Source organism: Gossypium hirsutum, chromosome A02 (assembly GCF_007990345.1).
Source record: "Gossypium hirsutum isolate 1008001.06 chromosome A02, Gossypium_hirsutum_v2.1, whole genome shotgun sequence".
NCBI lineage: Eukaryota > Viridiplantae > Streptophyta > Magnoliopsida > Malvales > Malvaceae > Gossypium > Gossypium hirsutum.
This window is the reverse complement of record NC_053425.1, coordinates 9,547,856-9,619,179: the sequence shown is the minus strand read 5'-3', so window position 1 is coordinate 9,619,179 and position 71,324 is coordinate 9,547,856. Positions and strand designations below refer to the sequence as shown.

The 71,324-nt window shown below is 32.3% G+C and overlaps 7 protein-coding genes, 2 long non-coding RNA genes and 1 pseudogene across 15 annotated transcripts; 6 read left to right on the top strand and 4 right to left on the bottom strand.

Moving 5' to 3' along the window:
- The first annotated feature begins 1,797 nt into the window (after positions 1–1,797).
- On the top strand, positions 1,798–2,459 carry LOC121211035 (anthocyanidin 3-O-glucosyltransferase 6-like). The gene is made up of 2 exons (XM_041083212.1): positions 1,798–2,017; positions 2,137–2,459. The coding sequence occupies exons 1-2, from the start codon at positions 1,798–1,800 to the stop codon at positions 2,457–2,459; spliced, it is 543 nt and encodes a 180-aa protein (XP_040939146.1).
- A 24-nt stretch (positions 2,460–2,483) lies between these two features.
- On the top strand, positions 2,484–2,975 carry LOC107951554 (anthocyanidin 3-O-glucosyltransferase 2-like). Its single transcript, XM_016886638.2, has one exon. It carries the CDS (start codon positions 2,484–2,486, stop codon positions 2,973–2,975), a length of 492 nt encoding a protein of 163 aa, XP_016742127.1.
- Positions 2,976–21,656: 18,681 nt separating this feature from the next.
- Positions 21,657–23,512, top strand: LOC107951556 (anthocyanidin 3-O-glucosyltransferase 2-like; annotated as a pseudogene).
- Positions 23,513–25,705: 2,193 nt separating this feature from the next.
- On the top strand, positions 25,706–26,688 carry LOC107951553 (uncharacterized). The gene is made up of 2 exons (XR_001698491.2): positions 25,706–25,933; positions 26,423–26,688. It is a non-coding gene; the product is annotated as an uncharacterized lncRNA (long non-coding RNA).
- A 55-nt stretch (positions 26,689–26,743) lies between these two features.
- LOC107951552 (protein CHUP1, chloroplastic) lies at positions 26,744–30,641 on the bottom strand. Of its 2 annotated transcripts, none has more exons than XM_016886637.2 (7): positions 29,654–30,641; positions 29,109–29,549; positions 28,873–29,004; positions 28,363–28,544; positions 28,163–28,274; positions 27,350–27,493; positions 26,744–27,101 (listed from the first exon to the last, which is right to left on the bottom strand). In XM_016886637.2, the coding sequence occupies exons 1-7, from the start codon at positions 30,206–30,208 to the stop codon at positions 26,988–26,990; spliced, it is 1,680 nt and encodes a 559-aa protein (XP_016742126.2). In that variant the 5' UTR covers positions 30,209–30,641; the 3' UTR covers positions 26,744–26,987. The 2 variants fall into 2 exon arrangements, with proteins under 2 accessions (XP_016742126.2, XP_016742125.2); XM_016886636.2 differs by having other exon boundaries at positions 29,109–29,552; positions 29,654–30,608.
- A 5,894-nt stretch (positions 30,642–36,535) lies between these two features.
- LOC107951551 (5'-nucleotidase domain-containing protein 4) lies at positions 36,536–42,763 on the bottom strand. 2 transcript variants are annotated; one of them, XM_016886635.2, is made up of 18 exons: positions 42,545–42,763; positions 42,219–42,462; positions 41,893–41,990; positions 41,546–41,665; positions 41,326–41,415; positions 41,112–41,227; positions 40,692–40,791; positions 40,187–40,258; positions 40,055–40,102; positions 39,902–39,979; positions 39,694–39,813; positions 39,060–39,165; positions 38,401–38,564; positions 37,931–38,065; positions 37,446–37,576; positions 37,146–37,208; positions 36,961–37,039; positions 36,536–36,855 (listed from the first exon to the last, which is right to left on the bottom strand). In XM_016886635.2, the coding sequence occupies exons 2-18, from the start codon at positions 42,451–42,453 to the stop codon at positions 36,793–36,795; spliced, it is 1,818 nt and encodes a 605-aa protein (XP_016742124.1). In that variant the 5' UTR covers positions 42,454–42,462; positions 42,545–42,763; the 3' UTR covers positions 36,536–36,792. The 2 variants fall into 2 exon arrangements, with proteins under 2 accessions (XP_016742124.1, XP_016742123.1); XM_016886634.2 differs by having other exon boundaries at positions 42,219–42,740.
- An 11,360-nt stretch (positions 42,764–54,123) lies between these two features.
- LOC107951550 (uncharacterized) lies at positions 54,124–57,273 on the top strand. Of its 5 annotated transcripts, none has more exons than XR_001698489.2 (4): positions 54,124–54,544; positions 55,067–55,763; positions 56,595–56,736; positions 56,814–57,273. It is a non-coding gene; the product is annotated as an uncharacterized lncRNA (long non-coding RNA). The 5 variants fall into 5 exon arrangements; XR_001698488.2 differs by having other exon boundaries at positions 54,124–54,982; XR_001698490.2 differs by having other exon boundaries at positions 54,125–54,451.
- Positions 57,274–58,603: 1,330 nt separating this feature from the next.
- Positions 58,604–62,856, top strand: LOC107951549 (G-protein coupled receptor 1). Its single transcript, XM_016886632.2, has 9 exons — positions 58,604–58,918; positions 59,227–59,258; positions 59,392–59,561; positions 59,729–59,823; positions 60,136–60,237; positions 60,342–60,398; positions 60,974–61,117; positions 61,648–61,718; positions 62,321–62,856. The coding sequence occupies exons 1-9, from the start codon at positions 58,754–58,756 to the stop codon at positions 62,424–62,426; spliced, it is 942 nt and encodes a 313-aa protein (XP_016742121.2). The 5' UTR covers positions 58,604–58,753; the 3' UTR covers positions 62,427–62,856.
- On the bottom strand, positions 62,848–65,800 carry LOC107951548 (tRNA pseudouridine synthase A 1). Its single transcript, XM_016886631.2, has 6 exons — positions 65,626–65,800; positions 65,434–65,542; positions 64,158–64,297; positions 63,715–64,077; positions 63,489–63,551; positions 62,848–63,309 (listed from the first exon to the last, which is right to left on the bottom strand). The coding sequence occupies exons 1-6, from the start codon at positions 65,719–65,721 to the stop codon at positions 63,073–63,075; spliced, it is 1,008 nt and encodes a 335-aa protein (XP_016742120.1). The 5' UTR covers positions 65,722–65,800; the 3' UTR covers positions 62,848–63,072.
- Positions 65,801–67,008: 1,208 nt separating this feature from the next.
- On the bottom strand, positions 67,009–68,508 carry LOC107951547 (uncharacterized protein At4g13200, chloroplastic-like). Its single transcript, XM_041083208.1, has 3 exons — positions 68,471–68,508; positions 68,092–68,266; positions 67,009–67,201 (listed from the first exon to the last, which is right to left on the bottom strand). Exons 1-3 carry the CDS (start codon positions 68,506–68,508, stop codon positions 67,016–67,018), a joined length of 399 nt encoding a protein of 132 aa, XP_040939142.1. The 3' UTR covers positions 67,009–67,015.
- Between the last annotated feature and the right edge of the window lie 2,816 nt (positions 68,509–71,324).

The window sequence follows — 71,324 nt, the reverse complement described above, 5'->3', positions numbered from 1 at the left end:
AATTAGGGGTTTAATTGAATGAATTTCAAGTTAAAAGTGATAAAGGGATTAAACTGCAAAAGAAGCTATAAGTTTTGTAATAAAGGGATTAAATTGAAAGAATTTTTAGATTAGGGTTTTATTGTGAATATTGAATAGTTGAGTTGAATAGAGCAAGAAATTAAGTACAAAAGAAGTATGAATTGAGTTAGAAAAATAAGTGAATTTAGTTAGGATTAAATTGGGAATAAGTAGGAATTGAATAAAAATTCTATTATTTGTCATAATTTAATGCTGTAATTGATAGTGAAAATTATTATTATTTTCGTAGCTAGAAAAGAACCCGAGGCATTGGCACCGAAAACAAAGGAAAAAGTTGTCGACGAGTAATCGAACAAATCTGGGTTTGTATTATTATAATTCAAGTTATTTTTATTAAATGTTAAATTTTTAATTATATATATGGTAAGTAAATTATGAGGTAAGTATTATTATGGAATTGAAAAGGAAATTGAATTGATGATGGATAAGTATTGATATTGAATTGATTCATAAATGAATTGAAAAGTGATATTGAATTGAGAAAATGAATCAAATACCCTATTAACTAGTCGGACTGAGTCGGATATAGTTGGCATGCCATAAGATTGGAAGAATTCAGAGATACTTTGACCTTGAGTCGATGAGACAGTAGGTGTCATACTGTTACTTCGGATAGATTCAATGAGGTACTCGTACCAACTTTACTTCGACTAGGCCGATGAGGCACTGGGTGTCAAATATTACTTCGAACTATCCAATGAAGCACTAGGTGCCAATTTGGTGTGTTTGGTTAGATCCGTGTATCCGCCAAAGTCCAAGTCCGTTAATAGGGGTAATTAAATGAAAAGTTAAATCGAACGAAATGAATCAGTTGAGCCATTGAAAAGAAACGTGATTGTGAAATATGATTTGAAAATGTGAATTGAATATGAAAATGTGAATAGAAAGCATGAACTAAATGTTCTTGAGATAAATAATGGCTCAATGTGATAATATATTATGTTAACTAATGAAAAGCCAAAATGAATTGTAAATATTGAGAAATGAAAGTTATATATGAATTAGTTTGGTAAATTTTAAAGTTAAATGATTTAATTTACTTGGTTGTTATATTATAATTTGAATTATAGTAATACCACTGAGTATGAAATACTCAGCACGCGGTTGTTTCCGTGCACAGGTTAGTAGAAATTAAGGTCCCGATTCAACATCCAGAGCAATCTAGACTCCAGCACAAAATTTGGTGATGTAATCTTTATTTTGGTAAAGTGGCATGTACTAGGGTGTTATGTTGGTCACTTGAAAATGTCTTATGCTTTTGGTTGAAATTGATACTAAAATGATATTTTGATACTTGGTTTAATGAAATAGAAATAGAATTATCATAACATATTTGGTATAGTTGTAACAAGTTGAAATAGAATGAATGACGTTTATTAAATTAAATAATATATGCGAATGTTTATTTAGTAAATTACTAAGTTGATGTTTAAGTTATGTTTCAATGTATTTGAATATAAAATTGTATGGATTGTGATATTGGTTTTGAATTGATTGCTATTTGAAATTGTAGGGAAGGTTAAATATTTATAAAGGGGTTATATTGATTTTTTTTAATGAAGTCAATTAGCAAAAGTTTTATATGAATTTATGATTATATTATAATATGTTTATTATTTATTTAAGAATTATTTGTAAATTTTTTATATGTTCAGTAATGCCTCATAACCCTGTTTCGGTGACGATTTAGGATTTGGGGTGTTACATGTTCTCACCATGAAGCTAGACCTTGATCCAAAAATTGCTGCCTACGTCGACTCTTTCACTGCCACTTGCATCAAATTCATCCACCTCCCTCCACCTGCAACCCACAAAGATGTCGCTGTCGCTGATTTTATCACTTCTTTAGTGCAGATCCATGGGCCCTTGGTGAAAAAGGTTGCCGCCAATATTGTACAGTACTCCAGCTCAGGGATTGACTCACATCGACTTACGGGTTTATTCTCGTCGTGTTTCTAACTCCTTTAATCGATTTGGGTAATGAGTTTGATGTTCTGAGTTATGTTTTCTATGTATCGGGTACAGCTTTTCTCGGCTTTTAATTTTATGCATTAGCCCTTCAGGATAAGCAAAATGTTAACATCGTTGAGTTAAAGAACTCAGACACTGAGTTCACCATACCCTCTTATCTCAACCTTGTTTCATCTAAACTCTTTCCCACTGTTATGCTCAAACCTGAATCTCTTCCTATGATGAATACCTTGGTAAGAGGGCTAAGAAAGGCCAAGGGTATAATGATAAACACATTTTGGGAGCTGGAATCCCATGTAATTAGTTCCCTTTCTTATGGAAATGTACCACCCATATGTCCAATGGGACCTATATTGGATCTTGATAATGAAAGTGAGGTCCATCAGAGTTCTGATATCATGATATAGCTGGATGAACAACCTATTTCATCTATGGTGTTTCTCCACTTCAAGAGCGGAGGGAGTTTCAATGGGGATCAAGTGAAAGAGATCGTTTGTGCGCTGGAACAAAGTGGGCATTGGTTCTTGTGGTCACTATGCCAATCTCTAGACCCATCCAAAAGTTTAATGGCAAGCCCAACTGATTATGACGATTCGTCGGAGGTTTTTCTGGAAGGGTTTTCAAATCGGACACATGACATAGGTAAGATCATTGGTTGCACGCTACAAGTAGTGATTTTGGGTCACTCGGTGATTGGAGGGTTCATATCGCACTGTGGGTGGAACTCAACACTAAAAAGTATATTGTTTGGTGTTCTGATGACGGCGTGGCCCCTTTACGCAGAGCAACAGCTAAACGTGTTTGAATTGGTGAGGGAGTTGGGATTAGCAGTGGAAATTAACATAGATTCTAGGAGAGATGTTATAAATAGGGGTGAACTTGAAATAGTGAGGGCTGAAACGATAAAGGAATCTGGTGTGTGATGGAGTAGAATAGTGATGTTAGAAAGAGGGTAAAAGGGATGAGTGAATAGAGTAGGAAAGCTTTGATCAATGGTGGATATTCACACTCCACGATACGTGATTTCATCAATGATGTTATGGACAATATGTTTAAGAAAATTAGTAGAATTAACGATGGATCCATGAAATATGCTTAAAAAAAAAGATTGTTTATTTGCCTATAGACAGACCAAAACCATTGCATCAGCAACACGGTTCCCTTTATTAAATATATATTTTACTTTAACATCTCAACTCCACTGTATAGCTCAGAACACAACATTTCCTTGCCCATTCACCATTTGGACAATTGACATATCATCCAACTCCAAGTTCACTCGCCTAGCTCCCAGTTGCCAGGCATGAACAAGTCTGTCATATGCACCCCAATGCTCCTAAAAAATTTGATTTAATCCGATCGTTGCAGAGGTAAGGAGCGAAGCCAAAACAATTTTTTAAGGAGGCCAGATGAAATTTTAATTTTTTATAGTCTATATATTTATGATTTGTAAAGGATTAAATCGAATTTTTATAATTTTAGGGGGTCAAAGTTCAATTATAACTTTACTAATTTAAAATTTTTAAAAAATTTTAAGGGCCTAAAGAGAAATTTTACATTTTAGGGGGCCGGTGCCACTGCTAACCCCCCTACCTTCGCCCCTGGCAGAGGCGCTGCTACTTTGATCATTGAGTTGTTGTATCCTAGGAGACATTCGTCCAACATTTCTCCAAGTACCGTAAAGCGGCTAAATTTGTCTTAAGGAAACTGTATTTCACAGACCTCAACGTTTAGTAAAATCTCTATTCTTATTTTCAATTTCAATTTTTGTTACGATTTTGATTGATTTTTGTATTTAAAGAATTAAATATAAATTATTCTATTTATATTTTATTTTATATATAAATATTTATTTATTACATTTATCTATTTTGTTTACTAACGTGTGTCGTCCAACAAGAGTATCACCACCTGTCACAACCATGTCATCATCACTTTGTATAGCCCCATCAGTGTTCACTTTGCACCAATCAACAACCAACCGTTCCCATCTTACCTTTATTATGGCATCTTATTAATTCCTAGCCCACTCATAATTAAAATCTCAACCATTCATCAAGAGTATCACCACCTGTCACAACCATGTCATCATCACTTTGTATAGCCCCATCAGTGTTCACTTTGCACCAATCCACAACCAACCGTTCCCATCTTACCTTTATTATGGCATCTTATTAATTCCTAGCCCACTCATAATTAAAATCTCAACCATTCATCAATTAAACCAAACAGAATCGATAACTAAACTTGCATTATAAATCATACTTAACAAAAGATCACATCCATTAATTCAATCATGCCATATATCACAACAATCAAAATATATATTAAAGACAAATAATATAGCCATACAAACCTACTTTTAAGAAAATTCATCCTATAAACAAAATTAAAAAAAATTAAACCATTAACAAATTAAATCTTCACGATGCAAGGGTAACAATAATAATAATAAGGTTTAAGAGTCAAAGATGCATCGTGAACTAATTAAAAACTTGACTAAGGCAAGTGTATGTCAGAACATTTTCAAATATTTATAATGTTCCAATAACTATAAATGAATTGGTGTAATTAATCAAAAGATTATATTATTTTATTTTTTGAAAAAGAATTATAACTATTTAAATAATATTATTTGAATAGTTATAATTAAATGAATAATTATGTGTTTATTTTGAAGACATTATTATTCAGAATGACACCTATTGATAAAAGATGTCTCTATGAAAAGACATGAAAATTCCTATAAATAAGAATAAGATTTCATTTGAAACTCATACCAACAGATTCTAATATTCTTTCTTTCCTTCCTTCGTTTTCTAATATTATTAGATTATTCTATAAAGTATTACTGCAAAAATCCTTTATAGAAATTGAGTTTCTTGTCATACATTGCTCAGTGTGTAGTGGGCTATTCTCGTCAGTGCAAAACGCAAATAGTCATTGGCTTCATTGTATCCTCGAGGTTAATTTGCTTGGAACTCGTTTACGCACCGAAGATAGGTGGGGGCGAATATAACCTTAAAGATAGTGGCTTGATACACGCCTTGAAGCCTTGTCCTATTTCTTCTTCTGTTCAAGTTTCGTTCATGTGTTCGAGATTTTCTTCACCGGAGATTTGTACTAACAATTTTAAGGTTATATGTCATGATGACTACCACAACTCATGAAAGTGGAACATTAAGGGAGTTGGCTTCCAATTTTGTCAAACTTGATCGGTTTGATGGTGGCAATTTTTGGCGATGGCAGAAAAAAATGCACTTCTTATTATCAACTTTGAAGATTGCTTATGTTTTAGATACTCCAAGACCTAATGAGACTGAAAATGAATATGTTGCTGCAACCCAAGAAAAACAAAAATGGGACAATGCTGATTACATGTGCATAGGCCACATATTAAATGGTTTATCTGATGGTTTGTTCAACACCTATCAAAATGAGGTTACCGTTAAGAATTATGGGACAAATTGGAAACAAGATGCATGACCGAAGATGTTACAAGTAAGAAATTTCTTGTCAGTCGTTTCAATAATTATCAAATGATTGATGGTCATTCTGTTATGTAACAATTCTATGATATTGAAAAGATGCTGAATCAATTCAAGCAATATGATATGAAAATGGATGAAATGATTGTTGTATCCTCCATAATAGACAAACTTCCTCCATCTTGGAAAGACTTTAAAAGAAGTCTAAAACATAAGAAAGAGGAAATATCTCTTGAGGCTTTGGCAAATCATGTAACATCCCGAAATAGGGCCTAGTCAGAATAGTGGTTTCGGGACCACAAATCTGACATCAAAATATTTATTTTATGGTTATTATGAGGCCTATAATATGATTATATGCATTTTTTAAAGTTTCATGAAGAAATTCTAAGTATAAGATGTCCAATTGGAAATTAGGGACTAAATTGAATAAATTGAAAAACTTGGTTTCTGAAGCAATTTGTATGAAATTGCTTTATATTATGAATTAGAAGGTCTTTGAGAGCAATTTGCTCAAATTCTAAATTTTTGGACAAAAATAGGCTTGCATGGATGAAATTTTAAAGAAAGGGCATAAGGGCATTTTGGTCATTAAGCATTTTAATGAAATAAAAAGAGAAAAATGGAGCAAAAATATGCTCATCTTCTTCCCATAGCCGCCGAAATTTGGAGGACACCATACCTAGGGTTTCTTCAATTTTCAAGCTCAATAGTAAGTACTCCCGAGCCCCTTTTTCATGTTCTTTGTATTTTTAAAATCCCGGTAGCTTGATCTCTCCATTTCTACCCATATTTCATGCTAGGGTTCATGTTTAAAAATTTACCCATGCATGATTTGATTGTGTTTTTATGTACTATGGAGGAATATGAAAGATTAATGTGTGTCAATCATCTTTTTCTAGATGATTTTCATGAGAAACCCTTATAATGACCATTTTGCAAAAGATGTAAATGTGTGATAGAAATAAGAAAATAATGGATAATGTGGGCTACCATAAGAAGGAAAAGTGTTCGGCTAGGCTTAGGTAGGATAGAAAGTGCATGTGTTTCATTATCCGAGCCTAGGGACAAAATCATAAAAATGTGAAAGGTTAGGGGCAAAACGATCATTTGGACCAAGGGTAGATATTTAACTTGAAATGAATAATGCAGTATATTAAGGAGTTAATTTTGCTATTATATACCCCGAGGAACAAATTCCGGAGGTCAATCATGGTAAACGCAAGGTTTCGAAATAACTGAAACACAATCCTGAAAAGAATATCAGGTAAGTTCGGATAACTTAAAGTAAACCCCTAATATACATAATTGTATGATTTATGAATGCGTGATATTTTCATTTATTGATGGTATGAAAATGCATGAAATGCACCTATGGTAATGACTTGTTGATAACTGCCTCGGTTGAGGTTAAAAAGGGAATTCGATGGATAACCCATGTTTTACATGTGAATTGAGATCCTGCATGTGTTGCAGTAAGGATTTAGCCTGGACGGGTAATCCGTGATCTCAAATATGGAAAGGAATCTAGCCCGGACGGGTGTTTCTTGAATGATCGAGCCTCCCGAAGAATATATGTGCATTAGATTTAGCCCAGTGGGGTAATCTGAATTGGGTCTGAATTTAGCCTGGACTGGTAATTCAGATCCGGACTCATTAAGGGTGTTTGTCACTATAAAGGATTTAGCCTGGATTGGTAAGCCCAACATCACCTTACGAGTTCTTATAATAAGGGATTTAGCCTGGACTGGTAATCCCACCATATGATGTGAGATTTGCTGGAGTGCATATATGTGAAATGATCATTCGTAAGAATTGACGGATAATGGGTATTCCATCGAGATTTTCTAGAAACTCAACGAGATTAACATGGGATATACATATATGTGAATGAAATGTTGAATGATGAGCTCATCTAGTTAAATTACATGATTATGTGACTAACTCATTGATTGAGTGCATGTGATAGGAAATCATTTCATAATGGATGATTTCATTAGTTAAGTATGGATGTATGCTAATTACTCGGTAAGTTTACTTTCCGGTTATTCGAGCTTACTAAGCATGTAAATGCTTACCCCTCTCTTTTTCCCCTATCTCACAGAGCTCGAGGACTCGAAAGGATTGGAGGACAATTGGAGAGTCAACACACTATCAACTAAACAAGATTTGGTATAAAGACTCTGTTTATTTTGTTAAATGGCATGTATAGTACTTTTGAGTATTTTATTATATGTGTCATTTGATTTACCGAGTAAAGGCATGTAGAAATATGTTTATCTCTTTGTATATGGCCATGAAAATTGGCTTAATTTAAGTAGGCTATGACCTACGATTTTATGCATGATTTTAATTACTAATGATGGGTTGCTATAAATTGGCAATGAGTCACATGAATGAGCCAATTTCGGATGGATTAATGTAACACGGGAACCCGTGATACTAAAGAGGAAATAACCATTTATGAATGAAACCAATGATATGAGGTTTCCATACAACTATTTTCATTAAGGTTATTTACAAGCGTAAAATTATGTTTTCTCTCAAACTTAGTAACCACTAAACACAAGTAGTAGAAAGGGGTGGCTAAAGGCTTGGAAAATATCCTAATAAAGTCCACATGGTTGGACACACAAGGGTGTGTCAAGGCCGTGTGTGACACACGATTCCCTCTCATGGGCGTGTGCTATGCCCGTGTGTCCCCTGCACTTAAAATTTTAGCTCAAAGTTGTACACGGGTAGGCCATACGGGCGTGCATGGCCGTGTTAAAATGACAGTTTGTCTACGAGCAGACAGCACGGACGTGTTTCCATGACCGTGTTGATAAGTCAGGGTTGCCCACAGTTGAAGGGCATGGGCGTGCCTCAAGATAAACGGGCGTGTAAGTCCACACGGCCCAATCTACATGGGCGTGTGTCCTTTTATGTTAAGAAAAATTTTCTGAGAAGCCCAAGGTTAATCGAACGTGCCTGTATTTGTCCCGCATTACCTTCCGATATGTTGTAGCTCTTGAAGTCCTATACAAGAAACGAGATGTTCATGATTGAAAAGTTTTAAATTTAAATGAAATTTTGTAACCTGAGTTAGTATACTGAACGTGTAAAGTTCCGGTAATGCCTCGAGCCCTATCCCGGTGTTGGATATGGGTTAGGGGTGTTACAAATCATTTTCGTATCGAAGAAAAATATCAAAAGCAAGATCAGAATCTAAATTTTGAAAATGCCAAAGTGCATGTTACGAAGGAAGTACAGACTACTAAACCATTCAAGAGAAAGTTCAAACAGACTGATAGAGCACTTAAGTTCAAAAAGAAACAAAAGGGTTCATACTATCATTATGGTAAGTCAAGACATTTCAAGAATGAATGTCAATTTTTAAAGAAGAAATCATCTTTTAAGGATGATAATAACGAAAATTTCGTTGCAATGATATCTGAAATTAATATGGCACAAGATGATAATACATGGTGGATTGATATCGGAGCAACCAAACATGTGTGCAAAGACAAAAGCATATTAACAAAGTTCACACAATGTGAAAATGACAATGTCTTGTACAGGGGAAATTCTTCCACCGCAGCAATCAAAGGCAAAGGGTATGTTGAACTACAATCCACTTCTGGAAAGGTTTTAACCTTAAATAATGTATATTATGTACCAGAAGTTAGAAAGAATTTAGTGTCTGGAAGTCTGTTAAATAAGTTTGGTTTCAAACTTGTTTTTGAGGCAAATAACTATATTTTGTCTAAGGGAGGAATTTTAGTAGGGAAATGGTATATGTATGAGAGTATGTTCAAACTGAATATTATTAATAAGAATAAAAATACTATTTCTGCTTATATGGTTGAATCGTTTTGTTTATGGCATTGTAGATTAGGTCATTTGAATTATAGGAAATTGAATGACATTTATAAGTTAGATTTAATTCTTGTTTTTAATAATAATATTGGAAAATGCAATACATGTATGTTGACTAAAATTACAAGAAACTCTTTCCCTAAGGATAAAAGAAAAACAAAATTGTCTGATTTGGTACATAGTGATTTATGTAACATAATACTCCTACATTAGATGGAAAGAAATATTTTGTTACTTTTATTGATAATTGTTCTAGATATTTTTATGTATATTTATTGCATTCAAAAGATGAAGCGCTTGATATATTTAAAGTTTATAAATCTGAAGTTGAACTTCAATGTGAATCATTTATCAAGTGCTTAAGATCAGATAGAGGTGGAGAATACTATAATCCAAGTTATATTGAATCCACTAGGATTGTCCATCAAGTTTCAGCCCCTTACACACCATAACAAAATGGTGTAGCTAAAAGGAAAAATAGAGTCTTGACTGAAATGGTAAATTCAATGTTATCATATTCAAGCCTTGGACAAGGTTTTTGGGGAGAAGCTGTTCTAACAGTTTGTCATATATTGAATAGAGTTCCTAATAAGGAAACTAAAATAACTCCTCATGAACAATGGAAGAAAAGGAAACCAAACCTTAATTATTTGAAGGTTTGGGGTTGTGGAGCTATTGTCAAAGTTCCAACACCTAAACGTAAAAAGTTAGGTGAAAGAGGAATTGAATGCATATTTATAGGATACGCAAATAATAGCAAGGCATATAGGTTCATGGTAATTGAACCAAATGATTCAATTTCAATTAATATTATTATTGAATCAAGAGATGCTATTTTTGATGAAAGTAGATTTAATTCTATATCAAGACAATTACAACCACAACAATTGATTCATTCTTCAAATGAGAATGAGATTCTATTGGAACAAATTGATAATAATGATGAATCTTGTCAAGAATTAAGAAGAAGTAAGAGGATTAAAAAGTCAAAAATTTTGGACCAGATTTAATTATGTTTCTTATAGAAGGAAAATGTGAAAGTATATGCAATAAGATACTTTATTGTTACAATACGGAACCTGATCCTATTACATTTGAACAGGCAATAAAATCTCAAGACTCTGCTTTTTAGAAAGAAGCAATAAATGATGAGATGGATTCAATAATAGGAAATCAAACTTGGATCTTAGTTGATCTTCCACCGGGTTCCAAACCAATAGGTTGTAAATGGATCTTCAAAAAGAAAATGAAGGTCGATGGAACCATTGATAAGTTTAAAGTAAGGTTGGTAGTCAAAGGTTTTACACAAAAACAAAGTATTGATTACTTTGATACCTACGCTCTAATAGCAAGAATTGCTACAATTAGACTCTTAATATCACTTACCTCTATATATAATTTGGTTGTTCACCAAATGGATGTTAAAACTACATTTTTAAATGGTACATTGGAAGAGGAAGTGTACATGGAACAACCGGAAGGATTTGTTGTTCCAGGACAAGATCATAAGGTATGTAAGCTTGTTAAATCTTTATATGGGCTTAAACAAGCACCAAAACAATGGCACCAAAAGTTTGACAATGTTGTTTTAGCTAATGGCTATAAAATAAATGAATTCGATAAGTGTATATATAGCAAATTTGAAAATGGAAAAGGTGTCATAATTTGCTTATATGTAGATGACATGCTCATTTTTGGCACGGATTTGGAACAAATAGAAAACACAAAGAAATTATTGTCAAACAACTTTGCTATGAAGGATATGGGTGTAGCAGATGTTATTCTTGGGATTAAAATAACCCGAGACGAAAGCATTATAGCTTTATCACAATCATATTACATTGAAAATGTGCTTAAAAAGTTTGATCTTTTCAACTGTATACCAGCATCAACACCCATGGATCCTCAAATAAAATTAGTATCTAATGCCGGTAGGAAAATTGATCAATTGAAATATGCAAGTCTAATTGGTTGTCTTATGTACATAATGACTTGTACAAGACCAGATATTGCATATGCTGTTGGGAAATTGAGTAGGTACACAAGTAATCCAAGTAGTTTACATTGGCAAGCTTTGAATAGAGTACTTAGGTACTTAAAGAAAACTATTAACTATGGATTGTGTTAAAATGGATATCCTCTAGTTTTAGAAGGGTATTCGGATGCTAGTTGGATTACAAGTTTGGAATATCATGCATCTACTAGTGGATGGATTTTCATTCTTGGTGGAGGAGCCATTTCTTGGAGTTCCAAGAAACAAACATGTATTACTGATTCCACCATGGCTGTAGAATTTATTACATTAGCCGCTGCATCTAAAGAAGCAGAATACTTAAGAAATTTGCTTTATGATATACCTTTATGGCCTTAGCCAATTTCACCTATTTCTATATGTTGTGATAGTGAGGCTACTCTAGCAAAGGCATATAGCCAAGTATATAATGGAAAGTCTAGACACATTGGATTAAGACATAGTTATGTCCGAAAATTAATCTCTGATGGAGTGATCACTATTAATTACGTGAGGTCAAGTGAAAATTTTGCGGATCCTTTGACAAAAAGTGTAACAACCCAAAATTTACGGGTATCAAAAATTTGAATTTTCGGGTCATAATTTCCGCAAAATGAATTTGTAAATATTTATTAGAAATATTTACGAAGTTAGTAGTGAGATGTTAATTAGATTTTAATTAAGTAAATTTAGCTTAATTAAGGTTAATTTAGTGAAAGGACTAGATTGAATAAAGTGTGAAAGTCTAATTACAAACTATAGTAAAGCTAAGCGACTAAATTAGCAATTAAACCATAAAGTGACAAGTGTGTGGTAATAGTGAAATACATGTAGAATTAGTATTAAACATATATATGTAATTATTAAGTATTTACTTATAATATAAGTAAATTATATTATATTATTATATATTAATTTAATAAAGAATGAATAAAAGAAATAAAAACAAAGAAAAAGAAAAAGAAAGGCACGAATGAGCAGGGAAAGAAAGAAGGAAAAAGGGAAAGAAAAAGAAAAGAGAAAATTAGGGTTTTAAGATTTCAAGCTTGATTGGGAAGTCAATTTGATCCCTTTTCTTGTAATTTTGATGTTTTTGGAATCTTGGAACAAAGCCCTACTTGAATTATATTGAAATTTAGAAAGTTAGTGAATATTTAGATGTTAATTAAGTTGAATTATTGAGTAAATTATGAGATAAAATGATAGAAATTCAAGTTAGAGGTGGGAGAAGGATTAAATTGTAAAAAGAGATATAAGTTTTGAAATAGTAGGGATTGAAATAAGAGAATTCTATAATTAATGTTTTATGCTGTAAATTAAGAGTTGAATAGTCTAAAGTGATAATTGAATGAAAATATAGGATTTATTTTGAAGAAAAAGAATTGTTATGGTGGAAGGACTAAATTGGAATTTAAGTAAAAGCTATAAGGAAATAAAAGAGTGTGTTATTAAATAACATACATTGATAATTTTAAATGTTAAATTTTATGTAGCCAACATAGCATTGGAAACATCATCGAAAAAGGGGAAGGAGAAAGTAAACGAGGATATCGAGTAACCTCGAGAATTACGGTTTGTATTTCTATAAACTATGCTTAATAATTTAATAATTGTAATTGTTATTTTTAATTGGTTATTATGTATGATAAATGATATGATAGAAATTGTTACTGTTTCTGTTCACAAATGAAATGATTCAAATATCCTATTAACAGTGTCGGGATAAGTCGGATATAGTTGGCATGCCATAGGATTGGAAGTGTTCAGGGATATTCTGACTGTGTGTCGATGAGACACTATATATGTCGACTACTATTACTGTTCCGGATTCATTCTGAAGAGGTACTCTGTACCTGACTGTTACTGTTACTGTTACCCTTACGGTGTATTCCGGCTTCGGCCAATGAAACACTGTATGATATCCCGGTGTGTAGGTTGGATCCGTGTATCCGTCCAGGTCTGAGTTTTGTTAATAGGGGTAAATGAAAGTACTGAAGACCAACTACTATTGATTATGTGATTGTGACTATTATACGATTGTTTTAAGCATATATATGGCTTGTTATTGTTTTAAGCATTAGTTTATAGAAATACCATTGAGTGTATACTCAGCGTACGGTTTGTTTCCGTGCGCAGGTTAGGTACAAAGTAGATATCGTTTCAGTATCCAAGCCAAGTCTCGTACTCAAACACTTGGTGATGTATCTTATCTTGAGAAATGGCATGTACCTAGGTTGTTTTGATGTTAACTTGTTTATAAGTGAAATTAGTGAAAAATGCTAGTAGATAGTTAATGGAAGTAATGTGTGTGTTATAATATAGTCCTTTTTGAATTGAATTGAATGGTATTTAAGTGCTAATTTTGAAGAATTTTGTTTAAGGGTTATTAAATATAAGAGTTAGTATATGGTTTGATGGTTTAATAAGTATTAAGTGTGTTTATTATATTTTAGATTGGTTGAAAGATTGTATTTAAGTTGTTTATTATTTAAGTTTTGCAGGATTGGAAAATTAAACTATAAGGTTCATTTTGAGTCCACACGGCTTGTCACGAGAGCGTGTGATCAGACCGTGTGAGACACACGGCTTAAACACGGGCATGTTAATAGGTCGTTTGTCCCCTGCATCCTTAAATGTGAAGTCATGATAGCACACAGGAAAAAGACACGACCGTGTGTCTTGACCGTGTGAAAGACACAGGTTTTAAGCACGGTCGTGTGTCAAAAACATATGAAAATGGCTTTAAAATGGAGAAAAATCAGTATACCATATGGTCTAGCCATATGGGGGTGTGCCCAGGCCGTGTGCCCCTCTGATGCTTTAGAAATTGCAAGTCAGATCTGCCCACGGGCTGGCCACACGGGCGTGTTCCCCTAACTTCAAGCAAAATTTTTCAAAAGTTTTCCAAAATTACAGGTTTAATTCTAAATTAATTCTAAAGTCTGTAATGGGCCTCGTAGGCCCATATTAGGGTCTTTATGGTGGAATTTGAAAGGTTTTAATTTTGGAATGCAAATTTATAACTCGGTTTTGTATAAATGATAATGTATAAGTCCAGTAATGCTTCATAACCCTATTCCAGTGACGGTTTGGGGTTAGGAGGTGTTACAAAAAGTCCTGCTAGAGATATAGTAGAAAGGACCTCAAAAGGGATGGGACTCAAGCCCATTAGTTAGAGTCATCCATGATGGAAACTCGACTCAATGCTTGGTATAACGTCAAGTCTTGAGTTCAATGAGACAGAGTACATTATTAGTATGTGACTGTTAGCACTGTAAACAAATCCATTCTAAGATTAAAGTGCTAGGTACCCGTAATAATAAAGGAAGGATGAGTAATGTACTCTTAATGGACCCATAACATAAATATATTAGAGTGTTATAATTACAGGAACACTCTTGATGGGATCTACCTATGTGAGTGAAAGTGTGGCCGTTTCTAAGAGCTCAAGGGCTTGGCTCTGACAGCACTCATAAAAAGAAGACACAGACACATGGCCATAATATTGTCCCTAGACACTATGCATTGACCGAAGTTGAAATCATTGTGTGAGACGTGTTTGGTTAATCAAATGAAATAGTTGGTTCAAAGCTTAGTCTACCATGCAATTTCGATTAACTTTAACATGTTTTCACTAAGGGAAGGTTCAATCGTTAAATATCTTCATTTATGTAAATTGATTTCCAAGAATATCAAAATCTAAAATATTTGGAACATTTTCAAATATTTATAGTGTTCCAATAACTATAAATGAATATGTGTAATTAATCAAAAGATTATATTATTTTATTTTTTGAAAAAGAATTATAACTATTTAAATAATATTATTTAAATAGTTATAATTAAATGAATAATTATGTGTTTATTTTGAAGACATTATTATTCAGAAAGACACCTATTGATGAAAGATGTATTATTCAGAAAGACACATATTGATGAAAGATGTCTCTATAAAGAGACATGAAAATTCCTATAAATAGGAATAAGATTTCATTTGGAAATCATACCAACAAATTATAATATTCTTTCTTTCCTGCCTTCTTTTTCTAATATTATTAGATTATTCTATAAAGTATTACTGCAAAAATCCTTTATAGAAATTGAGTTTCTTGTCATACATTGCTCAGTGAGTAGTGGGCTATTCTCGTCAATGCAAAATTGAAAAAAGTCATTGGCTTCATTGTATCCTCGAGGTTGATTTGCTTGGAACTTGTTTGCACACCGAAGATAGGTGGGGGCGAATATAACCTTAAAGATAGTGGCTTGATACACGCCTTGGAGCCTTGTCCTATTTCTTCTTCTGTTTGAGTTTCGTTTGTGTGTTCGAGATTTTCTTCACCGGAGATTTGTACTAACAGTGTACTTGTCAATTAATAGTATAGTTACGGTGAGTAAAGATATCGTTTCCACGAATAGTATAAGTACTAGTAATTACTTTTTTTCTATTATTTAACTGATAAACTGAATGATTGATTGAAAACTAAAATTAACTAAATTAATAGCTAACGAACACAACAAATAACAATTCAGGAAAATACTAAAATAATAACCAAGAAGCAAAACAATACCCAAGAAAGAATTCACCTAGATTTCATCTATCACTATCAATCTAAATTACGCAATTTATTTAATTAGTATCTTAATCCCTAAAAATCCCTAAATTATGCTAATATCTCTTTCGAGAGTAAGAGCAATTGACTCTAAGTTGATTAACTAAAATTTCTTTCTAATTAAAACTATTATTATCACATTAACTCGATTTATGGATTTTCCTATTAGATTTGACTCTAATCCGGTAGATTTATGTCATCCTATTTCTAGGATTGCATGTAACTCCACTCAATTACACTAGATCTACTTTTAAACAGGTTCTATTCCTCCTCTAATTTAAGCACATCAAATATGAATAAATAATCTAGAACTATCAAACCAAGAATTAAGCAAATATAATTGAGAACAAGATCTAAGTATTTATTGCATAAAATAAAAATCAAAAGACAGAATTCATCATTTGGTTCACCTCCCTAGATATTTAAAAAAATTAGTTCATGCTTGAAAATAAAAACATCCAGAACACGGTATACCCGAAAGAAATAAAAAAACTCATGATAATTTCCTAAGAAATCAATCGGAAATACTCAATCTTGACAGAAATCTACTTTAGAATCAGCTTCAATGGTGTTTTTCGAGTTGTTTTCTTGAATATTCTATGACGGCTCTCTCCTATCTTCTTATTTTTGTCATATATACACCTTAAAATATCCGAAAAACCTAAAAATTGCATTTTTTGCTGTTTAGAGTGTGAATTCCTGCAATTGACATGACTTGGCACATTGCCATGTGGCCAGACCATGTGGAAGGGGTTAGCCCGTATGACTCTATATCTTACTCTGATTTTTTAGTTTTCACTCATTTTACTCCCAAATGCTCTCTTAAGTATAAAAACATGAATTTAAAGGATTATGAGCATAAAGTTCACCATTAACGTCGAATAATCACCCAAAAACGTATTAAGAATGAGATAAAAACATGTTACTTTTAGCACTTATCAATCAAAAAAGCTATTAGTAAAAAAATTAATAAAGTAATTGAACCCTTAAAAAAATTGATCTTATTGAACCCTTAATGACAAAAAAATCAACTAATTTCATTAACAGAAATTGCCAGTTAATCGATTTGACTGTTAGCGGTGCTAACATGACAAACAACACTAACTTGACATATCACGTCAACAAAATTTTAAAAAATTAAAAAAAATAAAATATAGACTTTTTAAAAGGTTATTAAAACTTACTAAAATATTATAAAATTTTAAATATGTAAAAAAATCAATAAAAGGATTATAATTTCAACCAAAATTTTAAAAATTATTAAAAGCTATTAAAACTTAGTAAAAAGTTATAAAATTTTAAGTATGTAAAAGATCAATAAAATTATTTTAATTTCTTTTGTCCTGTTTCAAGATTTATTAACTACCTAGAAGATAATATATAAAAAATCAATAAAATTGAAAATTGAGCACTAAATAAGCTAAACTGAGTAAAATTCTTGAATAAGTTAATGTTTATTGAAACTTCTCAAACTAACAAAACATCAAAAGCTACCCCTCTTTTATTTCCTCTCAGGCTCCCATCCTTACAAGCAATCTACCAAACACCAAAACGCAATCCGAAATACGATTCCGCATTAACTACTTCATTTGAAGCATTCCCACAAACATTTGGTAGCCATGGCTGAAGACAGAATCGTAACATCCTACGACAACACGTCCATAACCGATGTCAAGAAAAACCCTTTCTCTATCAAGGCGGGGCTTGCCCAAATGCTACCTGGAAGTGCTATTGTCAAAGTCTCAACCCTCCACCAAGAAAGAATTGTCGAGGAAACCAATGCCTGATGTTTAGTCATAACTAAACCAATTGCCTTCACGCATGTTGAATCTTTCAATCATCAAACAAATAAAACACAACTTGTAGGTTACAGAGAAATTTTAGGGAAATCATGGGAGTTATGGAATATGAAAGAAGATGAAAAGAATTGGCAGTGTGTTTGGTTCAATGTAATAGAAATGTTATTATAGGATGGTTCAAGATTAAACAATAGAACATATGTTTGGTTCAACGAATGCTTAAAACATTGAATGAATCATTCCGGGATTATTTTGAAAGATTGCTTGTTGAATTGACTATTCGAAACATTGCTTAATGATTGTTTAGGATTTTTAAATTAAAAAGTTTATGACTTAATTTTTAACATTTTAAGTACAAAAATTAAATATCAAATTGTGTCAAAGTATAGGGACTAACCTCATATTTTAGACTTAAAATTATATGTAAAGCATACTAGGTTTTTATTTGAATATAAAAAATTAATTACGCATATTTTAAATACACATTAATGTGCTAGTTTATGGTGGTGATTTACTTATTTTTGGGAATGATTCCGATGCTTTGAAAACTTTTAAGGGGTATATCAGTTCTTGCTTCCATATGAAGGATCTTAGCATTTTGAAATATTTTTTGGGGGATAAAGGTAGCTCATAGCTCTTTGGGATTATTTCTTTGTCAAAAGAAATATGCATTTGATATTATTTCGAAGGTGAATCTTTTAGGAGCAAAGCCCGCAGGATCCTAATAAATCAAAATCATAAATTAGCATATGTTACAGGGACAGTTTTGTCTGATCCTGAGTTGTACGGACGGTTAATAGGTCGTTTGATTTATTTGGCAGTGGCCATACCTAATTTGGCATACTCAGTTCATGTCTAATCCCAATTTATGAATGAGCCGAGGTAGGAGCATTGGGATGTGACTTTGCGTGCTGTCTGGTACTTGAAAGGTGTTGAATTGTCAGTACACCCCGTGGTGCAACGGAAAAAATATTTCGGTGATCATCAGCCATGGATCCATGTACGATGAACAAATCGAATTGAAACAAGAGTCAAAAATATACATTTTCGAAACTAAAAAAGCGACGAATAACATTGTTGATAGGATCCCTTTGAACGATGTTGATCACAAGCTGCAACAATAACGTCTTGACCTCTATGTAATCCATTCAGTCAAAGAATGAACAGTAAAACTCTCTTGAACTTTTCAAAGAGAATTCTTAAAATCGGCTACTAGACCTTTTAATTTGTTTTTCTTGGTAACCCTAACACAATCAGAGATTCATATTCCTTTTATTTTTCTTTGATATCACATACATAAAAAAAGGGATTATTCCTTTATTTTTAGAGAAACAAATGGAAAGCCAAAAAAAGAAATTATATTCTCTCCAAAAGAATATCAATTTTCATATCCTTTTATATTTTAACTAAAATTATTAATATAATTGTTTATATTAATAATTTTGATAAACTATATACAATTAATATTTTGTATGAATCAAATTCATATATTAATTTTATCTATGTTCTCTATTTGTGTACAACAAGTTTGTACATATAATGTGTTCAATATTTAACAATAATTAATTTAATTCATGTGATAGCTAAATACAATACCAAACGTATTTTTATTTTGTTCGCTTCCACTATAGGGTGTGACCTTGTAGACTTTTGTAATACTAGAACATTTCCAATATTACAAGAAATGAGTGACATCTAGCAATGCATCATTGCCACCCAAGTTACAAGAAGTCGTGATTCGATATAACATTTCTATGATAATTTGTTTCATGTATTATATCATTTCATCCTTAATATCTAGATTGGACACATGTCATGGAATAGTCACATTTGTATAGTCTAATCTCATATTTCTTGATATTCTGAGTAGATTACAATAAACAAATAAGTGTGATATCTCATATCAACTTATACGAGCATGGCCATGCATTTCTAGTCTCACTCCATCAAGAGGCCTAATATATTGCTCTTATTATGTAGGAGGGACAAATCCTATCTTGGTCAATCATATCCCACTACATAGGTTGCGTCATACCCAACATCAATCTTTATAGTATAACCTGTTATGGTAGATGTTTGACTGTGTCAAAATATACGACTCACGATATTGGGACAATGATGATCTCAAGTCTGAGGATCATATACATAATTATCACTATGAGTAATGTTGTGATTATTACATAATAATCCAAGAAACATACTCATAGCGAGTCAGTCCAGTATATTGTTCTCTAACACATACTCATGTATCGATTTTGACATCCCTATGTTAGTGACAACACTTTGTCATCAATCAACTACACTTTTGTCTCAATGCATTATCATTGTCCAAAACCCACAATAATACTTGACTAAGGACCTTTTAAGAATAATCATATTATTCTCAGGACTTTATTATTAACCAATTTTTAGACACGCAGAAAAAGAAAAAGAAATAATAATGGCAATGCCTTATATTAACAAATAAGGTAAAATGAGTATGTGATTACAATCATCTCATGGTTGGTCTTTGGGCATACTCTAACAAAAAGCTCTCCTTGTCAAGGGATTATTTTTGAGATCTTATAGCGATTTTTCCTTGAAAGGGTGATGTGATCCGGATTAGGCTGTTTGTCCATTAACTCAACATTTGCATACTGGCTAGCTTGTCTTTCTGGAACAATCTCTTATTTCTTGGAAAACTAAAAAACAACATACTATTTCCCGTTCTTCTACTGAGATTGAGTATAAATCTATGGCTTCCATCATTTGTGAGCTCAAATGGCTGAAAGGTTTGCTATTGAGCTTAGGTGTTCATCATCCTAAAGCAATTCATTTATTTTGTGATAGTAAATATGCACTGCATATTGCACAAAATCCCTTATTTCACAAGAGTACTAAACAGATTAAAGTGGTTGTCACTTTGTTAGAGATGCAATCCAGGATGGATTGATTGCACCTTCTTATGTTCCGATCTCTATTCAGGTGGCTGATATTTTTACAAAGGCGCTTGGTAAATCGCAATTTGAATGTCTTTCAGCAAGTTGGGCATTTATGATCTGCATGCTTCAACTTGAGGGGGTGTTAGGATATTATTACGGGATATTATCTTTTAGCAAATTGATTCCTAATGAGATATTATAGGATATTATTTTTTTAGCAATTTGATTCCTACGTAACTACTACTGCATTGATATATATACCCTTGAGGTCTATCAATAAAATTGAAGAGATTGATTTATTCTTGTCAGAACTTGAAAAATATAAAAGTTTGATGATAAGACATTCTGAAATTGTGGCATGCCATCACTTGACAGTTAAAGATGATGATGCGATACAATCCCAGAGTGTCACATTCAGTATTTTAATAACTGGACTAGTGATAGAATAAGTTAGACCACCGATTACTGATTCAACCAATTTGATCAATTTGACCACCGAACCAATATTAATTAATTAATTAATTAAAATTCATAATAATCTAAAAAAAATTAAAAAATTATTAAACATTTCAACTGTCGATTATTGTCTCGATTTTAGATTTTTACAAAATTCAAACAGTTTTTGAGTCAATCAATTCAACCATTTTGTTTGAATTGTTATATTGACAAATTCTCAATGTCTGATTCGATTTTGTTTCAGTAGCACTGATTATATCATCAAATTTTAAAAGAATCCAAATTTAAAGAATAAAATGGATTTAATTTTCAAGTCAAAGATCAAAATATTTAAAAGAATCCAAATTTAAAGAATAAAATGGATTTAATTTTCAAGTCAAAGATCAAAATAAATAAAAATATATATAAATACCAAAATAATCAAATTATCAATTTCAAGCAAGATGAATGATTAATTATAACTTAATAAGGAATGATATTTTTACCAACTGGTCAACACTACTGGTCAACTTTATTGACCCAAGGATATTAGTATGAAAGTGAACAGAAAGATCCGTCAAGTTCCGAATATCTCGCGCCTCACTTGTCCATTTCTAAAGCTATTTTTTCTTCTTTAAAAAGAAGAAAATAAATTGACCGTCCAAGCTAAGTTCCACGTGTTTACGACTTATTTATATAATCTATCATCACTCCACTTTTACTGTCTGCCACTTTTTTCTCTTATCTACCTTCTTCATCGTCTCTGTTGCCTGTCTTGTGCTGTTCCATCGCTCCTTTTCTGTTCCAGATGGTCATGAAAGCCGAGCTTGTGTTCATCCCAATGCCTCGACTGGGCCATTTCGTATCTATGGTCCAACTGGCAAAGCTCTTGCTTGATCTCCATCCCAATCTCTCCATTACTGTTCTCATCATGAAACTAATCCCCGATGCAGAACTCGATGCCCACGTCCACTCTCTCACTGCCACTCGCATCAAATTCATGCACCTCCCTCCACCTGAAACCCACAAAGATTTATCTCCCGCCAATTTTATCACTAATTTAGTGCAAACCCATGTACCGTTAGTGAAACAGGCTGCAACCAACATAGTTCACTACTCCACCTCTGTGCTAGACTCGCCTCGCTTCGCGGGGTTTGTTCTCGACATGTTTTTCCTTCTTTCATTGATTTGGGTAACGAGTTGAGTGTTCCGAGTTATGTTTTTTACGCATCGGGTGCAGCTTTTCTCGGCTTTCAATTTTATGCACTAGGCCTTCACGATGAGCAAAATGTTAACATCTTTGAGTTAAAGGACTCGGACACTGAGTTCACCATACCCTCCTATCTCAACCCTGTGTCATCTAAACTCTTTCCCACTGTTATGCTCAAACCTGAATCTCTTCCTATGATGAATACCTTGGCAAGAGGGCTAAGAAAGGCCAAGGGTATAATGATAAACACGTTTTGGGAGCTCGAATCCCATGCAATCAGTTCCCTTTCTGAAGGTAGTGCTCCACCCGTTTATCCAGTGGGACCTATATTGAATCTCGAGAGTGAAAGTGAGGTCCATCAGAGTTCTGATATCATGAAATGGCTGGATGAACAACCTCCGTCATCGGTGGTGTTTCTCTGCTTAGGGAGCGAGGGGAGCTTCAAAGGGGATCAAGTGAAAGAGATTGCTTGCGCGCTAGAGCAGAGTGGGCACCGGTTCTTGTGTACGCCAACCCCCAGACCCATCCAAGGGTCCGATGGCAAGCCCAACTGACTACGACGATGCATCGGAGGTTCTGCCAGAAGGGTTTTTAGATCGGACGCATGGCATAGGTAAGATCATTGGTTGGGCACCGCAATTGGCAATTTTGGGCCACCCAGCGATTGGATGGTTCGTATCGCACTGTGGGTGGAACTCGACGCTGGAGAGTATATGGTTCGGAGTTCCGATAGCGGCGTGGCCAATTTACGCAGAACAACAACTGAATGCGTTTAAATCGGTGAGGGAGTTGGGATTAGCAGTGGAAATTAAAATGGATTATAGGAGAGATGGTATAGGTAGCGATGAAATTGAAATCGTGAGTGCCAAAACGATAGAGAAAGGAATAAGGAGCATGATGGAAGAGGGTAGTGATGTTAGGAAAAGGGTAAAAGAGATGAGTGAAAAGAGTAGGAAAGCCCTGATGAATGGTGGATCTTCACACTCTACGACACGTCGTTTGGTCGATGATGTGATGAACAATATGTTTACAAAAAGTTATTAGGTTTGACATGGATCCATGAAATGTGATTAAGAATAAGATGTGCTATGTCTCTTAGTTTCAAAACTCTTACTCTTGTTTTCCTTCCATCTTGTATTTTCGAAATTGATGGTTGTGACTCTTATGCATGGGCAAAAGGAACTTCAATTATAATCGGAGGAGGTTGTCGAAACCCTTTTTTTATTTTTGAAAGTAATAGGGATTGATTTTTTAAAATCGAGCGTGGAGTCGCCACCAATCTTCTTGATTTAGGTGTGATTGGACCACCTACTAAAATGTTTTAATGAAAAATAAATTTGGTTCATGTAAAATATAAAAAAACGGGTTCGGGAGTCGGTTACGCATGAGGAAGGGTTAGCACCCTCATTACACCCAAAAATTGGTACCAAATTGATTTGATGCTGTCATTATATCAAAGTTTTAGAAGAAAAGATTTTCCGAAGTATAAAAAAAAATGTTTGAATAGCTCAAATTAATGGTAAAAAATCTCTCGCTTCAAAGATATGCGGTTTCATACCAAGTACGATTGGATACGATCCCTTATACCTTTAAGATGTGATTGACTTTCGACTTTTGAAAATTCACATATTAAAATTAAAAGGTTATCCAAATATTTAGTTCACCAGAAAAATCATAACCAATACGATTGAGCACGATTTTTCAAGTTCCCCAAATATTAGATATTGCCTTATTTCAGAATTTTTGAATAACAAGGAAAATTGAAAATTTGTTCAAAGCGCTTTTATCCGACTTGAAAATAAAAAAAAAACGACTATTATCAATCAAAACATTGAAACTTGAACCACGGTACAATAATAAAAAAAATCAAAGCTACAAACATGGATCAATATACATATATGAAATATTATACAAGTGGACAAAAAAGAACAAATTAACATGCACACAATAGCAATGAGCTCACATTCAAAAAAATAAATTAGAATACAATATAACAAGTTTCGAACATAGATGAACAGAAATCGAAGTAATAGTACAAAAGACTGATTGACAATATACAATAATAATATATAAAAATAACATGAAAAATAAAACACAACACATAATATACAGAGTAATATGGACACTAAGAGCCAATATAATACACAACAATTTAAAAACTATATGAAAAACTTACAAATAAATAATGCATGCTAGGGTTTGACAATGGTTTGCATATATAAAAATAAACTTAAAAATATGTAAATGGATATTAAAATAAAAATATTGTGAAAGAAGAAATTCGGAGCAAATATCATACAAAATATTTTAAAAAACAATACCTATCTATTTAAAGGTGATAATATACACATAATAATAAAAAAATCGATGTAAACAATATATAATGAAGATACAATAAAAATAAGAAATGAACAATATACATGAAAGATGAACAGACCAATATATAATAGAATTATATGTACATGAAAAAAATCTTAACTAACAGAGAAATAATATATATATATATTTTTAAAGAATAAATTATGCATGTAATAAATTTTGAAAAAAAATACAATATAAAATATCATAGAATTAAAATATAAACTATAAGATTGAATTAACTTTATCATAAACTATATACGTAATATAAGAACATTTATACAAAATATTATATGAAATAATATGATATAGACAAACTTTACAATAATAACTTAAAAAAGCAATGTAAAATTATTAAAGTAACTAGAAATATAAAAATAAATAATCAAGAATTAAAAATGTATGTTAAGTGAATTTTTAAAATAATAATGAATTATACAAAGTAAAAAAAAATTCAATTAAAATAATATATATGTACAGATAATAAAAATTTTAAACTAAATATTATACAAAATGTCAAAATAATATAATAAAAAAAATACTTCAAAATAATTACATAAATAAAAAAAGCAAAATTATTAAAAGCTCAACACATGTATAAAAATATTAAATGAATTTTAAAAGAAAAAATGAACTATACAAATAAAAAAATTCAATTAAAACAAAATTAAAATAGTAGGAATAATTTACAAATAAGATAATTATAAAATAGGATCAATGTGCCATGTGTACAAATGTACGGGGACTGGAAGTGAAAATATCCCGCGCCCATAATACTTCACTGGATCGTGGATCAAACTGAAGCAACGCATGAATTAGAAAGCCAAATTTTAAAACATAAGGGGGGCAAATTGGGGCGCAAATTGAAGGCTGTGCGCAAGGGGAGGATTCAGCGCGGAATTTCCCCATTCACACAACATGGCGCAAATCCATTTTACTATTTGGGCCAACACGCGGACCTTTATGGTCATGGATGACACTGTTTTGTATTTCAGACCATTTAAACCCTTTTTCCCTTCCTTTCCTTTCAAATGCCCATCCATTTTAACAACAACCAGCAGCCTTAAAATTAAATTTGCTAGGGTTCCTTTTACAAGCAGCCGAATCACCATCAGATTTGGTGTCCAGCGGCGCGCAAAACAATTCCCGATTCTGCTGCTGTAGGTGCTCGACCACGCCTTGAGGAAATTAGTAAGTATTTTCTCTCTTTTTTTTCTTTTTGAGAAAAATAAAACCTCATATCTCACACATTTTTTTAAAAAACGAAGAAAGGTTCATAAAATAGAGATTCAACACCACTCGACCCTTCTCCTCTACTTTTGTATCTTAAAGTATTCGGGATCTCATTGGAGTCGATTTACCCACTAAAAGACGATCTAAACCAATCAAGAAAAAAAAAGAAATTACAAGAAAGAACGAAAGAAAACTTGAGATTACCTTTGCAAAAAATTTTTAATTGCTTTTTCTCTATTCTGTGCGTGTATATGCGTACAATGTGCGTAGTGTATACTCTGTGTGCGTAATCTTCTTTTCTTTTTTTTTTATTTGCAGGTACATCAATGGCTTTTATAGCCAGATTTACAAGATAAATAAAAATAAAAATATATAAAAAATCCTATTTTCCTGCTGTCATCTGCTATGAATTCTGTTATTGAGTCTTTCTGGTGTGTTCTTTTGCAGGCTCGGTTGTACAGCGGAGCGGAGAGACGTGCGAAGGAGGCCATGTGAGGAACCACTGGTGGGAGCCCTAGCTCTCTGGCCTATTCTGGCACGTTCCAGAAGCTTCCAGTGCTGCTGAGAATTTTTGGGTGTATTGGGCCTTTGGGTTAGGGATCTTGCTTTGGGCTTTTTATTTTTGTAAAAAAAACTTGGACTTTTAATTATTTGATTTTGCTTTTTTTTAATAACATTATGGGTCCGGGCGAAATGGGCCTATTACAGAGGTATAATATAACCATTAACAATGTCACCATTTTTAGACTTCTCTCTTGACACCCCCACTACAAACAACCACAAACTTTTAACTGCATTATGCCTGGAGCAGGAGTACAAGTAGAAGGATGCATGCATGCATGAGATATTATAAACCCAACTTCATCAAAAAAGTGAAAATATATGTTACATATTCTGATTTCACATCACCTCTACCTTGTGTTATTTCCCCAACTACAACTAGTTCTGCAGAGGGCAAAATGGAAAATTCAAGTGCTGATGATAAATCAAATCTATTAACTAACCATGCGACTCAGGCTGACGATATTCCCGCCAACAATTCTTTGGATCCTACCAGGTGTCCTGGAATGCATTCCTTGATCTCTTCAAAAGCACACAGTGTTTCTGAATCAAGATCTCCAGCAAACTGCACGCACAGCAGGAGCTATATAAGGAATGTTTTCATAAGCACAAGCAGGAACTAGAATAATCATTAAGATCTCATACCATACAAACCCCCTAACACATACTTAAGAATCATGACATGAAAAAGAAATACAGAATCATGTATCCTAGAAACCAATTTCACTTTCCAAATTAGGTTTCTATTGATTTAACATTGAGGAGTAGGCAGGGATTCGTGTTTATAGGGAAGGGAACCAACTCAAGGATTACCTGGTGAGCCCTATTTGCAAAATGCATGCCTTGAAGAAGCAGTGCCTCTTGTGCAGATTCCTTGTCTAAACTGCGTACCAATTGAAGCTCCGTTCCCACTCTCTTTATGTACATTGTGACCAGCTTCATAGAAGCCTGCTTTATCTACAAAATTACACATTCTTCACTGACAATGGCATTTTTGTGATATGGTGAAAAAGGAAGAGCAGTTGAATATGAGATGAGAATGCAATGCATGTTTGCACTTCAAGAAATTTTCACCAATAGTCAAATACATTAAAAGGGAGGCTTTCTTCACTTTTCAACTACTAGAAAACTCAGAGAAGTTCAAAATTTTCAGGCCATTTACTACAACACCTGTTTCCCTTCATGAATCTATTTTTTCCTCTCATCTTCTCCTCCCAACCTAAAGCAGTCAAGAAGGAGAAGAATCCTGAAACTGGGCCATAACTACTACAAATTGGAAAAACAAATTATCATATGACTCTACATAATCATGCACCATACATAAGTCGTATAGATTCCATATCAACATCAGTCCTAAACTAAGCATGGTTACATGGTTGGTGACAAGTTGGTGACTGTTGGTCTCAAGCCATTTTTTTCCAAATTTCATTAAGTTTCTAGTTTATTCGCCACATTAGTGCAGAAAACGAACCATTAGGCTGTATATAGTAGACCAAGAGTCTTGAACCAAAAACAAGTTCAATAAATCTGATTGCCTGCTATGTGGGGAAAAGGGACAAGGGAAAAGGAGAAAATGTGGATAAGAAGAAAACTAAAGGCATGAACATGAAAGAATAAAGAGCTTACTTTATACACCATTCCGGTATCAAGCATCCAATCAACTGGAATCTTACACTCCTGATAAGAACGGATTACTGAATTCCTCAGTTTGATAAGCCTCTGTATGCTCCTTTCCGACCTAGTATGATTTCATGGGTGACTGAACCATTCAGTTTCCTGATCAGAATTAAGACTATACACTAGAGTGCAGTTTATGCAGCCCTTACTTGTCCAGTAGGCCAGCCATCCTCTTCAAGGCAACTCCACATGGAATGCTAGTGTCATCCTCAAAGGAAGAAATCTCCATTTCCAATACTTTTAGATCACGATATTCAATAGCAGCTTCTCGCATGGCATCGGCTTTTCTCTCTGGCCACTTGAAATGCTTTAACACAGCACGCTCATCGGCCTGTAGAAACAGGATACAAGCAATGCAAATAACTCAAATGTGCATCTCCAATGTACTAAAACTGCCTCATACAACTTGAATATAACTTTGCTTAAACTTCTTTAATATCATGGACAAAATAATTCTTCTCTTTCATAGAATCTATAAGAAGATACTTTCTTGTGATAAAACATTACGATATGAGTAACAGATCTATAAGAAGAAACTGGGAACAGATTATGCAGAGTTACATATGACTCAAGATTTGTTAAGACCAATTATGCAGTGGCACTGAAATGAAATTAGAACCATATCGAAGCAAACAACGTTGAGAGGTTTGAGACTTTACCAAGGATGAAAGTTCATTGTCAAGCCAATCAACAAATTTCAGGACCTCTTCTATGTCTGTATAGGCTGCAGCTAAGACTCTGTGGATAAGACTGTTGATGAATTCTCCTTTTGTTTCAACATCCGCTTTTATCTAGCAAAAGTATCATCAACTTTTAACAGCCAAGTTTTCAGAGACAATCAACGGAAACAAACCAATCAGCTCTATATCTCTAATTCAAAATACTAGATGCTTACTGCTAGCAGATGAGCTGAGCGGTTCTGAATTTCACCAACTATGCTACTATGCACGCTAATAACCGTGGGTTTCTTTTGATTCCATGCTGCTGCTGCTGCTGCTACTGGGGGGTCCTTTTTCTTTTCTTGGTAACTTTGTACAGGGCCCACTACAAGGGAATGAGCCTTTGGAGTGGTAGCTGCTTTAGCAGGGAAACGAGGTGGTGGCGGAGGTGGTGGCAGCGATGGCAGCGGTGGTGGTGGAGGCGGTGGCTGAGAGTAAGTTATTGGTGCGATTGTCTGATGGCTGGCATCTTTGGGAGCCAAAGAAGCAGTTGGCCGTGGTGGCACTTTAATTGTTCTTGCCTCCCCCCTCGTAACTTTTGGGTGTTCCAATTTGTTGGCAATGAGTTTCTGAATGTCCTTGAATTTGGGGCTCTGGTGCTCTCCACTTGACTCCCTCTTCTTTCAGTAAATACATGCATATATATTATATATATGAAGTTGTTAGAAATCACAAAGAAATGAAACTTGAAAGGAATTATAGTACATATTAAGGATCTAACCTGCAGGTGCACCTGGTCGGGGTGAGGGTCAGGGTCAGGTTGAGGGCTTGAAAGAGCTGCTATCTTGTCTTCAGCAGCAGCAAGGTCCTCCTTAAGCTTTCTGTTAAGAGACTCCAGCTCCATATTCAAGCTCCGAGCCCCATCCAATTCTGCCCTCAAACCCATCACCTGAGTCTGCAAATCTTTAACCAAACCCTCACTACAACTTAGCTTCTCTTTCAGTTCATCAACAGTACTATTCTTCTCTGTTGTTGAGCTTGAATTAGCACTAGAACGCCTAGGCTTTCCAAATTGTTCCACAACTCTACCCTTGTGATAGCACCCACCTGCTGGCAGTTGGTCCCCAGATTTAGGCTTGTTCATCATCATCACAGACTTCCTACTGTTTTTGGTGGTGTCAGGGGGTACACTTTTGGGCCTAGCTGCTGACTGATCTTTAGGCTTGGAGTTAACTCTAAAGCTCGAAGGGGTGGTGCTCCGCTGCTGCGACATGGGAATGGAAGCAACCTTGCAGTCAGCTGGTTTTAGCTTTGCTGTTGGCTCATGCTGCTTCATAGGGGGTAATCAAATTTCTCCAACTTGACTTCAAGAGTCTTGCATTGCTTGATATTGACTTGATTATGAAGAAAATCAGGTGCCCCTGTAACTGGAAATGCAAGAAAGAAAAGGTAGACTGCTCGTACAAGTTATGTAAAACGCTAACAGATATTGATGCTTATCTCTTGTGTTTCCATTAGCAATATGCGAAACCCGTGGGAGGACTGTCAACATCTCATCGTCTGACTGACCACCCAGCAATTTTTAATGGCTGCGCAACCAAACAAAACAAAACCAAACCAAAACAACATTTTATTTCATTACATTACATTATATCCTGCCAGCACTCTATATGTCGACAATATTTGACAGATGTGAGATGAAAAACCCTCTTCGGTGGCCAGGTGTAGGACTTTCAGAACCAAGCAAAATTACTCGAATAATTGAGACTTACATGGTAGTTACAGATCATCTATTAAATGAAATTATCGATAAAACTTGAAATCTAATTAACTAATGGCTGAAAATTTTATCCAGAATGGGAAAGATAATGAGTAGGTTTGATGGGAAATGTTGTTCCATTAATTACGCATCACCCAAAATGCTTTGATATCATCATGCACCCCAACAGATTCATTCTATAATTCTCCAATGTGAAAATCTTTTTCAATTTATTACTCAGTTTGTTAATATACAATTACATGCTGTTATTGGTACATAATTCTTTAATGTTAAATTTAAATGGGAAAGGGTGTTGGAGGGTGACTAAACTACAATACGATGGTGATATATCCTTAAAAGATGGGGTTAGTGGTACAACGATGTAACAATGCGTACGCCTTAATCATACTCAAAAATAGATTTCGGTTCAAGTTGTCTCATCAAAATCTACCAATGTAATGATTGGTTCAAAGTTACGTTAGTGCAAAAACATCTCCATTAGGCTATTAGCTAGGGTAGGTTGGCGCATCTTCCCTTCTTCCCCCTAACTATTATAATGGTGTGTTTTAAGCCTTGCATGACCCGACACCTCGCCCCCTATGCACCCTCATTTCATCGGACCTATCTAACAGGCCCACAAAAGCCCACTTATCTTTTCTCTTTTTCTACAACCACACGTGTTCACTTTACCATCCCAAAGGTCAATATCACTTTACTCAAAAGGAAACCAGTATACTCCCCACATCGGTTAGAATGAGAATCAATTCGTGCATAAGAATTGAACCAATTTTGAATAACAGTTCAGATAACCAATAAAAAAATTTAAAATGAAAGCAAAAAAGAATTCAATGATGGAATCAGTTTTATAATTTTTTTTATGAGGTTTTAATTATTTATTTAACTATTGTTAGATCTGTAGTCTGATAAAATCGATAATCTAACTAATTTAACTAACAATCTAATTATTAAAACATTGATCACACTTATAGATTAAAAGTTTGAAAGTTTAAATAAGTTCAAAGTTTTTGTACTTAGCATATATTTGATATTTAGCCCTTACACTTTTATTTTCAAAAGTTTAGCCTCTCCACTTTTTAAACTTAAAAATTCAAATCTAGTTGTTAAAATTATTCAATTAAATAACATTTTAAAGCTAAAAAAAAATACAATTGTTAGCCATGTAACGAAAATATGATATTATAATGGATCTAAATTTAAAACAAAATTTTAACGATGTTAATAATTTTAAAAAATTTCATGTCAATCTTTTTATTAAAATAAAGTATATAGGCTAACCAATAACAATATAAAAGTCGAAGTATCAAATTATATTAAAAAATTAAAATACAAAGATTAAATAAAAAGTTTAAACAATTTAACCATTCTCAAATAACCTCAAACATAAAAAATTAATAACTTATAAATGCGAATGAAATTCATTTTATATATAGTATAGATTTACTTGCCAGATAAACCTAAGTTGGTTTAATTGTTTGAATATTTATTAGCATTTAGTGAGAATAAATATTTGAATATTAATAATTTTTAAAACATCGGTAGATAAAAATCAATTCTCTTTTTTTTTTTATAGTTATGGTCACTCTAACATTGGTAATAAACATCAAAAATCACTATTAATTCTAATAGTAATTAATCGGAACAAAAATCACAGTTAACAGTAGTAACAGTAGGTTGGAACAAAAACCATAATTCACTCCAATAACTGTTCTTAATTGTTTTAATCTCATGTGACTTTTAATTTTTTTTATGAGGTTTGTGACGTAAGTTATGCTTTCAATAAAGTTTAGACCTATTACTTTTAATAATTAATATTATATTTTAATTATCGATTAGTATGGGAATTGTTGTCAAATGTAGCAAGTCGTGAGTTTAGGTGCACTAGAAGCATTATCCTCCTATTTATGAGTTGGGAAAAAATTATAGGTAATTTTAAGTATTGTATCAAAAATATATATTATACTTTAACTATCAAGACTAATCTTCAATTTTAATTAAAGTTTACACAAACTAATAAACAACATATAAATATCAATAAAAATATGTTCTAAAATTAAATATTTTAATTAATAATAATTATAATAAATGTAAATATGCCTAAAAATTTATCAAAAAAATATATCTTATTTAACATATTATTCTCTTAAATCTTATTCTTTTGTATTTATAAACCTAACTGAACAATGAGAAGAAACTATATGAAAATTTCTAAACTCAATTAGTTAAATTATTTTAAATAAAAAATTAACTAATATTTATATAATTAAAATAAATATTATAATATTTTTTTAATATGACATAATTATCTTTAGTACATAGTATGTTATAAAAATAGTATACATACACTTTTAAGGACATATAATATATCAATTGTTATATAATTAAATTGTGAATGTATAATAATAATTATTATAACATTACGATATTACCATGTGCATTTTTCTATTAATGATGTGCAAACTAAACCTTAAACATATAATTAATTTTATGGTATACTATAATATATACGATTAGTATTATATAATTAAGGTATATTAGTTATGTATATTATAATAACATAATTGTGTAGGGTTACATATCAAATTCCATTTGGCATGTTGGCGGGAAATAACTTCGTCATATGTCAGATTTTACCGGATTGGTAAAAAAGCTTTCTCGTGGATTCCATTTACTAATAAAAGGTAAGAAAAGAATAACAAATGAGGAAGAGTAATTTATTTGAACTTAGGATTGGCTAGTAAAAAAAATTGTAAGAGTGAGTCTGGTTGATGTAAAAGATCAATCTAGCCTATATATGATTTGTTACATATTTAAGGTTGAGATTGCATATTGTTAATAGAAGAATGCGCATTGTAATATCATAATGTTATAACAATTATTTTACACTCATAATTTAGTTATATAACAATAGTATATCGTATGTCCTTAAACATGTATGTATATTATTTTATATAATATAATACGTACTATTACAAAATAAATTCATTCTATAATATTTCTTTTAATTATATAAATATTAATTAGTTTTTCTTTAAAAATTAACTAATTTAAGTGATCAAATAATAAAAGGGATTATCACAAATCTAGAAATTTTGATGACTTCATCTTTTTCTTTAATTAAGTTTACAAATACAAAAGAATAATATTTAAGATAAGCTACATGAGATTTAAGGGAATAAAATGTTAAATGGGACATATTTTTTTGATAATCTTTTTAAAACATATTGAAACTTATTATTAATTATATATTTAATTTTATTCTTAAGTATTCTATTTAATTTTAGAAATTATTTTATTGATATTTATACATTTTTTATTAGTTTGTGTAAATTTTAATTGAAGTTAAGGATTAGCTTTAATAACTAAAGCATAGTTTTAATTATGAAAAGCCATGTGTTCAAATCAGCAAAATTTTATATATATTGCAATTAATACAGAGTCAAATATTCGAGTACGTTATCCGAATAATGAATACAGTTATTCGACACATAATGATATATTTAATTTTGATTTGAATTTGGATATTAAAAGTTAGATAGTTTACAGATTTGAATTGGTTAAAATGTTAAAGTTAAGACACTAAATATCATAATGTTTTGGATTTGAATCTAATCATGCACAAGTATTTTTCTAGATTTTATATGAAAAGAAAAAATTATCCTTAAAATACTATTTATTACTTCGTAAAAGTAGGGGCTTTTGGTAACTTTAAATTGATTGATGGGTGACATCCACTCAATTAAAATTTAAAATATAGTACTATTTCTATGACACACACATGATTTGAGTGAAAAAAACAACCCTACACAAAAAATTTATTTTAAAAAAAGAGTGACCTTAGTTGAAATGGTTAAATTAAAATATTGAAATTTATGTGTCTCAAGTTTGAATCCTATTATAGTATTATTAAAAAAAAGATAATAAAAAAATATCTTGTATTCAGAGGCAAAGTCATAAAAATCTTTTAGGGGTCAAAATTAAATTGTAATTTTTACGATAGTAAAAATGCAATTTCACCATTTTAATACCTACATCTTTAGAATTTTTAAAGGATTAAATCTAATTTTTATCATTTTTAGGGGGCAAAGTGCAATTTCACCTTTACTAATTTAAAATTTTAAAAATTTTAAAGGGCTCAAATGGAAAATTATTCATTTAGGCTCTTTAAAAATTTTAAAATTTTAAATTAGTAAAGATAAAATTACACTTTAGCACCCTAAAAATGATAAAAATTTGATTTAATCCTTTAAAAAGTATAACGATATAGACTATTAAAAAATAAAATTTAATTTCGGCCCCCTAAAATAATTTTCTAGTTTCACCCTTGATTACGAAAAGAAAAAAAATAAAAAATCAAAAGTGAAGAGTTTAATTTATACTAAATGATGATTAAGAATTTTTTATCAACAGTTTATTTGAATTATCATAATAATTTATATATATTAATTATGTTTATTAGTTACTATTTTTGAATAATATTATTTTATATTAATTACATAAAGTAAAATTATATTATGCATTGAATATGGTACAAGTGCTTTGATTACTATTTGAATTTTTTAATACTATTAAAAAATTATTAATCTACACAAGGAAAAAAAACAATTATTAATCTAAAATATGTCAATTTTTTAATATAATATATATGCTTTAATTATGATTTGAATTTTTTTCATATTATATTTAGACGGTTAAATAAGTTAAATAATAAATTAAAAAATTACATTAATTAAATGTATTCTTAAAAAAACTAATTAAAATATTAAATGCATAAACAGTGGAAATTAGTGATAATAAAAAAGTTTTGAACTTAATATGTTAAATGTTTGCATTTTTTTTTGAAATATTTTATATAAAGTATGAAAATATGGATAAAACGATAAATTTAGGTTTTTTTTTTTCTGAATTAATGTGAAGTTAATTTGTGAAATATTTACTCTTGGCTAAACTATTGATCGTTGCTTCATGAGCATATAAAGAATCCATCAATTGTTTTGACTCCTTAATTACAGCTAAAACATTATCAAACTTGGGGTATAAACTCTTCAAAAAAATTTAACAATTTGATGTTTATAGGTACTAACAGTACCCAATTAATTTACACACTTTAATTGTTATTATCTTAATTATAACAATTTATTGCAAATTCAATTACAGTATAATTTGTTATTGCTAACTCATATAAACATTGTTGTTTCGAATTTTTCAATATATATAAGTAGTAACGGTACAAAATTATTACTTTAACTGAATCTGCAACAAATTTCTTTAATATGAATCAAATTTGCAAGATTCCAATTTGGGGGTAGGGTTTTCAAATTGATGTCAAATGAAGGTTTAGGGTTTAGAATGAGATTATGGATTTAGTTTACAAAGAGCATGAAAGATTTTTTTTTCCCAATTATTAAGTTTTCCTTTAAGGTACGACAGAGTTACAAATTTATCATCACTCTTAACCCTACCAAATATTTTTCTCCTTCTAATTTCCTATTGATTTTTCAATTTTTTTTTCTTTGATGAAAATATATAGCAACAAAAAATGCCTTCATGTACACGCCACGTCATGACCTAATTCACCTAATTTAAAGAAACATGCCATTGTTTTAAAGGATAATACTGAAAAAACTCATTTCAAAATGTAAAAAAAATAGAATTCATCAAAGTACTTTAGGACCATATGCGTTTGACCGTGTGAATTGACTTGGGTTTGCAACTTAAATGAAAATGGTGGTACCCACTACCCCCTAACCTACCTGGATTGTAGTAGTATAAGTGCATTTTAGAAATAAGACATCAGTGTTATATGGCAGTGCATTGTTAATATCAAATACGATTTGCAAGGTTTTAGGATCATATTAACCCATGCTTGGACTGACCAGGCCTATATATAACAAAGCTTAAATCATGTTTAGGGGGAAAAAATGTGTTAAAGTGCTTATTCTTCTACATTTTGACATTCCACTCTCAGCATGAATGATCCACCATAAACAGCTATGCTAACACACGCACAACAATCTAAACTGCTTGCTCAGCTTATCCATTGGTTGTTTACTACAGGTATATGAGTACATTTATTTATATAAAAATACACAATATCTTCTAAAGCTTCATCATCATCACCATCAAGACGACTCCGAACTTCACTAGTTTGTCGAACTCCCATTATGTTCTGAACAGTAATGTGAATATGTATCGTGAGCAAGTGTCTGCAAACACAAACAGAAACACCATCATTTCAATTTCAGTTCCACGAATTCCATCCTCCACATCTATATTATATATTTACCACTTCATCCAACACTCCATGTTACCTGCTCTTGTGATCGGAAATACATGAAAGGAGTATAATTCAGAAAATTCGACACTCTAGATGTATATATATCAGCATACCTGCAAATTATAGATACGTTAATATATAACTCTGTCAAATCAATCACTTTTCAACTTTCTATTTCGGGAAAAATGTATATTAGGACAGGCAGCCATGACTACTTACTTCTCTATTTGTCGCATCAAGTGGCTTTTGTCCCACAGGCCCGCACGTGAAAGAAAGCCCCACCTAAACCAAAACATTTTGTACTATCTCAATTACCTGTTTCTATGGTCTCCAACATATACAAATATTGTATGCATCCCCAAAACAATGAAACATGTATGATCAACTAATCACAATCTTTTAACCAGTTGGCTCCCCGGATATGAGCATTCATATATTCAACATTACCTCATTTTGATATATTGAAATAATCTGAATCTAATAATTTCAAAAGATGAAGTTCTCTGTCCTTGTTTTTACCTTTTATTAAACAGCTCTCCATCTGCTTCTAGCAATGGAGCAATCTTCTCATCAAGCCTTTGCATAACAATAAGCAGCTTCTGCATGCTCTCTGTCAGTTCTCGGTCATCCATGTTAGTTGCAGCAAGTGTCTAAAACCATGGAGAAGGAATCAAGAATTTTGTTATTTCACCATTGCAATAAACACCTTTTCCATGAATATATGCTTTTTATGATCCAACCATTTAGTTGCAAATTTTGAGAACAAAAAAAATAAATTATACTGCAAGAAGCCTGAGAGAGTGTGAATGCTGCTAGCCGTTTCGGAAGATCAATGATAATAAGATAACAGGTATAAATTTGCATGATTTACAAAATTTTAGAACATCTTTTTACAGGGATGAGACAGCAGTAAATTATACTAAACAGAAATTGCACTGTAGCATTAAGCAGGGATCTAAAATCCAAGGGATTACAAGGGGCATCATTTAATAGGATCAAGTCACCTGAGCTGGGCGTCCTTCGGTTCGGCGTTGCAGAGCCAACCGTAGTTGGTTAAAGAGATCCCCTACAACCTCCTTTTGATTTATAAGCTCCACCACAGTTGCACGAGGAGCACGACTATGTATTAAAGCCCTATACTGTTGTTTCACAAAATAAAGACCATTTTCAGCACTCAGCAGTCGAGGATTTAAAAGAATGCATTGCCACTTAATTTTGTCCATAGTCGAAATTCAGCAATCTCAAATGAACCTTATTTTCGTTAACAGTTCACAAGTCCAGTAATTAATAGTGCAAGTTAAATGGTGTCCCTTTCACTTCACTTTATAGTTCTGATTAAATTCATCCTCAATAGGCTAGAGAGTGAGAAAATCATTACAATAAAATATTGGCACAAAATAGAACTGAACTTTTGAAACACAAAATTCAGCTTCCATCTAGAAATAGTAAACATAATAAAAGAACATATTCATACCTCTTCCTCCAATTCTCGACAAATCAATGCCGTTCGCCATCGTAAATGGACTTTGGATTGACTTACATCAGTGTAAATATGGTCGCCAACATAAAGAATCTCATCTCCATGGATATTTAGAGAATTCTCAACCATCTGAGCACTTCCCCCCGAGTACAAACCTCCTGCAGACAAAACAAAAGATGAATAAGTAAGAACTGCAAATTATGAGCAAACTATGATTTCTTCTTTTTGGCACACACTGCAAGACAAGACAAATATATTCAACAATTAAATCATTGGCTCAGAGTGCCAAAAGTGGACCGTCATCAAAAGCTAAAAAGTTCATATGTCAACAGGGAGTAATTTCTCAGCATCCTCAACTTTTGGTTGAAAAGATATTTAGAACAATATGAAGAATTATTTGGCTGAAGTTTTAGCTATGGAAAATGCTGCAGCCATTACATAGCTTTCAAATACCCAATAATATACCCACTCAATGGTATTATCTCTCTCAACCCCAAAATTTGGCCCATATGCTGGCATCAATGACAACCAAGAAACTGGATCAAAACAGACAAGTAAATGGTTTCTCTTTCACTCTCATGGTTTCGTCCACATAAAATGTTCCATTATAAAGAAGAAATAAGATCAAAAGATAAGGTACAAACATAGATCACCTGTACGAGTCTTGAAGCATGGACGCATTAAGCCCTCACCAGTCACAACCTCATATAATGGGTGTGACATTTGGAAGAACTCTGGCTTCCTTGCTGAGACTATCACCTACAGACATACAGAACAGCAGGAAAACACAAATGCGTCAACATGTTTGGATGCCATTAAATCAAACATTCACATTTCCTTCTGTTAGAGCAATTTAATAATACTCATGAGAAAACCAATTGCAAAAAGTTGTGCAAGGAGAAGACTGTATTGAAGCTAGTGTTTTCTAATATCACAGAGTATCATTTGACAATTTCCAGGTTGTGAGATCACAAATTATCAGTTTTCTTAATTTGATTTGAAGAAACAAATTTAAGGTCAGTATTCTACTAAAAACAGAGACCAACCGTTAGGTCCAAGTAAAAGTCATCCCGGAATGCATTTGCCGAAATCTTGTTTTGGTTTTCTCTAGCTATATGTCAATTTGTTTCATTGATTGGTTAGTTGGTTTTCTCCTCACCAAGAACTTGCTTGCTGACATTATCAATGTCTATTTTTAAAGACGGTCTAATAAAAAGAAAGAATATCCGCTAAAAGTTGTGCTCATTGGCAGAAGGGGAAGGTCGCTGAGCATGTACTGATACTTACCATGTCAAAAAGATCTCGCCAACCCATGTCATTGGGCAAGAATCTGTTAAAAGAATGCTGCATCATTTTGTCTGTGTAATGGTAATCTGAGTTTGTAATAAGCAGCAACTTTTTACCTGCCTGATGCATGAAATGTACACATAAATAGAAAGAATATAATAAACTAACATGTTAAACTAGATGAGAAGGTAAAACTGCAAAAGAATACCTCCTTTTGATCCAAAAGTGCTAAAGGTAGCTCTGGATCAGGCTCCACAAATAATTCAGGTTTGGACATTATCTCACTCTGCATACTGTGACCCGTCAGTATGAACTCATGGATTACAACTCTTAATTGTCAAAATTTACTGTTTATGTTTACCTTAAGTTGACCTTCTACATGTGCCCTGAATAAAGCCTTTCCAACAGCCTTAAAACCAAGCAAAGAGTTGCAATATAAGCACATATTCATCTGAAAGGTTGATTAAATACTACATTTGCAGTAATAATTTACCTTGTAAAGTCCTTTATAGTCCAATGGACCAAGATCTGCTGGAATGACTCCATCATCCAATCTGTCCACCATCTGGAGGTAAAACCATATGGTATTAATAACAAATTTATCTCAACAAAGAAATAGAAGACTACGATTTTATATAAGAATAATAACGCTCAAAATATTTACACCATTCCTGTCTAGTTGAGCAAATTGTTAGCAATAATGGAAGTCAGAACAAAGGGAAAGTAATGTGGAAATTAAAGATTTTTGAATCTGGAGATTACGAGATCTTACAAGCACCATGCAAGTGGCAATAAAGACACATAGGATAGAAAATTATTAAGTGAACGTGAAGAAGGTCATAAAATTGCAGAGCTATGTCATTATTGTTAATTACATCAAGAAGAAAGGCAAGGAACTCAGTCATTAAATTTCACTACAAAGTGCAAGTGGCCTAAAAACAGTTTCTAAGGAAAACTAGAAAATTGTTTGTTTTGTAGTTTAAACGGGAAGAAACTACCTGCATGTATGCAACAGCTTCTGAAACAGAAAATAACGTATTAAGGAACTCCCATTGACTCTCCTTCCGCAGATCCACCAGTTCTCTCCCATACATCTCGCTTCCATGCATAGAAAGTTAAGCGCCACTATAGAAAATATGCCGCAAATAATGTAACAGAATATGAAGTACCAAGCAGAGACATCTAAGAAATCAAATAGATTGACAAGGGAGTCAACTATCAGAACAGAAAATGTAATGCACATACAGGCTACTCTATGAAAAAATGGCAGTGATATCAAGACAAATTGATCTAGAACTATCGGTCTAAATCATATTTCGCTACAAGATGGTTTGTCCAATTGAGATTGTAGCCACACATCACACACACATCCAACATAATTGTTACTAATAACTAAGGTTACACAGCTCAATACATACCTAACAGCTCGAGTAGATAGCATTTTAGTGCCATGCATGGCCCTTTTAACATAGCCAAACCGGTCAGCCTTAACCAAATTGCCTTTCTCTTTGTCAATAACAAGACCCCTAATTACCTGCAGAAAAACAAGAGAAGAAAAGCATGTTTAGGGCCATGAAATTATGGGAAAGCAATTCAATAAGTCATGAGTATACTCAGAAATGAAGACATTACCAAATCAGGGTCAAAGGCAAGTCCCTCAACAGGAAAACCCATACTCTTTAAATTCTCCATGCAGTAATCATAAGCCCGCCCTTCCCAAGCCTGCAAAGGAATCAATCCACATCATACAATCTAAAGTAACCACGAAGAGAGATGAATCCATTTAGGTTGCTATAAGCAATATAAAAAAATAGAGTATTTCCATTAATAAAGAATTTCAACTGATATTCACCATCACATTATAATGTATCAAAGTGTAGTCCATGTCATATCCTATTGCACTTATTGACCTAAGATTCAGAGTCCGGGTGCAAAATATACCACGAGGAGAGAGCCTTGCCGCTGAAGGACTCTACAGATAATAAAAAATGACAAAGGTTAGATTGACAGAAAACAAAAAACAGCATTACTGACTTATGCAGTAAATTCAACTGATTTCTAGAAGCTAAAAAAGAAATGCAGCCACCTTAGAAAATAAATTAATTACCATAAAGTTGCACATGCAGTTAGCTTAAGTAAGAATATTAGAAACTCTATGTAAAGGTATGAAATTAAAAGAAAAGGATGGATTTGCAGCACCGGGATACCCAAGTCTCTGAGTAAACTCCCAGCTTCCTCAGCCTCCAACCTAGCTACCTGTTCAATTGGACCTTCTAAAGTGGCCTGGCCATCAAGCCCTACAAGGGAATGTCATGAACATAAATAAGTTGATAAAAAAGGCAAACCCAGCAAGATACAATATAAATTATAATTATCATCACTGTTTAAAGTAGAGAAATAAAAGATTTTGAAAGAGACCATCCAATATTCATGCTGAGTGGTACAACGGTGTACATACATTCAAAGTGAAGAGACGAAAGAGAAAAGAGCAATCAAATGTGAGGTAAATACGCAGAAAAGAATACCGAAATTCTCAAGATGTTTCAGATTGATGTTTAAATCGCCTTTGGTGCTTTCACCCAAATAATCAACATCACATTTGCTGGAAGAAGTGAGGGAGAAAGCATCCCCCCCAACACTGCTGCTACTGCTACAACCACACTTGAACACCATTTTCGGAGCTCTCATCACTAAATATTTAGAAGAAAAAGTGGGTCTTGGGAATGGATTTTGGAGAAACTGAAGATTGGTAGTAGCCATTGCTAGTGACTGCAAATTTGGCCAAGATAAAACGGTTAAATTAGGCATCGCTCAGACTAAAAACTGAGAGCCAAAAAGACCCACTTCTTACAGTGTATAATTAACGATTAAATTTTTTTTCTTCGTTAGCTATTCTCCTCCTGCTCCAGACAGACACAGTGGATAATCAGTGGTCAAAGCTCAAGCCACCCTTTTCTGTTCTCTCTATAAATTAATTAGGGTCAAGTCAACACAACAGGAGCGTTTAGGGTTTTCCTTTCCTTCTATCGAAAAATTTTACTTGCACTCTTTTAACGTTTGATAATTGAAAGGAAATACATAGAGTGTTTGGGGTTAATGGACTTTTTGAATTATTCTCAGCCTTAAATTTTCTGTCTTAACTTTTTTTAAGGAAATATCTAACTAATTTGTTAAAAAAGAAAATTTAGCCTGAATTTAGAATTAATTGTTAAATTTAGAAATTAATTTAAATAAAAAAAATTTAAATCCCTTATTAAAAAGGTAATATATATATATAGAAAAGGAAAATGTGAAATAAAAAAGCTTTTTTTTTTAAATAAAAAATATTTTGTGTCACCTCTTTCTTTTGGCTTTTTCTTTCCAATTTTGCTTTCTACACTTTAGTGATAGTTTTTATGGTAACTTAGTTTCATAGAATATCATCGTATGAAATTTTGTACGTAAATATTAGTCCATTCTATTTTTTTTTAAGGCAGTAGCGGTTTTAATTTTAAATTTTTTAGTGTTTTTTATCCACTTTATTTTTTTTAAAAGCATTGGTGATAGTTTTTGTTTTAGTTTTGTTTCTAGCAGTATTCTAATATATATATATATATTTGTCAAAATCATCGTCAAATCTATTCAGTATTGTTTTTAGAGATCTTCATTAAGATAAAATATTGTGGTAGTGTTTATAAAATTGAATTCTAAGATGCTAAGGAGGAGCATAGTACATTTGAGAATTATCTTTTCATGCATCATTAATGTCGTGAGTCTTTTAGGCTTATGGCAATGGTTTCTTGGTTGACCGGTATTTGTCATCAAGATGATACATTTCTAGCTGATTCTGAATTCTTCGAATGTTAAGATTACTATCAGTTTATCTTTCTCCTTTATTTAGAAATTTTTGAATATTGTAACATTTGTGCAACAATTTATAGTGTTCTATTTATTGTTTGTACTATTTGTCATACCTATATATTTATTCATTATGATTCCTATTAATGATAAGTATCTATCTTGAAAAAAAATTAATAAGATAAAACTGAAAGGGTTAACTCAACTTAATATCTCTAAACTAAAGTATATGATTTCGCTCTGGTTTATCTATAATATTTGCTCAAGTCTAGTTCAACTCAAGATACGGACCTCAATTTTTCTCAATCTTGTTCATTTTTGTAAATGACTAATTGAAGTTTGTTTAAGTGTGCTTATATCTTTTCTATTTTTAAAAAATATTTTTATTTAATATTTAGTAATTTTATATAATCAACCCTCTTTATAATAACCTTATTTGCTTGCTGCAATTTTTATATTTATACAGAGGTGTGGTTGTTATACAAATATAACTACATTTGAGATTTTTTAAATGCACTTAAATGTGCCCGACCCATGTCCTCTTATACTAGCAACAATGTCGATACTAACTAACTTAAGACTCAATCAACAACTAAAATTTATTACTTTTATTTCACTTAGAAATATAATTAATTTCACCAAAATTTGCGATAAAAGGTTTTTAAAGAAAACTAATTTAGTAAAGAATGTACTTTATAATTTACAATTATTGTTATTCTACATGAAAAGTTATTACATAAGGTAAAAATAGATCATAAAAAACCGATTCTACAACAAATTTAGCTATTATAGAAAGTAGTTGTTATTCAGAGAGCTAACTATACATAGACATTTCTTTTACTATTATTATATAATTTTTATTTCACTAAAACTCTAAATATAAACAAGTTGGCATTTTTTTAATATTTACATTATAGTATAATATATTAAAATTTTATATGATATAAAATACATAATACATAAAATAAAAAGAGTAAACACATATTATAAACTTAAAAATGGGTTGAATCGAGCTAAGCTCGAGCTTTGAATATTGAAGCCCCAGCCCAACCCATATTTTAAATGGACTATTTTTTTGTTGCTAAAGCTTATTTTTTGAACCTAATATTTTTCTACAAACCCTATTAAATATTAAACAGGCCTTCAGGCTTGAATAGGTAACCCAACCCTTGAAACATGTCTATTCCAAATTGTCATCCAAATTTTAAATTGATTCTAAACTCCAATACATTCTAACTGACTCTTTAAAGTATTCATATTAGAGAAAAAAAAAAGATGGCGAATGGCGAGAGCATTTAGGGAGGGTGTCAATCTCGAAAAGGGGTATTGGTAGGCCAACAAGAAGGTTTGCCTATAAGTGAAAAACCCTCCCGAAAATGGGGATTCATGTAGCCTTCAAACTGTGAAAAAATATCATTGAAGGATAAACAATTGAATTCTTTTAAAGGTCCCAATAATGTTAATAAAGAAGAATGATAATGATATTTGGTTGATTGATAGGATGTGGTGATAGATGTAGTGAATAGTACCCAATCATTTAAATTCTCGAAATGTGTTCATTTTTTGGTTGAGTAGAGCGTGTCTAAAATTTTCATTCTTAAGTTGTTGGGCAGAAGAATTGGCTACAATATTCTAATGAGCAAAATATTAGCTTTATGGAAGCTTTTGTAGTCTATTCAATAATGAACTTGGAAAATGATTTTTTTAATGGTAAGATTATACAAAGGTTTTATTAGAGGGACCCAAGGTCATCAATGGTCCGACTCCTCATTAGCTTTGTCCGGGTCACCCTCTGAATTCAGATTTTCTTCAAGATATTCTTATGGGTCTTCCTCTATCTCTATCTTGCTGGATTTTGGCTTTGCTTCGTATTTTGCTGTTGGGAATTGAGGCACCCCCAACTTGCTTTTCCATGTATAGTCCTTGTAGATTGGTCTCGCTTCTTGCATCTATCAAACTATCCATTCCGAATTCGGAAACACTGTCTCACCTAGATGTGGCTTTGTTTTAATAACTCTTTTTCGCTTGCAATTTCCCATCAAATGCTTCACACTAGTTTCTCGTATCGAATACTTCGTTGGTTGTAAATAACGCTTGGATCATTTTATTGGTACCTTGCTATCTCGGGAGGTGAGATGGCAATTTATTTCCTTCAAATGAAGACCCACAACCATGGTACATCGAATTCTCGAGTCGTCTCTATCTCCCTTAAGGCAGTGTAAAATTCTTGAACGACTGGCATACAGACTTATCCCTCTAGGATGAAACAAAACTTCTCACATCTATGGAACTAAATTATCTCTATTGTTTTACTGTTTAATGAAAGCAGTAACTCAAAACCTATCTCCTAAAGAGGAGATTTTCATCGAATGGCTCAAAGGTAAATTTTGAACTCCCTTTCACAAAGTTCTTTGAAGTTATCAGCTTCCGATTCAGCTTCTAAATGGTTGCTTCTCATCATTTTAGGACCATGGAACAAGTGAAAAGCATAGAATTAGCGGAATCTCAAAGAATAGAGTAACAAAGGGAGTTCGGTTGCTTGTGGAGGTTTGAAAGGTGCGTATTCTAATAAGGGCAATATATAGAGGTCATCTAGGGCTTGACTTGCCGTGCAAACTTAGGGAATATCTCTGAAGATTGCATTGAACCAAGAACAAAAACTTGCCGAAAATGAATTGCATGTCGCGTCATAGAGAAGGCAGGTGCGATATAAAGTGAATTTTTGCCTTTATGTTTGCTTCAAAACGTGTATGTCGTGCCATAAAATGTGTATGGTATGAAAAGGCAATGGATTCTCAGATTTTCAGGTTCAAAATAGGTGTGTCGCGCAATGGGATTGTTATGTGTTAACATGACTTCAAAGGCTTTCGGTTGTTCGTACTTAACTTCAAATTGCTTCTAGCTCCTCTATTACTCTCAGAAACCTATTTTCTTCTAGTTTTAACATAAAATTAAATATCTAAATCCTAAAATATATCTAATAAAAATAATGAAAAATAAAATTTAAATTAAACAAAATTTAAAAAAGAAGTCATTTTTCGGAGTCGGGACAATTTGTATCGCCCCCAAAGAAGAACTTTCAATTGGTCATCGACACTTTAATTCATCTTTTGTTCCACTATCGATAAATCTAAACTAGAACCTTTGGTGATATCACTTTACCTTCGACCACATGACATCCACATCACGAGCCACTTCGTGCTAAATTCGAGCCAACCCTAAATTATTTTTTGGGATATTATTGTCCCGAGCTTCCTCTCCTCTATGTCGCGAGAAGTTTTGGTTGTCCGAGCACTATCTTCATTATAGAATGAGAATAAGATAAACTCATTGATTTTTTCAGCCAGCCTCCTCAGTTATGGCCAGAAAGTCTATCGGCTTATCTACACTTTCATTCAGAAACAATTGAAGCTCATTTACCTCTAATTTTACCACTACATCTACTTTTATATCTACAATATTTATGTTAATTGGATTGTTGACATATTTGGTTATATTCAATTTATTCTCATATTCAGTTCTAAACTCTTGTTGATTTCCAGGATATAATTTTAGATGGTTGTCGGCACTACATTGGTCCTTCGAATTGAATTTGAAACATCATGTACGACCTCTTCCAATGGAGTCTACTTCTATTTAATTTTGTAGTAATTCCTCTAATTGGTCCACCGGTTTTTGAAATTCTTCAAAGTTAGCTTGGAATTCTAGATCACGGAGAAATGACTTATATAAATCTAATTCACAAGGGAGTTCGGATGAATAATCGTAGTCTCCAAGTGTAACACCCCTAACCCAAATTCGATTGTCGGATTAAGGCTAAGAGGTATTACCGAACTAAACATTTAATTATCTCATTCACAGTGTCAATAAACATAAACAGAGATCGAGCTGAAATACATACTGATATTTAAGTTATACGCCATTTTCGTATGACCAAAATATTTACAATTTTAAAACATAGTTATCATCAGCCTAACCTATACATGCCATATCGAGTCCAAAATATAACTCTACCAAAAAGATAGATAGTGTGATGAACTGCTGACGATCCCCGAGTCGGTGGCCAAAATCAACAATCTATAAAACAGAGAAATAAAGAACAGAGTAAGCTTTCAAAGCTTAGTAAGTTTTAAGCATCACAAACAATTAAAGACTTATCGAAAATCGAAACATTCATTTAAACAGACTTATTCTCAATTCAAATTGCTTCATGGCCGAATACACATAAACATATACATAGATTTCTCAGCACATATTTTCTTCTACTTAAAATTCATAAGATGCATTTAAATCAAATAATCTCATATATTAACAACATTTGACCGAACAGATCATTGTTTTACTCATAGATATAACAATCATTCACACTTAAGTATCATTCTTTAATACTAATAATTCACAAAATCATTGACTGAATGTACATGAGTACATAAAGAAATTTTAACATATAATTCATATAAAAATATACCATGACCGATTACATCATTCTCATATTCATAAATATAACCATCAATCATATTTATATATATATTCTTCTTTGATGCTAATGATTCACTTCGAAATCAATTCACCGATGAGTAAGTAATACGTACCTGAACATTTTAAATGTATAGTACTTACTCGACGATGGTTTACTGCGAACATTCAATATCGTATTCTTACTTAACTTACTGGCATTAAGCCTGTCAGGTCTTAGGACTTGAAACCAATTGCCAGCACAAACCCGGTATAATACCAGCTCGAAGCCTACGGGACTTTAGCCCGGACATATTTCCAGCACGTAGCCTGCGGACCTTAAGTCCGGATATAATTCCAGCACATAGCCTGTGGATCCTTGGTCCGGATATAATTCCAGCACATAGCCTACGGACCCTAAGTTCGGATAATTCCAGCACATAGCCTGCGGACCCTAAGTCTGGATATACATCACTGAATGTCATGCATACTTATTCGCAAGAAAATTCAATTCAAATAACATCTCACAGTCATAGTTCATTTATTCCATTCGAATAATAACATAACATGGGCACCATTCATATAACTTTTGGCTCAATAACATACATAAGAATATATGTCCATTTTACTTTCCAAGCTTAACTTCTAATGTCTATTCGGCTTTAAGCCTTAAACATAAATTATTTGTCACTCAACTATATTCAAATAAAATCAATAGATCGCAGTACAGTTATCATACACATATCAAGACATTATCAATTATGTACTAAATCTGACTATTCAAAACTTACTCCGGATATACTTGAACGGTTGCGGAAAGGCTACTCAATTACTTTCTCTTTTCCCCTATCCAACTTCGACCCACTTTGCTCTTGAGCTTAAATTCAAAAATTTTAAACTAGTCATTATTCGACTATTCGAGCATTTCTTCAGAAATATAATATATATATTTGACTTTCACACACATAGATCATAGTAAGTTTATAAGAAAACATTAAGCAACTCCTTAACAAATTTTTATCAATGATTACCTCATAATCACAAATTCACAATAAGTTGTCTTCCTGAGCAACAGTCACTAAATTATTTATAACTGGAGCTACGAAATTCCAAATCAATTGCCGTAAAATTTCCCTAAAAATAGACTCATATATCTTTTATCTATAAAATTTTCAGAATTTTTAGTTTGGCCAATCAATACTAGATTTTTCTTAAAGTTTCCCCTGTTTCACTGCTTGACTAGTCTGACCACCCTTTACTACGAATCAAATTTCTAATTGTACAGAAGTCAAAATATGTTCTCGTTGATTTCATTAGAAACTAGACTCATTAAGCTTTAATTACATAATTTATTCATCTTCTAACTCCACTCCCACAATTTATGGTGATTTTCCAAATTCACGTTACAGCTACTGTCCCAAGCAGATTTACTACAATTTACTCTTTCACAACTCTTTGCATTCATATTATTTAAACATGTATATCACCAATCAATTTCATCACAATTCTATAATTTCCCTTAAGCATAATCTCAATACAATACATCGTGTTCAAATCATTATTCAAGTTCAAATTCGGCTAGCACACATATACATACTAGCAACTAAGTATTAACATTGCATTTCATACTATAACCGAACCTATAGCTCATCAAAATATATTTATTCATGTTCCCTTAACACATATTGGTCAACTAGATCATGCATTATTCTTTGGCACATTTGGTCATTAAAGCAATCACCTATTTAACTTTCAAGCATTTTTATACTAACATTTCTCCCAAGGTCAAATTCATATACAACTTTTAATACTCATACAAAGTTTATATTTCAAATAATTTATGCACACACCATTAACCTACTAATTAACTAAACAATTTAAAAATTTTCTTTAACTAAACATATATTCGGCAATGACCACAACAATTTAACAAACCTTAAAAACAATCTATAACAATTAAATTCATCTTAAATCCCCCATGACCGAATGTGCATATATATAAAAACTCAAATAACAACAAAATTTTCTTTCCAAAATGCATATATATACATACGGCAACTTCAATTCATACCTCTCAACAATGAATTCAACTTATTCAACCATCATTTAAGCTACTTTAACATCTAAATAACACCTTCCAAAAACTTATCAAAATAACACAAATTTAGCAACTTGCCAAATGCATATATATTCAATGATTCATGAATCTAAACCATGGGTTAACTATACTAAGCACTTACCAATTTAATTTCATAAACAATTACATAAAAATCACATTAACATACCTTATTTCAAGCTCAAAGTGACCGAATGCTATTTCCTCCCTTTTCTTTCTCTAATATTCGGCTACTAAGGAAGAAGATGATACAAGCCTTTTGTTTTTCTTTTGTTTTTCTAATATCTTTTTAATTTACTAATTTTTTATTCCATAAATTAAGCCATTACCATTTTATAATATTGTTACATAACACATATCGCTTATCATCATTATCATGGCCGGCCACTACTATTAAAGTGGGGAATTTGACATGCAAGTCCACCTTTTTGATTACATGCATTAATAGACCATTTTAAAATTAACCTATCACATCTCAAAAATGTCTCACATAAGTCCTATTTAATAAATTTCACATACAAATGACAAAATCAAAGCATGAAACTCTCACATGCATTTACACATATTATAAGCATAGAATATAATAGTTAATTATTTTGTGACTCGGTTTTGTGGTCCCGAAACCACTTTCCGACTAGGGTCAAATTAAGGCTGTCACACCAAGCTTGTGATCATAACTCTACTGTGTTGTTGAGATATCTTGTGTCTGACTTGGCCTTTGTTTATTCCAATGTTGCTCAAGCAAGTACCTATATACATCATCATCCATTATTAAATCCAATTCTTGTTGAACTGAATAGTTGGGCATCTCACATTCTCCACTGTAACTCCCTTGGTTTGTCGAATCTCCATCCATATCAGATGTATTCTTGTTTTAGCTTAGGTGAGAGTTTGTTCGAATACTCAGGCTGTTCATATTTGTAATCACGACTCTATTGGTTTGTCGAAGATCTGTACAACCAACTCGATTTGGATAGTTCATACACAAACCTATAAAAATCGATATTCATGATTAAATATGCTAATCAATAAGGTAAGTAAAAATAAAAATATTTATTGAAAACAAAAATATTTAATTAACTTTAAAAATTCAAATTAAAAATATTTAGTTATGTACAAAAAATTAGAACATTATCTAGCTCGTTCTTCTTTCGATTAATATTATTTTACAATAATCAATCTAATAAAATTTTTAGCGTCGCAATTCTCAGCAACGGCGCCAACAACTTGACCGCCTATAAACGTGTTATCATTTATAGAATAATATCACACCAAAAATATATATAATTAAATCGATGGTGTCCACAAGCGTATGGGTCAAATTGTAATATAGTAAAGTTTACAACGAAACATTGATAAGTATTCTGAGGATCGTACCCAATGGATTGAAGATTGAAGAAATTATTATTAAATTAATTACAAAAAATTATTACTAAGCTATCGAGTCACGAATTAGTAGTGTTAATCCAAATTAAAATATTAATTAAATTAATTAACCTAACTAACCTAATGGAATTTCTTATTCCTAGTGTTGACAATTTGAGTCTCTAGCCTATAATCGATTAAATCCTAATCATCTAGTTAAATAATTAATTATTCTCGATTGAGTTATTTATCACTCTTAGATAAGAATATCCTTCTGGTCTCATCTTCACTAAGTATTATCACCTAAGTCACCCTTTCGGTCTATTATTAGTAATATGGATAGCCTTTCAGTCTCTCTGCTTGGCACAAGTTATACATGACAGGATACCCTTCCTGTCTCACCTATCTCAATATTGTATCAGGGGCATCACTCCCTAATATGCTAAGAACTCTTGAATAAATCTCAACTTTAGATAAATAATTACTTAATAGATAAATTAATTTATTAACCAAAACATGCAAGATATGAATAAAACACAATAATATATTTTAATATTCATTCAACGATTAATTGGCCAAATCAACAAAATATAAATAAAAGAATAAAAGAGAAGATATAAGAGAATGCTCATGAATAAATATAAACGCGAATCCGGAGCAATCACCGCTCGCAATTATTATCACATCGAAATAGAAAAGTTTCGATTAAGCAAACATAAAAATAGAAGAAAATTAAATAGTAAAATTGTGTTTGATGGATGGATGCCCTAATTTGTGTATAGAAGCATCTTATTTATCTGCTAAAATATGTGTACTTTATGCCTGATATGCTCCCGATACTTTGGGTGCAAGTAAGAAATAAAATCTACGAGAATCTGTGAAAATACGGTTGTTGATGTCATCATTGCTTGTGACCCAAGTTTAGGCTATGATTCAACATAGAGGCTACTATGGCTCAACATAGGGTGCGTGTCGCGCCATGGCAGCCATTTTACGGCTTTGGACGTTTTTGTCGTGCTTTCACGGCTCGAGAAGCTTATGCAACACTCGTGCACACTTAAATACACAAATTAAATCTACCTAAGGCCCATGTCAACCTAATATGTCATCAACACTCAAAAATAAGTTCAAAATACTTATTTTTACTAACTTTTAATCCTAGATACTAAATATCAAAAACATAATATTAAATTCTAAAAATGATAGAAAACAAGCTCCTTAAGTGTGGAAATAAACAGAAATAACTACTACATTTGACAGTAAGTCACTCCCAAAAGATAAAGACATAAATGTGATTGACTGAACTGATAATTCATCAAACTAGACCCAAGTAGAATAGATCCTAGATCCGTTTATGAATTTATTCATTTGTGACGTAACTTAATCATGAGTGGATGTTGGACTATGTATGCATGACTCGTATACTTTGATGTAAGGTCAAGCTTGAGTTCAAATAGATAAGGAATGGAAAGGTAGTGTGTTAGGTATACAACTTTTACAATATGTAGCATCATTTACAATAGTGGAATTTATAACCCCACCAATGGGCAAATGACATCCTCTCATTGACATTACATGATAGATGAAAAGTAAACGTGACCACATATCGTTTGTCTTTGTGATGAATGACTTGATTACTATTTGATAGTAATTGACTTTTCACTAAGGAAGATGTAGTGGTTATTATGAGATAAAATATGATCATATTGGGAGAACAGATTTATCCCAAAGAGATTAAGATATCCTATGAGGGTAACACACTTATGACTAGGTCATTGGACGAGTACTGATTAAGTAACTTTTGTAATAGTATGTAATTAAGGAGAGCTCAGTCACGATATTATAGTGGAATGGCATCGTGACTAAATGAGTTTATAATTGATAGGTGAAAAGCTGAAACTTTATTATAAATCATTTCAACCCTAATTATATATGTTCAATCGGTCCCTCCTCCAGCTCGTTGAAACTAGAAATAAATTACATGTAACCAAATGAACAAAAATGGTTGGAAATGATAAAGTTAGAGAAATGAATCACATTCGCAAATGAATGTATTTTCTCATTGAGTAGAGAAATTGAGTTGAGAATTAATTTAAGGTTTTCAGATTATTATTTAATGAAATAATTTAAGTTCGAAAATGGAATTAAATTAATTAGTCGTTGTGAATCCGTTGAATATGGAAATTAAATATATTCCCTCATAGCTTGTTTTACGGTAAAGTTGTCATGACTTTAACGAAATTAGAATTATGTTGAGAAAATTGTTTAATTAGAAAATAAATTATCTAATTAAATAAAATAAATAAATAATTTTTATTTTTGAAAAAATAATAACATGTATTGAGTTGAATTAAATTATAAAGTGTTGGACAAAATACAGGAGATGCCAATTCCCCTTATATTACATGTGAGGGTTGGCAACCCTAGTGTATTTAACTTAAAATCACTCACACATACTTTTTTTTTTCAATTATTCGCATAAAATCATCCATCCAATTATTCCTAAATCACCCATCAACCATCATTCTCTTCATACATAAACATAATATTTTCTTTACTCAGAACATAGAAAATAATTATACAAAATTAATTCTTACATCTTCTCAAATTAAACAATCAAATAAACACAACATAATATTTAAATCACTTACCTTAATTTCTTAACTAAATTCTTTACATACGCATGTTTTCTCACACTTCTCATCTTCATCTTTAAGCCTAGATACCTTAATTTCCTAATTTCCTTCACTTCCAACTTTAATGTCTTTCTTCTGAAATGATAACCAAGCTCTTTAAGCTCCGTTTGTTTGCAAGGATTTGATTTTCCAGAAAACATTTTCCTGCTTTTACGGTGTTTGGTTGCAAGAAAGCATTTTACACTTGGAAAATATTTTCCAAGACACGGGTAAAATCTCATTCGTTTTAAGGAAAATGTCTTACGGATTTTTTTCCTGTAAGACATTTTCCATCTCCTTCTTCATCTAGGTAAAATTGCTAATCCTTCTTCCATTCTTCATATTCTTATTATTTCTTCTCTTTTTCCTTAGTCCTTCCCATATTACAAACGTTATATTCGAGGTAAACCTTCGATTTCACTGTAAATTTTCTCCTTTTTTTTTTCTTGAAAAAAATTGAATCCATGGGTTTTCTGGTAGAAATCAAAGTGGTGTAGAGCTCTTGCCGTTACTGAGATAATTAGTAGGAAAAAGATCAGATATTTCCCATTTTTCCTGTCTAATATTTTTCTTAAACAATATCAAATCATTTTGCTTGGTTTTCTCTTTGTATAAAGATGGAATTACTAATTGAACAAAACTGTGAACTTCTAGTTCAATTCATTATTGGAATTTGAAAATTATCCAGGATTATGTATATAAAGCTTTTAAATTTTATTAATTGTTTGAAGTTGGAATTTTTTCGTTTCAAATTAGCTGGATTTGAATTTCTAATTTACAAAAATATCTTTTTGTGCCAGTATTAGTCACTCTTAGCTTGGTTTCATTATCTTCATTGTTGGTACGTAGTCACTGTTGGCTTTTGTATTTAATTTGTTTGTCTACTTCCCACTAAAACCCAAGATTTTTCTGGCGTCTATTGCAGGTTTTACTGACGCTGCTGTTTCGTTTCCATTCCTCTTCGCAGGGTCTTAGCTTAATTTTTTTTAATTAAGCAGCGTTGGTTTGGGTTTTATGTCTTTCTTTGTTTCTTTATTCTTAATTGTTTTTGGGGGTTTGGGATTAAAATATGAAAATGATAATCTAAATGATGAAAATGATAATTATTTTTAACTCAATATGAGGGTAAAGTTAGATATATGAAAAGGCAAATCATTTCAAAATGATGCATTATTTGGAAGTGGAAAGGGATATGCTTAAAAATGATACTTAGAGCATAAATTTCTCGCCATAGGTTGATTTAACAATGCCCAATTTGCACTACATATAACAACATTTATTTTTGTTTTTTGTTAATCTATAGTCCAACGCTGTTTTAGAAGCATTTGGTAATGCTAAGACTGTTAGGAACAATAATCAAGGTGAGTATATTTTGTTTTAACAAGTTTTACACCCTGCATGTAGTAGATTCTATGTTATAATCGTTTTTTTTACCTTTACATGCATGTTTTGAATGATGTAATCGCTTTGGTAAGTTTGTGGAGATTTAATTTGACTGGAGGGGAAGGATTTCAGAAGCTGCCATCAGGACTTATTTATTAGAAAGATCACGTGTTTGTCAAGTGTCTAATCCTGAGAGAAGTTATCACTGTTTCTACATGCTTTGTGCAACACCACCAGAAGTAAGTAGTTTTTGATTGCTTTAATCAAGTTGCTTATTAATTATTTGATACAACGTGTTCTTATATAGTCTTTCCCCCATTAAGCATTTTTTATGTTTACTTTTAATGATTTCTAGATTATCTTAGTACCAAAATGTTCTGTCTAGAAAAAGATTTGGGTTGGGAAGTTCTATTGTGAGAATGATCTTTCCCATATATTTAGCTTGTGATTTCAATATATATGGATATGCTTAATGCTTGAAGGTTGTAATTTGGGTTGAACTATGATAATTTTTATTATCTCTCATTCTTATCTATCCTCCTTTTCTATTTGATTCCTCATCTCGCTCTTATCTTTGATTTATTTATTGGTGTCATTCTCTTAGTCAACAGAAGAACAACTTACAAGTTAAAGAGTTTCACTTTAACATTCTTTTTGCCAAATTTATTATTGTTGAACTGGGGTCTTTTAGGATATACATTGGAGGCCCTGAGATAGCATTATTTTGTGATTGTGTGATGGCTTCCATGTGATGTGATTATAGACATGAGTCATTTATCCTCCAAGCTTACTGTCTAGTGATTTTGTATCAGATTTCCTAGCATGCCAGTGGTCCTAAGAGACATTCATAGCTTGTAATAGTTATGGTATAGAACATCAAATATGAGGCAGTTTCTTGTTTCTAGAAAACCAGTTTTTAGCCTTTTGTTTAACTTAGATGTCATATTACTGTCTTGATCTGAATAAGAAAGGCCTTCAATTTTCTAAATCATTCCACTTCCGATTTTATTAATCTTTTATTTCATGCTTTGATTTCAATTTCTGTCTACCTTTATTCAATGTAATATTAGCTTATTGGAGAGAAAGAATCAACCAAAACAAGTTAGGTCCGCTTCCACAACTAAGCATTCCACAAGTATGAAAACTTGAAGGTGGTCTGTCAATGGGTTAGGCCTCTACACAAATATGAAAACTGGAGAGCAGACATTCTATGTAAGTTTTAGTTTAGCAATATTTCAATTTCTGCTAATTTATAACTACTTACCTCGCTATAATTTTACAATTTTCAGTTTGGATTAAGATCAAATACAACACAGTCAGGTCTGACATCAACTGCAAGCTCTTCAGTGAAGTTGAAATCACCAAATAAGAAACGCCAAACTAGTGGAGATCTTATAATCACACAAGAATCAGTTGCAAATTAGAAGCAAGCAAAGAGCTTTGGCATTTTGTTAGTTTGATATTGGATATTGGATTTGGTTGGTATTAGTACAGAGTTTGTGCTGTATAGCCACTGTTTTGTTTTTGGTAAAGGCAATATTTTGGTGTTGGTTGATATTGCTATAGGCACTTTATTATTGTTGGGTTCTTTTTGCTTGTGCAAATGTTGGATAGGTTGATAAAGGCCTACAATATTTCCACTCAACAAAGGACATACAAGGATTAATCCATACTGCTGATCATTGTACTTGTATAATTGACTTTTTAGCTCGATGTGGAAATATATGAATTAACCTATACTACTGATCATTACTATTGTATAATTGACATATTAGCTCGATTTTATTACTTTGGTTGTTTTCAATTTATGAAAGTTAATATTTTAGTTTAATAATTGAGTATTATTTTTGTTATTTATTTATAAATAAATCATTGCAATATAGGTAAAAATAATTTAAAATATAAATTTATTAATATATATACATGTATAATAAACTCAATTAAACAATGAAAAGATAATAAATTCTTAAATATATATTTTTTAATTTAAAACAGCTTTTTCAGAAAATATTTTCAGGAAACCTGCTAAATAACAGAAAATATTTTACATAGATTCATTCAAACACCAGAAAAGAAAATTATTTTCCAGAAATTATTTTATTGACAAACAAACGGAGCATTAGGATTTTTACTTCACTTTTTCTTTTTGGTGGCTATGAAAATTTCATGAATTTTGAGTGAAAATGATAGATTTAATGGAAAAGAACTAAATTGCACAAACTGCAAACTTTCTTTCTTTTCCCTTTGGTGGGCGTTAAGAGCTTTGTGAAAGTATGTTCTTCATATTTCCTTTATAATTATCATATATATTAAAATAATAAAATATTATTTAAAATAATAATTAAATAATAATAAAATATCACCAACATCATAATTATAATCCAAGGGTCCATATTCTTCTCCTTAATCTCCAAGTAAATCCAATGGTCATGATTCATCCATACACCTAAGGGTATTTTAGTAATTTACGCAAAAATTATCTTCTTGTGAAATGGCCATTTTGACCTTTGATAAAAATTAAAAATTTCACCATTCACACCTTTGGGAAAAATTAAAAATTTAGTCCCAAAACTTTTTCCACTTTGAACTCTTTAACTTTTGAGTATTTATGACTTGACCTCATTACTTTTCAGTTCTTTACGATTTAGTCCTTGCTTCAAACCATTATCTCACAACATATTACTTGTTTTAACTTCCTTTAATATCCAATACTCATTTCTATTAACATTGATAATTCACATTTTATTTATTCTAAGAGATCTTAACATATAGATTCCCGAGTTTATATTTCTTACGACTAAAGAGACTTTAGGGATGTTATGGTTTTAATTTTAATATTAGTTGAATGATCTCTATTATAGTTTACCATTAATTAGTTAATTAATTAATTAAGGATTTTTAACGAAATGAAGGTCTTTTCGTTTTATCCTCGCGTTGACATTGATTATTAAAAAACGAGGAAAAAACTTAGCATAGGCTTTCTTAGCGAGGAGTACCGACGCGTCTTAAACAATGGGCCAAAGGCTCAAAACGATGCGTTTACACATCACATTTCGATTCATCTGTTAAGCCTTAAATTCTCAAATTCTCAATGTTGTGCTGTAATACTGCACTTTTCTTTTCTTTCTTTCTTTTTTTTTCTTTAATTTTTGGTTGTTGAATGGAATTTTTTTGTTCGTTACCCAAAACAATACAGAATTAACATTTACTAAAACCCTAAAAAGAAAAAATGGCGACGGTGCTCTCCCTTCACGATCGAGGAATATTGACGGCTGTGAACAGTGGAGCATCGAGTCTATCGTTCGTTGGATCCGGATTCATTGTGCTTTGTTACTCCCTCTTCAAGGAACTTCGCAAGTTCTCCTTCAAGCTTGTCTTCTACCTTTCTCTCTCTGTAATCTTTCTTCCTTTCCTTAAATTTCAAGATTTTACTGGTACTGAAGTAGTTACAACTTGCAACTCGTTGTTTTGTTCATTGTTCAACGAATCATGATGGATATAGGATCAGGAATGTTCGTATACTTGTTTTGTTCAATTCAATAGATTACGGTTGAAGATCCAATTTATGTGTGCAGTGCGCGAATCTAGGAAGGAAAACTTGTGATGTTGTTCCATTATTATTTTTCTCTTAAACCTCGGAATCTGATCTGATATGCTTCTTACCCATTTCTCCCTCCGTTTCCCTTTTTTGGATCGCCGCAGGACATGCTTTGCAGTTTCTTTAACATGGTCGGGTATGGTATTCCCCCCCACGCAATCAATTTCCATTTGCATCTATTCTGTTCTAGTATTTACTGGGGATTTGGGACTTCCAATGTACTAAAACAAATTGATATATTCATTGTATAGATCTGTTTTTCAATGCAGGGACCCGTCAAAAGGTTTCTTTTGTTATGCTCAGGGCTACACCACGCATTTCTTCTGTGTCGCTTCCTTCCTCTGGACAACAACTATTGCTTTTACTCTTCATCGAACTGTTGTTAGACACAAAACTGATGTTGAAGATTTGGAGGCTGTCTTTCACTTGTATGTTTGGGGTATGATAATATTTACATGTTTTCCTGTTTCTATTTCTAATTTCTTGTTACTACTTATCTACATTCTACATGGTGCTTCACATTTGTCATTTCCTTTTCTGGTTCCTTCTCCATCCTTTAATGCTATTTACCATTTTTTTATATTGGACATCGATTACTTCCTGCAGGAACTTCGCTGGTTATGACTGTCATACGTTCTATTGGTAATGACCACACGCATTTGGGAGCATGGTGTTGGGCACAAACAGGTCGCACTGGAAAGGCAAGTGAAAATTAGCATTGTCTGTCAGATTGTCCCGTTGGATATAGTCTTACTAGATCCAACTTTGTCTTCAAGCACTTGGTTTCTATAAGGCTTTCATGTTTCCTTGCCTTGTTTTCTCGCCCTTTCTGAATGTAGCTTTTGAGTTGCTGTGTCTAGACAATAATGTATTCTATATTCTTTTATACATACTAATTGAGCATGGAAATAATGAGGTTAAGAAAAAAATTTGACCTGTAATTATCTTATGATAAATATAGCATGATTTTTTAGCATTATAGTTTATCTGACGTATTTGGAATATCTATGCAGGCAGTTCATTTCATAACGTTTTATGTCCCACTATGGGGTGCAATTCTTTACAATGGTTTTACATACTTTCAAGTGATACGCATGCTGAATAATGCCACCCGTGTATGTTCGCTATTATCTTTATCTAATTATTTTCATAATTTTAATCTGACACACTTGTACATCTCCAAGCAAGGTCACATGTCTACTATCTTTGGAAATTTTAGATGGCAGTTGGCATTTCAGATCGTGCATACCAGTTTGATTCAAGGACAGACACGAAGGTAATTCTATATTCAGCAGAGCATATGATAGATTAAAAGTTAAAGATATGAAACATACAAATCAAATGGAGCTTTTCTATTTTTTTGTTGCTCTTGACTGCTTGAATGCAAATGCCTGATCATTCATGTATTTATGTTCTTCTCCACCTTGATTATTATACCTTGTAATCCTAATTTGTTTCTATGATTCTGATGATTACATATCTTCATTTCCCAGAGAAAAGTTATGCCGTTTTGGTTTCTTTGCAACTTAAAAAATATATTAAATATTGTATGAAGCTGTAATCCTCGATAAAATATTAGCCTATTTCCATTTATTTCAGACTGCTGCGTAATTACAGCTCTACTTTTTCAGGTTTCTGCCCTAGTTTGAAATAGAGTTGGCCTTAGCTGTTTCCTGCTTTCATGGTTCTTTACTGCCTTTTCTACTGTCTTTGAGATTTCCCTGTCAAAGCCATAGGAGTTAGTCATCATAATTCATTGGAATAAACTTGTTTCTGCTTCTTTCCTCTATTACCTTCAAGCATTGTTAAGTTAAATTAAGTCTATTTGCCATTTATTTTATTTTTCCATAGGCTTTGAACCGGTGGGGTTACTATCCACTGATCCTAATTGGATCATGGGCATTCGGCACAATCAATCGCATCCATGATTTTATTGAGCCTGGCCACAAGATCTTTTGGCTCACATTTCTTGATGTTGGGACAGCTGGACTTATGGTAATGGCTTCGGAAACTATCAATACCTATATGTGTATGCCTGTATCTTGTTATTTTGATTGTTAGTATAGTAATTAAATCTCACTTGCAAAACATGTTCTCACTACATATTATGAGCTTTTCTTGTTTTTTTTCTTTTTTTTTTTGGTGGGGGGTGGGGGGTTGGGGGGGTGACCAGATAAGCAAAATTGAGCATGCTCAATTTAGAAAGAACTGTTTTGTTCCACTATGGAAACTAACCCAAGTTTCCAAGTAATGTCTTGGTGGAAATTTCTTTTATTTTCACTTTTTTTTTTTAGGTTAAGCAATTTATGTAACATTAATAGGGCCATTGTGAAAATCTCTTGTATCTAGCCAGGCCCTAATGGATAATTGTAGGTTGCTTCGAAGTGGGATCCAAATTTTGTTATCTCTAACTTGTTTGATGGAAGTGCCGTTGAATTAGTGTGGTACAAAGAATGAAGCACTTGTTCTTCATTGTAAAGCGTCTTTGAGAAACTGATTTTGCTGCTGTTGTTGATCTATTTTAGGGCCTTTTCAACTCAATAGCCTATGGTTTGAATGCTTCAGTAAGGCGAGCAATTTCTGAAAGACTGGAACTGTAAGTAGCAAATTCTGAATTTCTTATACATTGCTTGATGGGATCTGTCAGGACTTCTCCATGTATAATATTTAGACCACTCAATATATTGAACGTCACATTTGACATTTTGTGCAATCCTCTGCAATTTTTTACCATGGATTAATAATTACACCTGTACAAGGACCAGGTTTTCTATTGGGTTGAGTCTTGGACACTATTTTCAAACCTGGGCCTTGCTTGGGATTTTCTTTTGGTCCTGTAAGACCCAACGATCTAGTTGCGGTCTTGGGCAAAGAATTTAAAAAGCCAGCCAAGCCTATAACCTGTTCCATGCAACAATCTAGTAGCGTTGTAGTGCTAGAAATCATGTCTCCGATATTTTCTTGGTTTATGAGTAAGGGTAAATTGTAATGAAGAAATAAGAGACCACATAGCAGGTGAACTTTAAATATTGATTGATAGCGGCTTCTCCTCCAGGTTTTAAAACATTGGATATCTGCTAGGAAATATGATAGAAACCAAGAAGCATGTTTTAGGTGTAGTTTCTTTTATTTTTGGTATTTGCTGCTTTTGCAATAGTTATTTTCAGTGGAAGAATGAGTGGCTGCATCCTTCACCAGGTTTTGGCCAGAAAGACTTAAGAGATGGTTCCCCAACAGTTCAAGACATAGAAACCAACAGCAACAGAGTGAATTGGTCTCCCTTAAAGTTCAGGACCAGCAATAACTGGCAGTTGGACATTTGCCCTTACCAAAACATCAAGTGCATTGCTAGCTTTGTCACAGTTTTGTAGATATTCTTTCTTTAAATTGTTGGGAGACAATTGAAGCTGGTGTTCGAGTGAAAACTATAATCGGATTGGATCATTTCTTACCTTGACACTTCACAAGACTGATGCTATATGAGGCAGCATCTGTAATTTTGAAATAGACCACGGCCACAAATGGGCGTCTCGCAACGTGGCCCTTATTTTTTAGCTAATAGTGTCTTGTGCTTAGTTGTTCATATGCTGTTGTGCCCTGTTAGTTGATTGGTTAACAATTGTGTGAAGTTGTAATTGAAGTAAGTTTGTTCGTTTAATCAATCAATCGATTAATGATTCTTGTATGATTCTGGTACATTGTTATCATCAAATTCTAGTATAAAATTGTTTAAAGCTTCCGCTGTTAATTTATTTATTTTTCAGCAAGACTACCTAGACCTTGGCCTTTACATCTAAAGGCTGCACGCCTTTGCTATACCAGGATTCAGTATAAGGAACTTTGAAGTTGACACCTTGTAAGCCCATAAACAGCTAACAAAAATCTCAATCTATTTCTTTTCTGACTAATTCAGATATTTTTCAAACTTTTAAGGTTTTGCTGAGTTGAAATTAATAAAAGGGAAGCTTACATTTGGTGATAGTATGATGTCTACCAAAGCTAGTTGTCGGGCAATCTGAAGGAAGCAGTAGGTGCTCTTGATTATATTTGACAGACACAAGGCAAAGGCCATGCGGTGGGGCAGACAAGGCGTATTTGGCCAGCTCTCTGCGGTCTAGAGTTGCCAAAATCTTTGGAACAATCTCTGTAGGAATTGCTTCCTTTCCAATTTGAATCAACAAAGCAACCTACATAACTCACAAGTTAGAACCAAGAAAAGTAACACCTATTCAAGTGAAAGATGATAGACCCAGAGCAAATTTCCTCTCCACGAGCTTAAAAAATTGCAATGTAAGTTACTCCTAGTTAACACCTATTCAAGTGTAAAAACAACTAAGGTGACCTATTTTATTTTGCAACAACTCACCATGTTTCGAACTTGTCGATACAAAAAACCGGAACCTTCAACCTCCAGCTGTATAAGAGGCCCCTGTACAACAAACCAATAAAGGGTCACAGGAACACCGAGAGGGTAATACGGAAACAAACTGGTTTCAAATTGAGCTAGTAAATCAACGATAGCTAGAAGCTAAAGTTTTAAGAATGAACCGGTTTTTGAAGGAACATAAAGTATTACAGGGACCAGCAATTACCATTTCAATGACATCAAAGCGGAATATTGTCTTCACAGGATCTGGAACTCGATCATTACGTGAAGCATTAACGAAAGCTGAGAAGTCATGCTTTCCGATAAACATTTTTGCTGCTTCTCTCATGGCTGCTGTATTGAGTTTATAAACACTATGATAAACATAATGACGCTGAAATGGATCCATGATGGTGTCATTATAAATCTTGTAGTGGTAAACCTTGCTTTTCGCTGAAAACCGAGCATGAAATTCAGGTGTTGCGGCACTGATCTCTCTAACCCTGATGTCAGAAGGAAGAAGCCCGTTTAGAGCAGCATGAATGGTCTCCAAGCTGTCATAATTGAAAGGTGTAATGAAGTGTGCCACCTGAAAATCTTAATTGACTGTAAGTTTGGGAGTTATTGATGGATGCTTGCCAAATCCTCATACAAGTAAGAAAGTCAGACCTGACCCCAGGCGTGAACTCCCGTATCTGTCCTACTAGCACCAACAAAGTGGAGACACTCCCGCTCGAGCTTTGTTATTTGAATTAAAGCCTTTTCTACAATGCACTGTATAGTTGGTGGTGAAACTTGAAATTGCCAACCTGAAATAGATGGTGATGCTCAATATTCAAGATGTAAAGACACCGAAGCCTTGCCATCAATCAAAGGTGTTAAAGCATGTTTTAAGGCCATTGGATTTTGTAAAGAAGGATTGTCATTCATTAACATACTTGAAAACATGATATTTTAGAACTGCAAATTTTCCAACTGCAGTAGAATCCAAGAATCAAGCATAGCATCAGATGGAAATATTCAAACAAAGTTCACAACGAATAAATGAAATCTAGTAAATTTTTACATTTAAGGGCAAAAATGTTTCTTCTTTAGGCTGTTGGGGCATAAGATGCTTGTTACACCCCGCTATGATTGCCCAGATGGTCAAGTCCCAAAGCGGTACAAATAGACCCCCCCCAAGGGGATTCCTCATAAGAGCCCCTCGGCTTGCAACTTTCTTGACAAGTGGACCCACTTATTAACAGCCATATCAGATCTCTACTACCATGTCCCATATGAGATAACTTAGGGCACATCATACTGCCACTCTACCTAAGCCTATGACATAAGGCCACTTGCCCTTGACCCGCCAATAGTGGGATCCTAAGGAGAAAACCAAGTAATCAACATTCTCCAGCCTATCTCAACTCCTTCCTACCAATCCAGCCACCCTACTCGGTGGCTCTCCGCCCTGTCCTGAACAGGGTGAGCCATTTATCCATCCTTGCATCAACAATGCTAATCCTAAATTTAGATAGAGCAGACTAATACTAATTACTTAGAGAAATCCAAGTTTTCTTCTTGTGGCAACGAAACAAATTGGCTCTTAGCTCTTAATATTAAAGCAAGTGGGTGGGTTCATGTTAAGGTAGCAAATTCAAAGAACAAGGGCAGAGAAAGATGTTGCATTTATGGAGAAAACCCACCCACAAGATAACTTGAGGAAGATATCAATGCCAATGCCAATGCTAATGCTGCCACATGAACTTCCACCAGAGCTTATCTCAACTTTAAGGAAAAAAAAAACTTTCCAGAGTGTAGATTAGGAGTATTAATTAGTTATTAATTATTTTATAAAGAAAAAACCAATCAGCAGAATGTGAGAGTGATGAATGATAATTTACAAGGGGGCTGTGAAATACATGCAGAGATACATAGATAAGAAAAAGAAGGGAAAGCAAACCAGCATAGCGGGTGCCGTCATAAGCTATAAGCAAACGCCACTTGTAGTGGGGAAGATTAACAACACTGCTGCTGGGCTTCACCATTGCCAAGTGGTTACCATCTTCCACCTACAATTGCAAACAAGAAGAAAGAAGAAATGGGTTTATTTTATTTATGCAAAACAAGAAGAAGAAAGATTTGAGTTACATACAGGTAGAGGTAGAGAAGTAGAATTGGAGGAAGAAGAAAGATGCCCATTTGCAAAGAGAGGAGATGAAAGGCCTAAAGCTCCTCCACCACTCCCCATATTTTCGCTCCCTCTTCCTCTCTCAAAAACTCTCCTTAATCTATGTATAGGATTTGGAAACACAATCCTTCCAGAAAATGAAAAGGGATACATAGAACCTTACGGCGTCGTTTTAACTAATCCCTATTAGAGGTATAATAGCAAATTAACTGTTTGATTGAATGTAATGGAATAGAGGCGTAATAGTAATCTTGTGTTTGGTTGAATGGAATAGAGGTGTAATAGCATAATAGAAAAAACTAAAATGACTAGAATACCCTTAGCATAAATTTGTTTTGGTAAATGATTATTGTTATTGTTATTTAAATTATAATAAGATTATTATTATCAATAATAAATAATTTAATCATATTTAAACATAATTATTATTAAATATATTTTAATTAAAATATATAATTTAATAAAATTCTTAATAATTAATATTCTTATATTAATTTACTGAAATCATAATATATGATACTGTAAAATATAAATTAACATAATTATTATTAAATATATTTTAATTAAAATATATAATTTAATAAAATTCTTAATAATTAATATTCTTATATTAATTTACTGAAATCATAATATATGATACTGTAAAATATAAATTAACATAATTATTATTAAATATATTTTAATTAAAATATATAATTTAATAAAATTCTTAATAATTAATATTCTTATATTAATTTACTGAAATCATAATATATGATACTGTAAAATATAAATTAACATAATAATTATTAAATATATAACTTGAAAATTATATTCTGCATAAACATAATTAACTTATACTAAGAAAAAGTTAGATGAAAATGAAATTGTACATCATAATCCATATGTTCAAAAGTTTTACAGCATCAAAAAGTTTGAACATTGATATTTAATGGTAAGAAAAAAATTTTAATTGTTATGCCATGTTTTATTTATATTTTCAATTTAAATGTATAGTTTTATATTAATATTATATAATCAAAATGATTTTAATTATATTTCAATTAAAAATATTAAATAATAAATAATGATTTTAATTATATTTTAATATACCTTAAATAACATAAATAAAATTTTTATTTCAGCTTAAAGTTAGCACAATTTATTTTAATAATGATTAAATTTGAACGAGATCTTTGAAAGTATCAAAATCGTTATATTTTTATCATAATTGATATTAATACAAGAATTGGTACTAAAGTTTGATGTCCTTTTTAAATTATAACGAAGAATTGGTACACCATTATCTTTAAGTATCAAAATATTTATCAAATACAAATAATAGATTAAAAAAAGAAAAAACACAAGTACCAAATTATATATTGCTCCTTTTTATAACAACATTTTGTCCATGAATTTCCTTTTTAATACAAGAATTGGTATCAGCCTTTGTGCCCATAGATGTACTTAGGGAAGTAGACTTTGGAATCAGCCTTTGTGCCTCCAATGCCTCGCGTGCCGCTTGCTCTTTGGCTCTTTTTGCTCTTTCCAATACCTTTTCCTGTGTGCATGAATTAAAGGGGATGTCATATTTTAATAAATCATCAAAATGGAGTAGTAAAATGCAGCAAATTTGCAGATGAACGATTTCAATTCCAACAAAAGAAGAAAAGATCCTGATGGCCAATTTGTTATTGCATTTACTCAGAAAATAATGGTACATCCCTATGTAAACCGACACAGGTCAGTTTCAAAAATGCTGTAGTAGAAGTAAAGTTGAATTCTAGCTTGAGCCTCCAATAACTAACTAGAAGTGGAATTCAGATAATACAACTTGCTAGAATTTAAGTTGGTGTGAAACTATGGCCATGCAGTTCATGATGAGGTTAAGGGAGAGGGTTGGTTACTGGAAATGCCATTGATACAGTATATTTGAAAACCTGAACGCCATAATTTTCCTCAAAAGAAAGAAAAGGGGTCTCTTACATTAACTCTTCCTATTGTAAATGAAGCAAAAATAATACCAGCATCAAAAGAAGGCATTTAAAACAAATGATGACTGCAATTTCGTAAGGCTCCCAAGAACAGATGTCAAGAAAAGAAAAGAAAACCTTTAGCTCCTCCCATTTAAATACCTTCAAATTATTGTTATTTTTCCAGTAAGGTTTGGTTTGTAAGCAATAGAACCAATCACTTTGGGCACCATAACATTAGGATTCAGAAACACACGTAATGGCCAAGCAGAACAGAAGTGTATTAAAGCCAAATTTCAAATTCATAAAACTCTCCACTGGTGGCGTTTGTGCATTACCAAATAAGCTATTCCAAGAGCTATGAAATAAACCCAGCAAAAGTGAACACCCCCTCCCCCCCCCCCAAAAAAAAAAGAAAGGGCCATGACATGAATCATGAATTTATCAAGGATTAGATTCAAGAACAAAATCTGGTTACCTGGAAATCCTGCACTTGCTTTTGTTGCTCAGCCTGCAACCTTCCAACAACACTCAAAAATTCCCCAATTGTGGACTCGATTCTCTCATTAAATGCTTCGGCTACAGCCTTCCTTAAGAAAAAAGCATCCAGCACATTCCTGCTTCCATTATCACCTGCAATACTAAGTATCCCACTCAGTTTCACATAAAAAAGAAGAAAAAAAACACACAGCTACAATGTATTATGGGGTTGGGTTCATTCCTTCTTCTCAAGAAACACTCAATTTAACCTTAATCCCACAGGTGCACACAATTGTAACCATGTTTATACTATTAGGTATTGTCAATACTTATTTTCCAGCAAGATAAAATCCCTGCTTCATTACTCCAACTATAACCAGCTTAATGATGCTATCTTGATGAGCTCTTCTAGCATTTCGACTATCTTAATGAGCTCATTAATATTATCATGTTGTAAATAGAAAAAAATTAGGGATTTATTCATGTATAAATACACCCTCTACTGTATATTTCCACTACAAACATACACAGAGAAATTCTCGATTAAAATCAAAGTTCATGAAGCAAACACAAAATAAACCCAGAATAGTTGGATTTTTGAATCTCAGAAGCCACTTGGCAGTGATGGATTTGAACACCAAATAAAAAGAAAAAGGAATTAACACCAAGAAACCGAAAGGAACCAGACCTGAAAAAATGAACACAAAGATTCATACCTCACGCCGAGACCGAGAGAAAAAATGAAGCAGTGGCTTTCAAACGTGCTGCAACAAAAGAAAGGGAAAAAATGATCGAGAGAGAGAGAGAATCGGTAAAGGCAGACGAGGAGAAATGATGAGGACAGAAAAAGGAGAGGGTCGGGTAGGGAGGGAGGGTAAAACAGAGACTTGGAAAGGGAAGCCGGACGTAATGGGTAATCCTCGATTTGGGAAGGGAATAGAAAAGCAGAGAATTTGGGGATTAGGTCGGTATTGTAATACGCGCGTAATACCTATTACAGCGAACCAAACGCCGGAATAGGTCGGCAATGTAATAGGCGCGTAATCGGGGCGTAATGGATTACCTATTACACTGAACCAAACACACTGACAGTGTAAATTCTACCTAACATCACTCAACAATTTAAGTTTATGTTTTGACCACTTAATTCTAAAAAGTTACAAAATGACCAGTAAGCTATTTGAAAGTTTTCATTTAAGTCATTGAACTATAAAAATGTTTTTATTTAAATCATTGGACTACTAAGTTTGTTTTAAAGTTAAGTTAGTGAGTTCCATGCGATGATTTGATGATCTATATGGAGGATCAATAGCTGATAATGAGTAAAAAAAAGACCTTAGATCCAAGATAATTTGACAGTCAATGTCAAATATCAAAAAAAAAATTATTTGAATTTTGGTTTATGGATTCATGACGTTTAAAGTTATTTCGTAACAAAAAATTGAATTGTTGAAGAGGAGGGGAAAGAGAGCTTTCAGCTGGTGCCAACAAAGAAACTATACAGCAATGATTTTAACAATTCAGGGACTTAAATGAAAACTTTCGAATAGTTTAGTAATCATTTTATAACTTGTTGAAGTTAAATGATTAAAATGTAAACATATTAATAGTTTAATAACATTGCTTGTAATTTACCTTAAAATTTAATTATTTTTAATTTTAAGAATTTAGTGTTATATAATTTTTTTATAATTAAAATTTGTTTTATCTTTTTAATATAATTACCCATCGGTTAATATTATACGTATGTTAGATCAAATAAATAAAAATATTAATTATAATATTGTAAGGTTACGATTAAATATGAGATTATAAGGTTTTTTAGATTATAAGGTTTTTTAATAATATTCAGAGAAGTATAGTGACAATTGATATTTATATGTATATATATTAGGTGATTTGCACGTAATTTTAAATTAAATACTTGAATATATTTTTTAAAGGTTTATGGATATAAAAATCTCTTAAAAAACAAAAACAGAATTAATTAAGTTTCTTGATTTATTTGTCGGTTGAGTCTTAACTCGATTGGTATGGATATTGTTGTTAATGCAGGAGGACATCGTTTCGAGTGTGCTAAAGTATATTATCCTCCTATTTATTAGTTAAGAAAGGGTTATGAATAGTTTTAAATATTGTATTAAAAAGAACATATATAATTAGAACATATAATGAGATTGTTCAAAAAAATTTCTTGATTTAATTGGCACCCATTTGTGCCCTTGTTAACAAAAATAAATTAATTAAATCCCTTCAATAATAATTTTTGTCTATAACCACATTAATTGTTAAAATTAATTGAGAAAATATAAAATATATTAAAAAAATTATTGATAAAAGGACAATTACAGGCCCTGATTTTATTGATAACCTTTGTTTTTTTTTTAAATCTCAAAAATTTTAAGTAGAATATAATAATTTGGATTTTGAAAAGTTAAAAATTGTTTATTAATTACAATATGCTATAAAATGTTTTTGGTATGGTTAGATACTATAAAATCAAAATTTTATTATTCAACGATTGCAAATATTAATATATGTTAAGTATGAAATATCCTGACAACTTTTCTCATTATCCAACAGTTAGTCTGATGTCACGTGTTTATTCTAATTTTAGGGGTTTAATTTTTAAAACGAGGAACCGATAAATGATCTTTTTGATAATTTATATACATTTTATAATTTTTTAAAAAATTAAAAAGAATTATAATTTATTAGAAATTTATATAAGTTTTTATGAATTTTTATAAGGGTAAAGTACAAAAATAATCACTAAACTATTGACTTTGTTATATTTTAGTCATTCAACTATTAACTTTTTCGATTTAGCCATTAAACTTTTTGAAATTAAATATTTTAACCACTCTCCTGTTAGTTGTCGTTAGATGAATGACGGGTAGCTGCCATGGGATTTTTTTATTGATCTATTAACAAATTTAGCCATCTAATATTTAAACCTTCTATCAATTTGATTTTAAATATAAAAAAAACACAATAAATTTAGCCCTCAACATTTACAAAATGATAATTTTTAATTTTAAAAATTTTGTAAATTTAACCTTAAATATTTACAAAATATACTTTAAAAGCAACATTGCATCGTGGGGTGCAAATTTTTAAAAAGGGCATCCCCTCGCAATCCTTCCAAAAAAAAAATCCAAATACCAGAATCAAACTAGGCGCTGGCGTAACGAAAGAAGAAGAATTGCCAGTCTTGAATTCCTTAAGCTT

Excerpts from the sequence above, each read along its gene's own strand:
- LOC107951548 (XM_016886631.2), bottom strand. The coding sequence starts at position 65,721 with ATGGGGAGTGGTGGAGGAGCTTTAGGCCTTTCATCTCCTCTCTTTGCA. Across the intron at positions 64,078-64,157 it reads GAGTTCACGCCTGGGGTCAG|GTGGCACACTTCATTACACC; the intron begins GTCTGACTTTCT and ends TAAGATTTTCAG. Across the intron at positions 63,552-63,714 it reads GCTTTGATGTCATTGAAATG|GGGCCTCTTATACAGCTGGA; the intron begins GTAATTGCTGGT and ends TTTGTTGTACAG.
- LOC121211035 (XM_041083212.1), top strand. The coding sequence starts at position 1,798 with ATGAAGCTAGACCTTGATCCAAAAATTGCTGCCTACGTCGACTCTTTC. Across the intron at positions 2,018-2,136 it reads TGACTCACATCGACTTACGG|CCCTTCAGGATAAGCAAAAT; the intron begins GTTTATTCTCGT and ends TTTATGCATTAG.
- LOC107951554 (XM_016886638.2), top strand. The coding sequence starts at position 2,484 with ATGGTGTTTCTCCACTTCAAGAGCGGAGGGAGTTTCAATGGGGATCAA.
- LOC107951551 (XM_016886634.2), bottom strand. The coding sequence starts at position 42,501 with ATGCCTAATTTAACCGTTTTATCTTGGCCAAATTTGCAGTCACTAGCA. Across the intron at positions 41,666-41,892 it reads TCAGAGACTTGGGTATCCCG|AGTCCTTCAGCGGCAAGGCT; the intron begins GTGCTGCAAATC and ends TATTATCTGTAG. Across the intron at positions 38,565-39,059 it reads ATGCTTCAAGACTCGTACAG|GAGGTTTGTACTCGGGGGGA; the intron begins GTGATCTATGTT and ends TTTTGTCTGCAG.
- LOC107951549 (XM_016886632.2), top strand. The coding sequence starts at position 58,754 with ATGGCGACGGTGCTCTCCCTTCACGATCGAGGAATATTGACGGCTGTG. Across the intron at positions 58,919-59,226 it reads TCTTCTACCTTTCTCTCTCT|GACATGCTTTGCAGTTTCTT; the intron begins GTAATCTTTCTT and ends GGATCGCCGCAG. Across the intron at positions 59,824-60,135 it reads AAACAGGTCGCACTGGAAAG|GCAGTTCATTTCATAACGTT; the intron begins GCAAGTGAAAAT and ends ATATCTATGCAG.
- LOC107951552 (XM_016886636.2), bottom strand. The coding sequence starts at position 30,208 with ATGAAGCAGCATGAGCCAACAGCAAAGCTAAAACCAGCTGACTGCAAG. Across the intron at positions 28,275-28,362 it reads ATGGCTGGCCTACTGGACAA|GTCGGAAAGGAGCATACAGA; the intron begins GTAAGGGCTGCA and ends AAATCATACTAG. Across the intron at positions 27,102-27,349 it reads TTGCAAATAGGGCTCACCAG|TTTGCTGGAGATCTTGATTC; the intron begins GTAATCCTTGAG and ends CTGTGCGTGCAG.
- LOC107951547 (XM_041083208.1), bottom strand. The coding sequence starts at position 68,508 with ATGCTAGAAGAGCTCATCAAGATAGCATCATTAAGCTG. Across the intron at positions 68,267-68,470 it reads AAGATAGCATCATTAAGCTG|TGGGATACTTAGTATTGCAG; the intron begins GTTATAGTTGGA and ends TGTGAAACTGAG. Across the intron at positions 67,202-68,091 it reads AGCAAGTGCAGGATTTCCAG|GAAAAGGTATTGGAAAGAGC; the intron begins GTAACCAGATTT and ends TCATGCACACAG.